Here is a 70,231-nt window from a genome sequence, read left to right as displayed (position 1 = left end):
GGCCACTTTGGTGACTAACAAATAATTTCGTAAGACGAATTACAAATTAAATGAATGACGTTTATAATAGTAATGATCAGTCACAGATATTCAAATTACTTTAACTAATTCCAACTAAAAGAATCGCCCAGATTGCATCATAATTTCCATACCCAAATATGCAATTCGGCAAAAATTGTAATAAAACTAAGATTACAATTTCTTAATCCCAACATGCATAATCGATATGTGCAAATAATATAATATCGATACATGCAAATAAAATATAATCATGTCTGCCTCAAAACAGTAGACATTGAACCCTTGTTAACCACCGATTCTGTTAAAGTTCATAATTGTAAATGGAAAATCATGAGAGCTCTCAACCAAGCTTTGATGCCACATGTTAATCATAAATCAATTCAGCCATGATCATCAAACTTCATGATTTTCACATTATAAATAAAATGCGGAAATACATTAAACAACCAAGTGTACCTTGGTCCATGACAACGAACGCTATGAGATCCCAATCAGATTCTGTCGGTGGCGGAGGAAATAGGTGTTCTCTCTCTTGCCTCTATTTGCAAATAATAACCCTAATCGTGTTTTTCCAACTCTCAAGTGCATATTAGATGGGTATGTGCAATATATATAAGTGAGGCAGAGAGATGACCTATTTCCATTTAAAGCCCATAATCAATTATCACCCATCATCGTAATTTGGTAGCAAACATTTCTCATAATTTGACCAATATGATTATTTACAAATAATAATATTCGTTAAACCCTACATATCATATGGACAGTGTGTCACGCCCCAATCCCGACATACGTCCAGAATTGACACGTGACGTCACCAAAAAATCCGTATCTATCATATCCCACCTCTGGGATATGGGCAAGCACAACTCAAAAATCGAATCGCATAGTTATTTTTCGTATGTTTTATGGCTGCATCTAACCTCCCCGTTAGACTGCCTACGTACCCTAAACAGGGATCAAGCCATTCGTAGTTCGTCAAGCACAATAATTGACATATAACACAGTCCGATTAAGTCGAAAGGTATAACATTTCTCAATCAATCAATAAAACTTGACAAGCATGAAAATACTAGACTCAGGGTTACATAACAAACCCATCTGAAAAACATGATTTCCCCTCCAACTATATATAAATCATTATGTTGCAACATGATACCGCAATTCACAACATATATTACTTCAAAGAACCAACGAAGCACAATACCATTCTTTAGCCACATTTATCAACAAGTCTAATCATAACAATAACCATGATATCCAACATAACAATCCCACATGACGATTAACCTTTCCACTTCATCCATCACGTAATTCATCACGTTTTCCACATAAAATCACATTTCATAGTGTGTAACATAGTTAAGAATTAACAAAGTACACATGATTCTCTAGAAATATTAATCAACTAAAATACTCATGATAACCACACTTATATCCAACGTCATTCCATAATCACATCAATCAATAATGTCAACCATCACATCATCAATAACACATACAACAAGTCGAAACGCAAGGCTAGAGCAACACAATTCAGTTGAAGACTACATCTTTGGAAAAAGGGGATTTTGGACCACCCAATGGACCAAGGCTCCAAAGGGGATTCCGGACCATCACTTAACGGAATCCAAACAGAACTCAGTTCCAAACCACCCAACCGAATTGAACGGAAGTCCAAGGAGCATAACAACGGCTCGAAGGAACAAGACATGATTCAAGTTACCCAATTCACGAAACTCAACGAAAAAAAGCAATATTGAGCAAAATCCACATCACAATGGGTCATCAGTCATTTACTAGACCTCCCATCTCCCAAGCAATTCAATATGCGTTTCAATCACATGTCACAACCATTTCCAATACACAAGTCAAATCACATTTCACTTCATCATACTAATCACTATACTTCCAACATTATATCTCAATACATAGCTTGCAACATATCAAGGAATCACGAAGTACAATAATAATATTTAATTACGTTAATCAATCAGTGAGATAACATATCATTTCACGAATTTAATTAAAGAACTCTACATAATTCCCAATTTGGGTTAAGAATAATAACATGGTAATTCTAATTTATTTTCACAATATCTATTGTGGGTAATTCCCATCTACTCGAATTTAGGATTCTAAGATCACCTTACGGAATGAACAAGAGCAAGGACTCCGGACCACTCAACGGAATCTAACAACATTGGGTTCCAGACCACTCAACGGAACCAAAATATCAAGCGGTTTCTCATAATCTACCCAGACCTGTCATATGTAAAGTCAATGCCAATATTATGGAATTGGTGCACTGGCAAATCAGGCACCCAGACAAGCTGAGAGGCTCGGGTGAGGGACAATAAAATAAGCATGTGATACAATAATAAAACTAGCCATCAATCATAATTTATAAACCTTGAATATAAATCTTTCATAAGAAATCAATACCCAACTTTTGAAAACTCCAAGAGAGTCACCCAGACATCCAAAAGTTCATTTCAAACAACCATAACATCTCACACCCATATTCATATACACACAATGAAAGTAGAATTAGGGCGACACTGTTCATCCAAAGCCTACACCTTTGCAACCATCTTAAACTAAACTCAATAAACTAATGTGGATACAATCCCGGACTATCACGCAACGGGATCGCGGAGTAAGAAGGATTCCGGACCATCACTCAATAGAACCCAAACCAAGATACGATTCCTGACCATCACTCAACGGAATCGCGGAGTGGAGTAGGAAGGATTCCGGACCATCACTCAACGGAATCCAAACCAGGATACGATTCCGGACCATCACTCAACGGAATCGCGGAGTACATTGCATAACCATCAATCAATGAAACAACACATGAATCAAGTTGCTCAAGTTATAAAGGCTCAACGAAACAAGAAATGAAATAATGAAACGAGCATTGACACATGTTTCAAAGCAACAAACCCATGACACTGGGTTAACGGTCCACCACTAGCCCTCACCTTCATCAAATCAAGCCAATCAAACAAAACAAACCATATTTCCAATATGTACGTCAAATCCCACTTCATATAACAATATCATTGGCTAAATATGAAAATTAACAATTTATAGGAAAAATGATTATAAAACCATTTCATATTCACATATATTAAAGTCACTCACCTTTCATCATAACATACCATCTATGTAAATCAAACACCTTTCGAATATGCACGTCAATTCACATACCACGATCATCATCAGTACACAAGCCAAATCATGTTTGATAAACATAGGTCTATGGCTAAATTTACATGGTATCTAGAGCTCAACAAGGGAAACACTTTTCACAACTAGGCCGACGATAAATTCTAACCGGAAACCATCCAATTTCACCGGAGAAAACCGGATTTCTAGGGTTCTAAAACACCTAACTCTAAAATGAATACGAAAGCACAAACTAAGCATACCCACTTGAAGGTTATGAAGAGTAGATGAAGTTTCATACCTCACTCGAAGGAAATCGTTTCCGGAATCACCGGAAAAATGATAAAACCGCCGGAAAAGTCGTGGACTTTGCGACCTCGAACTGCAAAGATGGAAAAGAAATGGGAAAATCTAACATCACAGAGATTAGGGCTCGTCAAGAGCTTTCCATGGACACCAAGATCATCCAAAACGGAGCTCGGATGAAAAAGATAGAAGCGGGTCAAGTTTGGTGGGTTTATGGGTCAATTTCTCCCTAAAACGGGTTAGGCAGCTCTCCCCCTTTCATTTTCTGAAAACCTCTCCTTTTCTGGAGGTTTCCCTCCCATTTATAACATTTTGATAATATTACCAAAATGTCATCAACTTTAAACGACTCTAACTTCTCCATTCGGACTCAGAAATAAGATCTATTTATGCCTACGCGCTCATGGAATCGAACTCTACCTAACCAATTCAAGAGTTGACCGAAAAGGTCGAGAAAATTGGAAATGACTAAAGTAACCATCACTTTGTTTTTCTCAAATTTGGAGAAATAAAGAACTAGTTCCAATCAAATCTTCGAAATACGTCAAGAATAAAATAAAATAATAATTTTAGGGACGGGATATCACACAGTGTCATGTGGACAACTTTAGAATATTAAAATATTCTTACAATCCACGTGTAGGGGGCCACATGTGCTCACGTGTCACTCACTTGTTGTCCATGTGATAGGCCACACTTGCTGTTCTTAATTTTTAATTTTTCACTCTGAGTGAAAGAACCAGATTTTATTTTAACCCCTCCCATCTTCCCCAACCCCAACCAACCGAAATTATAGAAATAAATTATTTTCGTACTGACCTAGAAGATTTGGGATGGAGGGCTTTGTATCAATAAATAATTTTTTTTTCTTAATAATTGTCAAGACTCAAAACTTCAATCCTATTGCCCTTGTTCAAAGACAATAATCTTATTATTGGAAAGTACATATAAAGCATTTCAGGCCACTTTATATCTGCAACGGTGATCCAAGAATAAATTAATAGCCTTCCAATATTTACCAATTAACAAACCCAAGTTTACGAGGGATAATGATATCGTATTTCATTAAAAGTTAGTTAATAGCCTTCCAATATTTACATAATTAATTAGAATTTTAAAAGTCAATTCTACTCTCCCAGGATATGTTATCCCATTATGTATTGCTCAATATAGTAGTTATCGTATTACATTAAAAACATGGATATTTGAGAAATAAACCATTTGCTCTTTTAATAAATAAGATATTTAGACAAACAAAATTAACAACATTACTACCACACTCTCTAAAGGCGAATTTGAGAGATATTAGGCTCGATTTTCGTCAAAGACGAATTTGAGCCATACTATTACTAGCCTATTTTGAGGCTTAGGCTATTAGTTCACTCTCCAATCCCCTTAGTGTAGACAATATCGTTTGTTCAAAAAAATACATCTAGGCTCAACTATTGCAAATATATGTGGTCAGTTTGTGTGCCTAATTAATAGCATTAGTGTTCTCGTTTTAGTAAGTAAATAATTCTATAGAGTGCTAGCAATCTTCTCTTTAGCCTTCTTGTTTGGGAAGGAACTTCTATCTCCTCCTCATGTTGTGTCATTTCTCGTACACTCCAAACAATACTTATTAGAGAAATTTTAAAAACTAACCCCTTTGGAGCCATCTATATTGACATTTTTATCCTACCATTTTCAGTTTCTTAATTAAAAATCTGGCCAAATCTAGTGTGCACAAAGACAAGATGCCCTTAGATTGAAAAATGGTTCCCAATCAAAGTCTTCCCACTTCCAGCAAACTGTAACCTTGCACTACCCATTCGAATGCACAAAATCACTAGCCACGACACTTTTTTATTCAACGTGCATTTCAGTTCTATTACTCCACGTGTGGAATGAAGAATTAGATTCCCACTCTTTCCCTTCTTTTTCTTTTGGTAATAATGATGAGTTGGTGTCATGAAAAATGGAGTCACATCAAAGCTTTCATCGTCGCTAAGGGGTTAGGTTTATGTCTTGTGAGGGGATTCTATCTCTAGGATCTCCACAATATGAATCCAGATATAATCCTATCTTTGGATGGGTGTCACTTATAGTAGAGTTTGGATACTTTAAGAAAGGAAAAAGAGAGAAAAGACTTTTCAGCTGGTACATATCTTTGTATGAGAATCCTCTCCGGATCTTCTTTGTGTGGATTCTCTCCATATCCTCTTTGTGAAAATCCTAGGAATCCTCACATCATGTTGGTTTATCCTATATTGTGTGGTTAGTTTTCTTCAGGTACTGTTTGTGTTTAATTTTAAATAAAAATATTTAAAATGATTTATAACCACACGATATATAATAAAAAAACACCATTTAAGAATTTCCGGAATCCTCATAAAAAGGATCCAGAGAAGATCCTTATTCCATATCTTTAATCATGTTGAGTAAACTACACTTTCACACCTCATATATGGGTTGATTTTTCAAAATAGATCAAGAAATTTCAATTCTCACATACACCACGTTGAGATATTGAAATTATATTAATTTATGTTGGTCAAATAAATTGTATGATAATTTATTAAATTTGAGCATTTTGAAAGGAGATGTCTATTCTAAGGAGAATGTTATGTAATAAATTTTGAAAGTAGATATAAGTTTTAATTGATTTGTCAATTCTACATGATTTAACATAAAGATTGTGTGCTGTCAATTTTGACATATAAAAAAAATAATCTCTTTTATTTTTTAAAAAGTTTTGTTGTTGAGTCCTAGTAATAGACCTAACATTTTACACCCAATCCGAGCCACCCGTTTAAATTAGTATTTGGATGGGTGCTTAATAGGTCGGGTTGTTAACGGGTGAACCCGTTAATTATCCGTTAAATAACGGGTTAATGTAGGTCAACCTGCAAGACCTGTTAGCACCCGATAGCACCCGTTAAGTGTAAAAAAAAAAAAAAGGCTTAAAAACTTTGAGTTTTAACGATAAAGAAAAAATAAAGGGTAAAGTGAATAGTACCAGGATTGACTTTTTAGTGTAAAAATATGATTTTTCGTTAAAATAAATAATACCAAAAGCTTTTCGTTAAAATTCTCTAAAAAAACCTGGCCGACTCGCACTTGCAGCTCCGCGCTCTGGTTCGCCCCCTTCTTCTGGCGCCTTCTCGCTCTCTACTCTTTTGATGAAAGCCGCCTAATCTTCTGAAGTCCTCAAGCAATTTAACACTAAAAGCAATAATCTCCAACCACTTCAAAACAAAACATATGAGAACCTAAAGGGAAAATTCATACAGCAGACAGCTTGGTGACGAAATGAAGAAAACCCAATTGCCAGAAACTAGTGCTGGATAGCATGAAAATAATAGAAATATGGGCGTTGGGTTTGAAATTTTTCTGACCAGGTCGCCATAACTACTGCTGGATAGATGAATGAAGTTAATGATGCCGATGATGATCATTATACACCCCATTTTTTTCTTATGCTTTTTTTAAGGAGTTTTAACGAAAATGTCACAGTACTATTCATTTTAACGAAAAACCATATTTTTACACTAAAAAGTCAATCATGGTACTATTCATTTTACCCTTTATTTTGTCATTATCATTAAAATTCAAAGTTTTCAAAATTTTTTTATTAGTTTTCCTTTTTTTTTTTTTTAAATTTGATATATATATATTAAATTTAAAAATAAAAAAATAAAAAAATAAAAAAATAAAAATAAAAAAGCAAAAGAAAATGAACAGTATTGGGAGTGTTTAGTTCTTGATCTAAATTCCTCGCATTCTGTTGAAATTGGTTCAAGATCTGGAATCAATGATCAACATCCACATTATGTGATTTAAAAATTTGATCTCTTTAGCATTATCTATTAATAAATGGTCGAGATTTAGTCTTAAAGCTAATTAATTATTACTAAATATTTAATTTACTTTTATCCCAAAAACTGTTATTATATATATACATAATAAGAATTAAATGAACCTTAACTAATTTAAAGGTGTGAGTTTAAGTTTTATCGATAGAAGTCACTTGGTACCACGATTTAGTGATATTCCTCTTCACTTACGGTAAGTGAGAGGTTTTAGGTTTGATTCTCGCTAAATGTGAATTTGAATCACATTATTACTGTTCCATTGTGAGGCTTAATCCACTCCTCCACTCCCTTAATGTAGGTAATACCGTTTGTTCAAAAATAAAAAATAAAAATTTATCAATAGAAAAACTCTCCATCCTTGTTTCCCTCCAATTTCCTCAGTTCACCATTGCAGTTCTTAATTTTTAATTTTTCACACTGAGTGAAAGAACCAGATTTTATTTTAACCCCTCCCATCTTCCCCAACCCCAACCAACGGAAATTATAGAAATAAATTATTTTCTTACTGACCTAGAAGATTTGGGATGGAGGGCTTTGTATCAATAAATAATTTTTTTCTTAATAAATTGTCAACACTCAAAACTTCAATCCTATTTCCCTTGTTCAAAGACAATAATCTTATTACTGGAAAATACAATTAAAGCATTTCAGGCCACTTTATATATGCAACGGCGGTCCGAGAATAAATTAATAGCTTTCCAATATCTACCAATTAACAAACCCAAGTTTACGAGGGATAATGATATCTTTAGGAATTTAAAAGTAAGGGAGGAGAGTTTTTCTGGGGTTTTCTTCCTTCTGGTGGCTTGTGGAAGATGAAGTCAGAAGAGTTTCAAAAAAGGAAAGAGAAATTATGTATTATATATTTTTTTTTTGAAAGTTAAAGTTAGTTCTACCCTGCCACGTAGTACTACTGTCTAATGTTATTCATCTCTACCTATAAGTGAGAGATCTTTGGTTCGATTTTTGACAAAAACGAAGTTGAACTATAGTATTATGGCAAGCTCATTGTAAGGCCTAACCCATTAATTCTCTCACCCCTTAGTGTGAATACTATCGTCCGTTAAAAAAAAAAAAAAAAAAGGTTAGTTATGCTCTAATGGTATATACCTAATTAATTAGAATTTTAAAAGTTAGTTCTGCTCTCTAAGGATATGTAATCTCATTATGTATTCCTTAATATAGTAGTTATCGTATTTCATTAAAAACATGGATATTTGAGAAATAAACCATTTGCTCTTTTAATAATTAAGATATTTAGAAAAACAAAATTAACAACATTACAACCACACTCTCTAAAGGCGAATTTGAGAGGTATTAGGTTCCATTTTCATCAAAGACAAATTTGAACCATAATTACTAGCCTATTTTGAGGCTTAGGCTCTTAGTTCACTCCTCAATCCCCTTAATATAGACAATATCGTTTGTTCAAAAAAATACATCTAAGCTCAACTATTGCAAATATATGTGGTCAGTTTGTGTGCCTAATTAATAGCATTAGTGTTCTCATTTTAGTAAGTAAATAATTCTATAGAGTGCTAGCAATCTTCTCTTTAGCCTTCTTGTTTGGGAAGGAACTTCTATCTCCTCCTCATGTTGTGTCATTTCTCGTACACTCCAAACAATACTTATTAGAGAAATTTTAAAAACTAACCCCTTTGGAGCCATCTATATTGACATTTTTATCCTACCATTTTCAGTTTCTTAATTAAAAATCTGGCCAAATCTAGTGTGCACAAAGACAAGATGCCCTTAGATTGAAAAAATCGTTCCCAATCAAAGTCTTCCCACTTCTAGCAAACTGTAACCTCGCACTACCCATTCGAATGCACAAGATCACTAGCCACGACACTTTTTTATTCAACGTGCATTTTAGTTCTATTACTTCACGTGTGGAATGAAGAATTAGATTCCCACTCTTTCCCTTCTTTTTCTTTTGGTAATAATGATGAGTTGCTGTCATGGAAAATGGAGTCACATCAAAGCTTTCATCGTCGCTAAGGGGTTAGGTTTATGTCTTGTGAGGCGATTCTATCCCTAGGATCTCCACAATTTGAATCCAGATAGAATCCTATCTTTGGATGGGTGTCACTTGCAGTAGAGTTTGTTCATCAGATATCGTGCAATCAGTTTTTGTTAAGTAATATTTGTGTTTAATTTTAAATTAAAATATTTAAATGATTTCTGACTGCACAATGTACGATAAACGAACACGATTTACGAATTCCCGATATTTTCAGAAAAAAAAGATCCAATGAGGTCGAATTCTAACTTTTCTAGTCCATTCCATGCATACGTGTACCGCCACTTCTTGCTAATGAGGTCCCAACTGGATAAAAAAAATCAAAAAATGAAAAAGTATCATATCCTACACTATCTTGAACTGTGTTTCTCCACTTTTCAATTTAATTTTTTTTTTTTTAAATATCTGTCTTTACTTAATTCCATTCCTTGATATATTTCCCAAAACCAATCCACCAAAGTTTTACGTTATATACATGCTTGAGAAATTATTTACTTCTAAAAAAATATATAATATTGCAAACGTATTCATATTTAATTATTATTGTTACAAAAGTATATTTAGTTTTTTGTATAAATAATTAAATATGTATTATCCCAACAGTATTCATATTTCATTATTATTGTTACAAAAGTATATTTTGCTTTGGACTTTTAAGTGGTCTTCACTTTTTTAAAGCCTGCACGTGTTTATCAAATTTTAGTAAATAAATGCTTATTAATTATTCTCACGTCTTATATTTTGCTTTGGACTTCTAAGTGGTCTTCACTTTTTTAAAGCCTGCACGTGTTTATCAAATTTTAGTAAATAAATGCTTATCAATTATTCTCACGTTTAGACGTGGTACGTAGCCCTCTATATAAACCCCATGCAATATGCAGGGAAGAACCAACCTAGCTATCTCGATCACCAAAACCCCTCCAGTTAACTATGGCAATGCATGAGTTAGGCTCTTTGCTCTTGTGTGTCTTGCTACTCAATGGCTTCGCATTGACAAACACCAAAGCTGCTAAGCCAGATAAACCCATTGTCTGTAACTCACTTGACAGGACCAAGTTTGATGCTCTAAAACCAGGGTTTGTCTTTGGTGGATCTACAGCAGCTTACCAGGCCAGTCCCTGCTAGGGCTTAGCTATTTAATTACCCTTTAATTAATTTGAGTTTCATATAATCACATAGGTCTAATTTGATTTCAATGTTAGAAAAACTACAGCATATATATGCACATGCACATTTCGGTTTGATTCCAAGCATGAATATTGACATCTTCAGTTTGAATGTGCATATGCATATTTCAGGTAGAAGGTGCATGGAACGTAGATGGTAGAGGACCAAGCATATGGGACACCTTCACCCACGACCATCCAGGTTATAGTCTTCTACATATTATCATCAAATACCCTTGGGCATGTAGTATATGTCTCTATATTTTTCGATACATATGGACTATACATGCACTACATGGACATATATAATAGTTCTCATTCTATGATTCCTACCATCTTTATTCTCTAATTAATAAAAACTTCTATGGTTAATGACAGAAAAAATCGATGATCGCAGCAATGGAGATGTAGCCATTGATCAATACCACCTCTATAAGGTTGTCAATCAAGGAATAATATTATTCTCCAAACCCTAAATTTCCACTATGAAGTTGAAGAGCACATTGAACATGTGAGCCTTAATTAATTTTTAGCTTCTTTCTTATAATTATGTATGCCTTTCTTGTCATTACAGAAAGATGTAGCAATTATGAAGGATATGAAGTTGGATGCTTATAGGTTCTCTATCTCATGGTCCAGATTGTTACCAAGTAATGTTGACATCCGCGTCCATATACTTGATTTGGGACCAATTACTTCATCGATTAACCTGTTTTACTTAATTCGATTTCGATATATAGATAGGTATTAACTCACTTGATTATTTTGTTCTAATTATTAGATGGCACGCTAAGTGGGGGTGTCAACAGGAAAGGAATTGAATACTACGACAATCTCATCAATGAACTCCTTCGCAATGGTGATAAAGCTACCTAATCTCATATATCATCCATCCCATCTAATCTCATATATCATCCCATCCATTAATATATAATTAGAGTTTAATAACGTGCACTCATAAAACAATATTGAATCAAACTATTTTTTTTTTTTCTCGTTCCGGTAATGTTATAAATAGGTATACAGCCATTTGTGACAATCTTTCACTGGGATGTTCCCCAAGCGTTAGAAGATGCATATGGTGGTTTCTTAAGCCCTCGTATTGTGTAAGTAAACAAATTTTATCTTAAGTGCAATATTGATCATTTGCTTAATTAAATAAAACGTACCACACCTAACAAATTTTTTTTTGAAATTTGGACACACAGCGATGACTTTAAAGACTACGCAGAACTTTGTTTTTCACATTTTGGTGATCGGGTGAAGCATTGGATCACGTTGAATGAGCCATATACCTTTAGTAACCATGGATATACAATCGGGATCTACGCACCGGGTCGATGCTCTGCTTGGCAAGACCCAACCTGCCTTGGTGGAGATTCGGCTACTGAACCCTATTTGGTAACACATTATCAACTCCTTGCTCATGCAGCTGTTGTAAAAGTGTACAAAGATAAATTTCAGGTATAATGAATTAACTAGTTAGTTCCCTTTTTTTTTTGGTCTGAAATCTTTATGAGTCACTAATATTAGGTTCCACCACAAGAGGAAACCTTTTGTATAGTGAGGTAAACAGTTTGGAGTTTGTATGGCACTACATCAAATCATTTTCTGAATTTTCTTTATAGGCATATCAAAATGGGGTGATAGGAATAACACTACTGTCACATTGGTTTGAGCCTGCTTCAGATGCAAAGGAAGATATAGATGCTGCAAATCGAGCTATGGATTTTATGTTTGGATGGCAAGTGTATTATTAATCTATAAATCAAGTGGGTTATATTTGTTTTTTTATGACTTATAAAGTTGATTATTGGAATTTTCACATCTTTGTAGGTTTATGGATCCAATTACAAGAGGTGACTACCCGTACACCATGCAATACCTTGTTAGAGAACGATTGCCAAAATTCACGAAAGAAGAATCCAAGATGTTAACTGGGTCTTTTGATTTTGTTGGATTGAACTATTATACTGCTCTATATGCAACTGATGTACCTAAGAATTATTCTAAACCTGCAAGTTACTTATACGATCCACATGTTATTACAATGAGTGAGTACAAATGAAAACCTTTTATCGACTAATTATTTAATATCTTGGAATTATTACATTCTAATATTGATCGCATTCATTTATGTTATGGCAGCTGAACGTGATGGCATTCCTATTGGTCCTCAGGTACACATCAAATTTCAGGTTAAGTTATTTGTATTTGGAGGATTAATTTTATAAAATTCCTAACCATCTCAAATATCTTCAAATGGTATTACAGGCTGCTTCGGACTGGTTATATGTTTATCCAAAAGGAATTCACGATTTTGTACTCTACACGAAGAATAAGTATGGTGATCCAATCATTTACATTACTGAGAATGGTAATTGACGCTTTTAAGCCTCACTTAATTTCACTTTTTAATTTTTGACATATATATGTATATATTGATGCAAAATACAGATGAGTAATTCCAAATCTAAATTTAAAACCAACTACATCTCTCTTTTTGAGAGAAAGTACTAAATACATAGGTAATGAATTATATTGCAGGCGTTGATGAGTTCAATGATTCCACCTTATCACTAGAGGAAGCCCTCCATGATCCCAATAGGACTGACTACTACAATCGCCACCTCTGTTACCTTCAAGCAGCAATCAAGTAAGTGCTTGTTGAAATACTATTTAGGACTATATTGCATTTTATAGTGATATCAAGTCATAATTTATTTATTTTGTGGTGCAGGAAGGGTAGTAATGTGAAAGGATACTTTGCATGGGCAATTTTAGACAACTTTCAATGGAGTGAAGGTTACACAGTTCGATTTGGTATTAACTATGTGGATTTTGACGAACTCCAAAGGCACCCAAAACTTTCGACCTATTGGTTCAAAAATTTCCTCAATAAGCGCAAAGGAAGTTCAAATATTTTGGCCAATAATGTTGGAGACACTGATTTTCTCTATCAAGTGTAACTTCAAATGATGAATGTTGTGGGGCTTGTTTTTAGTTTTTTCAACTTCACTCCTTCTAATTTGGAATAAGTTGCAACAACTTGTTATGAGTTTGTTGTATATGTTATTAGTGTGTGTCTCTCTATATTTGTACTGCCAATATGGCTAGTGCCTCTTCCGCAGTTGAATTACATATGAATGTAATATACTATTTATGAAAATAAATGTTTTTGAATGTTGAGTATTCAATTAAACTGTACACTTACCCTCAGTAGACTTTGACCAAAAAGTTGCCATAGATAATCAATGGCCTTAGGCCACATTATACTAGCTAGTGATTCCTTAACCAAAATATGCTAAGGGTTCATTTGCAATTGTTTAAAATGGTTGAAAGCGTTTCTAGTGTAAATGTTTTTGGAATCAATCTTTAGTAAAAATGCAAGTGAGTCATCGAAAAACACTTGAAGTGTGGGGGACCATAATTTTATGAAACCATGACACATGGCACCTGGGTAGCAAAAATGATCAAAATGCTCGTAGCCCATGAAGCATAGTCCTACATTCTTAGTCCGACATACTAGGCTTAAGCGCACTGAAGATATTACTTGCCAACCAAGTTTGAAAACCCTAATTCAAGTCAAATTAGGATATATTGGGAAATAGGCAACGTAATCTTAGGATGATTGAATATCTTATCGTAGATTTCCTCATAGATAGTCTCCCAATTTAATTAGGATTACTTTCCCTACAAGAACTCTCAAGACATCTAAAAATACTTTAACCAATGACAACTAAAGATAATGCTCTGCCACATGCATATTCTGTCATATTCACCGTGGTGTACACGTAGACACGTCCATGGAGAACTTATCTCCTTAATGCCCCACCATAGCCTATTCGCCAAGAATGGTTCACGATATAACATAGATCACACCATTCTTTCTTGGATGATTTTTAACAAAAAATCGACTTTGCATACGAATTTGGACAGAAGTCTAGTTGGACACGAAAGCTAAGACACTGAAAATTATAATGTCAAACTGTCATAATTTTCTACACGATCAATCCTTCCAATTTTTCAAATAAAAACAGGCAAAACTGCATTTTTGTCAGAACTGCACATCTAGGGACAAGCGAAAATTTCAAAGGCTTCTTAGTGACATGCCATATACACTTGGAAAGATATGATGCAGAGCTTCAATATTCTTATTTTTCCAATTTTTCATAAAACAGAACAATCCCAAAACTGGCATGCTAAGCAGCTGGGCGGCAAGCCAACCCAAGCAACACATTGGAACAGCACTGCCAACTTGACATATTAAATTGTACCTTCTCGAAGCAAACTAAGTTTCTTTTTATACATCGTCGTTAATATGTGGATGTTAACATTCTGTAGAATTTTGCAGAACTCAATTTCAAGCTATGTGGGAAATGTTATTGCCGTTTTACCATTCATATCCTCTGCAAAATTCCTCAAGTTCTTCCCCGAACTAATATTAAACGACGCATAACGCGCCGCAACAACTTATGAGTTCATGATACACAATCATGATCAAGTTAATGATTAACCTAAGGGTTCCAACCAATTCAAGTCCGCTTTGACAAGCTAAAAGCAAAGTCACTCGCAAATTCACACATGTCCTCCTCCACTACTAACTTGTAATGGAAAAAGACATGGGGGCATACTATATCGAGTAAGAAGAAAAAAATTCATGAACCCAAACGAATCCTACACCACATGGCCATTATGGATCTGGATTTCTACACATGAAGAAGTTTGAATTGCATATTCCTCCAGCTTACTCTAAAACTATCTAGAGTAAGGTAGACTGAAATAAGTGCGCCTCCGCAAGAAATGAAATACGATGGTACATATGATCCTTGGTGCTTACATAATTTTTACTTTGTGGGTTTTCAATTGCGAAGCTTGTATTCGCCTATAAGAAGTTTGATTAAATGCCTAACTGAAATCACATTTGAATGGTGATTCAACTCATTGCCTCTATTGCTTCACTTCTTATTTTTTGAAATTTTTGTACTTGGTTTTCTATGTGGTTTTGGTTCTCATGTTTAAGTTGATTTCTTTGTTCGTAGTTGCAACATTTTCTTGGGGTTACATCTCAATCAGAGATTCAGAACTCATTCCTTCAAGGAAGCAATCAACTTTCAGATTGAGAGTTTTTTGTTATCGAATATCATTAGACTTCACGAGTATGATTCTATACTTGTTTGGATTTTGTCAAAACCACATCGCAAAGAGCATGAACACCATTTCATCTCTCTATCTTGCTCTTCAATTGCTTTAAATTTTGAACTTCATTTGAACTATTGTTAGGATATCTTTTGGAGGGGATTATACAAAGAAAATCCAACTCATGCATTGGGTTCTCATGCCCTTTGATTTTCCAGTCATTGTAATTAAAGATTAACGATTAGAACAGCTGGAGTATCCTAGAACTTTTGTTGGATCTATTTTTGGTGCATGTTCAAAATGCAGTTTCGACGTCATGACTAAAGTGTTGCTTCACACGAAAATATCCGTTGTTCCTATTTCATTCCAAAGTTGGATGGCAGTTTATGAGATGTATCGATCTACTTTACCTGAATGAATAATGTTAGGTTAATGTTAAAAAATTTATCCAAATGAATTTGGCTTAGGATTATCTATTTTACCAGTAAAAAGTGGAATATTTTGTTTCAAATTAAGTGGATGTTTGTTGCTTACTTGCTAACTATACGTATGGGTGGGTATGCTACGGTTTGACCTAATTCACTCAAAAATCATAAAGTCAACTGAAGTCCCTTTAGAAACCAAACAAATTCATATCCAATGTAGTCGTTTCTGTTTGGACTTTGCTAGTTGATATTTTTGGGCTTTAAAATCATAAGCCTATATCCTTCAAACACCAGCAACAAACTACAGAACTAATAATGTAAGAACAACCCAAGTTCGTATTAGCATGCTCTGCTAGGTCACGATCAAATATAATGAGAAAACTTACCTGGTGCAGCCATGGTGGTTGTTAATTGAACACAAGAGCTCTGAAGAAGACATGGTTAGTTGCACAAGGAATCCTTTTACTCACTCAAGACCTTTATATCCTTATGGTGATAGAACCCTATGTCGAAGAATGTCTTCTTGGTGAGCAGGGAACTCCTACATGTATAGAAACAACGGCTGCCAACTCCCATCTATCGTGGGTGAGTTGGTTATTGTCCCGTTGTATCAAGTTCAGTGGAAAAAGGGTTAGTAGAAGGCAGTTGCATCCCAAACATTTCGAATGGGTTTCCTGAATTATAGGACGTTAGTTTTCCCCGTATCAAACCCTTATTGAAGTTGTATTATCCACATGTAATTCCACCTTTATCACAAGTAGTTAAGTCCACATAGGATTCTTACATTCTCCCACATGGACGCCAACTAGTTATGGTTTTGAAATTTCATGTACTACATAACTTCATTCCTTAGTGATCACTTGAGTTCTACGCAACTAGCATCTTATACACATTGACCAGTAATCATTTGGAGTTCGAATCTCAGGAAATAATGCACACAATAATGTTGCATTCACCCTGAAACCACAATCCACAAATTCATACCTTATAATGCTAATGATGACATACATTTATACACATTCTAAACACGGTTCTTGATGCATACCCCATTTCGTTCCCATTTGTCTAGTTTACCTTTATTGATTGAAAGTGGTTTGCCATCTTCAATCACTGGATTCCTTTTCCTTTTTCCTACATAATAAAACTCAATAAAATGTTCCTTGAAACAAAGATCATACATTTTATTGCAAGTCATAAATTAAAACCTCATACATTCAACAATGACAAACTCAAAGCAAGTAAACTGAGCAAAAGTAAAACACATATCAAGTTGTTACTCCCACACTTCAACGGAACCCAAGTTGTCATGCACTCCAGAACCACAAGTATTTAAACCCAAACTGTATGATGCTTCCTTATACCATAAATGGATTTATCGTGCCTTTATTTAATCATACAAAACCCAGGTTTCTTCATGTATCGTCTTTGGACAGACACTTCGAACAACAGATTTCAATCTGCTGTCAATCATCTTTATGAACCAAAGATATAATAATGATGAAGTATCGCAACATTATCAAGCACTGAAATTGATTAATGCGTACAATACATTCATTGCATTTAGTTGACAAAATAAGAAACATGATTCAACAAGAGCAACAAGAACACAAATACTTATGCATGTCAGAATGTCGATCTCACTCCCACATTTCCACTATTTGATATGTAACCTTATTGTATAACAACCATGTAAAGGATTAAGAAAACAACCAAGATTTCAAGCCTTTGGACAAGAAAACGGTCAACTTAATTTTCTTAAAAATGTTATATCCTGAAAACATCTCAAACCATTCATACATTCCTCTCTTTGGAAAAGAATATTGACATGTTATGAGTTTTAAAACCATAATTTACATAATCTAGTACCTAAAATCTTTTACACAAGTATGCACTATAAAATCTTGCTAAGAAGTTCTCGTGAAGAAGTAAATGTTTGTGCAGAAAATATTATCATAAAAGACTTTATTGTTATAATTGCAACCATCCGAAGAAGTCAAGAAACATTAGGTAAAGAAGTCATCCATGACAAAATGATTATTTAGTCAAAACCACTTAAGCAATCTTTAACTCAAAATTACCTCAAAACTCAAGCGGCCGTAAAAACAAGTGCATATGGTCATGCATGTTTATGTCACACTTTTGAGCAAGAGACATAAACTGCCTTAACTCTTTAATGTACAGCCATCACACAATAGATTAAGATAGAATAACGCTTTAATAACCTAATGCACAAAACTTTTTAAACAATATGATTAGAATAACCAAGAACAACTCCCATTAAGTTTTCTAGACTTTATACACTTATTGTCAATAAATTAATGAGTGTGAAGCCCAATTTTCTTTCACTAATTCTCCCACTTGGGCAAGCAATCATTGATTATTTACTTTCATCACTAGTATTCATAGTTATAGGATCAACCTGTGTGAAAACAAATCCAATAAAGCAATGCGAATTGCTGGAAAACACTCTGGAGCACTTGCATAGACAGTTCATTCCAAAACAAAAAATATTAGACAAAATTTCAGATTTGAATGCAGACCAACTGAAGTCAAATGTATATTTATAGATTTATCACTATGACTCATGAAATGTTTCCTGCCCGCACTCCTTTTACACTATATCACTGTTAAGGAAGTCTAGAATTGGTAAATTACTATCAAACAAACCAAATGAAACGACTTTCGCAGAGCAAGGAAACAATGACTTTTTCTGGGAACTTGGTTTATATTCAACAGTTATATAATAACATATCATATCTTTCACATAAGCAAAATGGATACGTATAATTATTATCATGTATATTTACACACATGCATACATAAATGTATATAACACTTGCATGATTTTAGTACGTGACCCATGAAATCCCAAACAACATCAGCTAAAGCTAATAAAAAAAGCCACATCCAAAGAATCAGATAAAGGCATCACGTACTTCATGAATGGTTTCGGCACAAGCATGCAGTATCACCTTTTCCACCATCCTATATGTTGGCAAACATAGAACAGCACCCAGACCAAAATTTCCATAAAATCTCACTTTGGTGAAGATTTAATAAACATTTGTCCAATGGTTAAATAACATGATTATTTGTTCCAGATGTTGCAACCTTAGTTGTTTTCCGTTGGGATCATTCTTGTACAAGACTTACAAAGAAAAGCATTATGTGAAAAATTATAATTGCAAACAATTATAATCACAACCAAGAAGAGTATTAGCCAGAAAACCATTGAAGTCGTGTACATTAGTCCACCAATTCGGAATATCAGAGGCAACCCAGTAATATTCTAGACCAATATCCTCACCATGGTCTCCATCCGCACGACACCACATTTCACGGAGAGAGTCATAGACAGACTCAAACAGGGCAGTTGAATCCAAACTAGGACTAAAAGGAGCTTAAGTCCCACTATTCAAAAGTGAGTTGTAACATTGCAGCAATAACAAACGTGGCTATAAAGTGATTAAAACTTCTAACAATTTATACATCCCCTTCTTTGGAAAGGAATGTGAACATTTCATGAGTTTTAAACCACATAGACTTTACTGCAGTCGACCAATATTCACATCATTTTGCAACCATATTCAAGTTCAACATAAATCCCAATCTCCACTCCCCTTTGCTTTAACATACATACACAACATCAAGTTCAAACTGTGTGCAAAGAGTGCAACATCAAACAACACAGATTTATGTTACACCTATGGGCAAGAAACACAAACCGTCAAATATGCATTATGCAAATACTGAAACAAATTTAAAGCTCTGTTTCCAAGCTCCCACTTATTAGAGTGCTCCACCATTGTCAAGCTTTTATTTAGCTGCAATGGAATGCTTATAATACCAAGCTGATTCGGTCTGAATCTTTCATCAATCCACTATATTTCAATATACTGCATACATATATTTGTACATACACACAATAACTGAAATAAAACCTGAACCATTAACATGGTAAAATTCACCAGCACATAAGTCCATGCTTTATTTAAAGCATAAGGCAAAATAAAATGAAAGAACAACCTTTACTTTCATACAGCAGCTGAGTCAAATGATTCAACCACACCCATGTTTGCAGCGTGATTATTGAATATCCCTACTGCCAAACTCGTCAACCAAGCTCATCAACTTTTGGCTTCATCAAAACAGAGTTCATGGAAGCAGCCCACGGGTACAAGGCAGCTGGTGCAGTTCAAGACAACAACGCCCTTCAACCAATGGCCTGTGTTCAATTAACCACTGTGCAACACAAATGTCCTAGAAAAATAGAGAACTCACAAACATTAATTGAAGAATTATAATGCCGAGGATCAAAATATAATCAACGACAATAATAATTAAAAGAATCGAATTTGTTTAACATTCCATTAGATACAATGACCAAATTCACAAATCAAACCACTCAAAATATTCCCTCCTAAGCTTAATGATAAATGGACTCCAAAATCCAAAGTGATCAGATCAACTTTGGAGCTTTTATCGAAGGCAGTTAAAGCCTGCTGATTTCTCTCAATAATGATCCTAATCAATGTTATACTTTATATGTGTTCTCCTAGTAAAGACCATAATCAAAATCTCTCAAACAAACATTGATATAAGATCACCCTCCCTGAAGGAACCCTCCAGTTCAAAATTTCATGAAGATTCAAAGACAATGATTCCATATTAATGTTACCGGGACAGTACTTCAACTCAAAAAAACCTGAAATTGACTTTCGACTCGAAAAAGGTTTATCAAGTATGAGAACCACAACTCTAAGATCGGAATAAAAACAACACTTGCCACCATAAACCAAAAAAACATCATAAACCCTCAAAAGGGTTTATCGAAAAGAATGGAGCAAATAGCATACATGTAGGTATGTTCTCAGCCATTCATTACATATATTAGTAGTGATAAATCTCAAGGTCGAGGATATGTTTGATATGACGGTATGTTATTCGAAGAAGAGTTCTATTTGGAGAAAATTGATGTCCTATTACAAGTTTATGCATATTGGTTGCAACATAAATATCAAATAGATATCAAGAAACTGATTTCAATCAAATACCGAATTTCAATCAGATACCAATCATCGTTTGTGAAACTGAAGCAACCATGACTACCAATTCATGAATGACAAAAGCACAATGCTTATAGTGGTCTAATCTTCAAACCATATATTCCCTTTCCTGCAGTGAATAAAACTTTGGTAGCAGCATATGGCATTAGAACAATTAATCATACTATAGAAAAACTGTAGCAATCATCATACGAATTTCATACGTGCAAAAGCATTGGGATTTCTTATTAATTCGTCGGACCTAGGGCTTACTAACATGGCTCTAATACCAAATGTAAGAACAACCCAAGTTCGTATTAGCATGCTCTGCTAGGTCATGATCAAATATAATGAGAAAACTTACATGGTGCAGCCATGGTGGTTGTTAATCATACACAAAAGCTCTGAAGAAAACATGGTTAGTTGCATAAGGAATCCTTCTACTCACTTAAGACCTTTATATCCTTATGGTGATAGAACCCTATGTCGAAGAATGTCTTCTTGGTGAGCAGGGAACTCCTACATGTACAGAAACAATGGCTACCAACTCCCATCTATCGTGGGTGAGTTGGTTATTGTCCCGTTGTATCAAGTTCAGTGGAAAAAGGGTTAGTGGAAGGGCAATTGCATCCCAAACATTTCGAATGTGTTTCCTGAATTATAGGACATTAGTTTTCCACGTATCAAACTCTTATTGAAGTTGTATTATCCACATGTAATTCCACCTTTATCACAAGTAGTTAAATCCACATAGGATTCTTACAAATAAGCCTACAGAGTTCTCGGAAATAAAAAAATAAGCATTTTCAACTGAAAAAATAAAGTTTTACAATTTTGGTTGCAAGTGTTAGAACTATTTAATATTTTTGTATTAAAATTTTGTTTTGTTAAAAATGGCTTTCACAGTTAGTGTGTTGAGCTTGTTGTCCACGTGATAGGCCACACGTGCAGGGGCGTGTTGAGAGTTGAAATGTGAAGAAGAGTTATCCCACATCGGTGAAGGACAAAATTTGTTATGTGTTTATACATGGTCTTGGGCAACTCAACTCCCCATATTGCCAATTGATTTTATGGTAGAACCTCAATTTTCTTCAGTTTGACACCTATATTGAAGAAATTCAACAAGGTTCACGACTCCGCCAAACACCACGACGACAAACAAAGTTATTGTTGACAGAGACGAGGCCACTTCTCGACTTTGATTCATGAAATCCAAGGATAAAATTGTTTTCTAGGTTCTGATTCTTCCGCAGCAGTCAGATGTGAGGTGGGTTTTTATTAAGTTAAATGAAGTATTTCATACTAGGATTCGGGACGAAGACGAAACGTTGTTCAAGTGCATGGGAGTTTTAAGAAGCCTTTCATGCTCATTGATGGGAAGTATGCTGGTAATTTGGAATTGCATCATATAGAAGCTTGTATGGATAACAACAGAAAGAATGAAAGAAAGTTCACCCTCTCAAGATTTGAGTTAACAGGTATGTATAGGGATGGGCAACGGTTATGGCGGACGGGTAATCGCGGTTATTTATCCATAACCATTTATTCATATATCCGAATAACCGTTTACATGTTGGGTAATTGTCTAAACGGTTATATCCATACCCATAACCGTTTATAAACGGTTAACCATACTCATAACCGCATACCCATTTAACTATAACCGTTTAGTACCCGTTTACCCATTTATCTTTTTTCAACCCGTTTATCCTTTCTTTTACCATTTACTTTTTTTTCATCCGTCTACATGTTTTTTTAACAACTTGAAAATTAAAAAAGAAAAATTTGTCATAATTTTCTTTTTCTGACAATTAAACACAGTTATAGGTATATTCATCATATATTTCCACATTTTAATTTTTTAAGTCCCTATACCACTAACAATTAAAATAATAGTTTGCTAACGATATTTTTAACGGTTATCAATGAAGGTAATATAAAATTTGCTAAGTATTCTAGGGTTACCAAAATTGTTAAAAGACAATATTCTTGGGTTATTTAACTTAGAATGTAAAGTACTAACATAATATGTATAATGGACCATGAAATTTGAAGTGGTTAAGGAAAACTATGTTATATTAGCTACAGAAACCATGCACTATAGTCAATCGCATTGATCTAAGTTTTGTCTGACAGGGAACATGGTTTGTGTTAATTTTACATATATAAAATGAACGGGTAAACGGTTACCCATTTATAACTGCGGTTAATATCCATAACCACCCATTTAAATTTCCCGGGTTATAACCGTTTATTTATCTAAACGGTTACCCATAATCATAACTGTGAAATTTAAATGGGCAAGTAACCGCGGTAACCCATAACCGATGGGTATTTGCCCATCCCTAGGTATGTATCCACACTGTCCAACAAGAAAGTTCACCCTCTCTAGGTGGTAGTTTAATTGGGTGGTTAGTAACCAAAGTTTGTGTTAGAAAAGCTATTTTTGGCCAAAGTGATTGCGTTGACAACTTAGTTCTTGAACGCGACAATTAGTTGCATGACAAGTTCATATGAAAGAGTGACAAGGAAAGACTTATATGGCATAAATATTTTGAGGTAGAAGCAGATTCTTTGAGCAACAATTAAACCAGAAGTTGCAAATTAAGGTGAAGGTGACAATTTCAGGATGCGGGTCTCTCTCAACTCCTTTAACGATCTGAGATGGTTTGGTATTCCTAAATTGCATACAAATGGAAATAGCAATCATTCATACCAAGTTAAATTAACATGCAACCAAAATAAAATAAGTAACAAACTCAAAAGAAAAAAAAATAAGTTACAAACATAATATGTTCGAACTAACAATACAATTTTTTGATTTCGTGTTGAAGAAATAGACACATTTGTGAGAGGTTCGTACCTGCAAATGTGGCGATAAAGGGCTATGGTTACTACCTTAGACCACACCAATTATATTGCTACTAGTAGTTAGCAACAATTCAAATGTATAATAATACATATATAAATATATAAATATATAAATATATAATAATATATATTATTTATTTTCGGTTCGGTATGTGATTACCGAAAGATTAAGTAGACAATACCGAATCCCGTACCAAAATTTCGGGATCGGTTCGGTATTTCATCCCAAAAACTTTGGGAATTTTGGTTTAAGACTTTTTTGGTTTGTAATCGGGATTTTTGGGAATTTTTTTCAGCCCTAAGCACAACTAGTGTGGTGGCGGCAACAATTCTCCAAATCTAGGGTTTTTTGTTGCTAGGGTTGCTGTTTTGGGGCCTATCTTTTAATTCCTTTGTTGTAACTATGCTTGTAGGACTGGCTTTTGAGCTTTCTATATCTTGTACTAGCTTTTATAATTAATGAAAGTTATTTAGGGTTGGTTTAAGAAGTGCCTTTAAGAATTAAAAAAAGATTTTGAATTTCAAAACCATTTAAACTGTTCTGTGCAAGAAACACAGAGAATACTTTTAGTGATTTTTCAAGATTAACTTATATTTTTAATAAAAATTGGTTCTATAAATATTTTCTCTAAATTTATTTTCGATCATTTAAAAACACTTCTCAAATAAGCTATTAGTTTGACAAAAAAAAAAAGAAAAAAAAGAAAAAAGAAATAGATCAACTAGTGGAGGTTGATTTTCTTTCCTTTCTTCCCATGTTGTTTGTCAAAAATATGCTCATTGTTTGTTTTATTCCAACTCATTAGAATTAGTAAACAATAACAATGGAAATACATTTCATTTTTAATTTGATTTCATGTGGTTAGTAAACAACTTAATGTGAATGAGTTATTCCCCTACTTATTCTAAATTATATGTTTCTTGTTTTTCCATTACGAATAAGTAACGAGCCCTTAAATATAGAGACTAAAGTTGCAAATCAACTTGAAATATCTCGTGCTTGTATTGGTTTTGGATTGTCGAAACTCAGCTCATGACTTAAACAAGTCTAATTTTTTTCCAAAGATTTACATTTAATTTTTCTCAAGTTCAAGTTCAACTCATATGGCTGAAGTATTATATTTACATTAAGTTTGATGTCTAACAAGTGATTGGCTTATTATGTGACCAAGTTAATTGCTTCTCAAATATCTTCATTCTCATTAAAGCATAATATCTATAAAAAAAAGGGTTATTATACAAAATAGTCTCTAAGATTTGCATGATCAATAGAAATGGTCTCTGAGATTTGCATGATTAATAGAAATGGTCTTTGAGATTCAAAATCAATAGAAATGGTCCATGAGATTGTCCATCATCCATGATTTTGGTCATTCCGTTAAAAACTCTTTGGACAATTTTCAAAACTTCGTAACTCAATTAATTCTTAACCAAATTCGACCCATAATATATCAAAATGAAGATAAGAAAGTGTAGAAAAAGATTATACCTATTTGGAAGCCCAATGATTTCTGGAGATGACCAGAAAATAGCCTGAAAAGTGACTGGTCTGCAGGAAAACTAGAAAACTCGCCGGAAACTGGGTAAATTTTAAACGTTCATAACTTCTTCAATACTCAACCAAATCGAGTGATTCAAAAACAAAAATCTTACTTCTCGATGAGAAGAAGAGAATGGTATCTTTCTTTACTGCTAAATCACCGTGGTTTGACCGGAAAACTGCTCGAAAGTGGCCAACTCGAAAATGGTTAGCCACTTTCAAGCCGTTGTTCGACCAAACCACGGCGTGTTAGCCTTCAAAAAAGGAACCATTCTCTTTGTCTTGTCAACACGTATTATTTTCGTTCTTTAATCACTCGATTTGGTTGAGTTTTGAAGAAGTTATGAACGTTTAAAGTTTACCCAGTTTCCGGCGAGTTTTCCAATTTTCCCGCGGACTAGTCACCTTTCAGGCTATTTTCCAGCCATCTGCAGCAACCATTGGGCTTCCAAATAGGTATAATCTTATTCTACATTTTCCTGTCTTTATTTTGATATATTATGGGTCGAATTTGATTAAGAAACGATTGAGTTACAAAGTTTTGAAAATTGCCTAAAATCGTTTTTAATGGAAGTACCAAAAGCACGGATGGTGGACAATCTTAAAGACCATTTTTATTGATTTTCAATTTCAGAAACTATTTCTATTGATCATGCAAATCTCATAGACCATTCCATTTTGTATAATAACCCTTAAAAAAAAAAAAAAAAAAAACTTTGAAGAACGAAAGTCCTTTGCTTAGGTGATGGAGCATACAGGTACAGCGGAGCGAATAAACGACATATCTCAACCGTCTATCAAGCAGAAAGAATCGGCGGTGCAGTAACGCGCCAACTCAGCGATCCATCCTAGTCGCTTCAATCGTCCGCACTGATAGCAACCGTCGATCCCCAAACTTTTCCAAAACCAATCGTACGGCCAGAAAGCTCACCCACCTCAGGATCCGCGTGAAACCCCCACTAACCAATAACAACAGCCGACACCCCTCTATATAAACGAACCCATTCCTCCTCTTTAATTTGCACACGAAAGAATCTGCATTTCTACCCGTTTTAATCGAATCGCATCCCTTCGCTTTCGAAAACCCCCAAATTCGCAAACCCTAATTTTCTCTTACCACTTCAATGGCGCCCAAAGCTGAGAAGAAGCCCGCCGAGAAGAAGCCAGCAGAGGAGAAGAAGTCGGCTGTCGCTGAGAAAGCCCCCGCCGAGAAGAAGCCCAAGGCCGGGAAGAAGCTCCCGAAGGAGGCTGGAGCCGCCGCCGGCGACAAGAAGAAGAAGAGATCGAAGAAGAGCGTGGAGACCTACAAGATCTACATCTTCAAGGTTCTAAAGCAGGTCCACCCTGACATCGGAATCTCTAGCAAGGCCATGGGAATCATGAACAGCTTTATCAACGACATCTTCGAGAAGCTCGCCCAGGAGTCGTCCAGGCTCGCCAGGTACAACAAGAAGCCCACCATCACTTCTCGGGAGATCCAGACTGCTGTGAGATTGGTGCTTCCCGGTGAGCTCGCTAAGCATGCGGTGTCTGAGGGGACTAAGGCGGTGACCAAGTTTACCAGCTCTTGAAGTGTGGTGGGTTCTGGGTCTTTTAGGGTTTGGAAGATTGGATCTTTATGTGTTTAGTGTTAGGGTTTCGAATTAGTAGATATGTAATTTCGTTATCTTTCTTTTGAATGAAATACTATGGCTTATATGATCTGAAATCTGTACTGGTACGGATTGATGAACTTGGATTCTGTAATCTCTCGAATTGGAAATCAAAACCCTGTTTCTGTACTTGTCCTGTTTCAAATTTTCAAATCATGAATGGGGTAAGATGGATTTTTGCATATTCTGGAGTTTACAGTTTCATTTGATTTTGTGAGAACCCATTTAACCTGGAAGGTGTTTGATAAAATGTCCCATTGAAATGAAATCGGTTTGGGGTGGTTTGTTTTTGCCGTAATGGTGTTTGAAACGGAGGGATTTGGTTTTGGTGAAATCTTTCTGTCTCTAATCCGTTTCAATCTGTTTTGCCTACGGAAAGGGGTGAAAATTCAGAAAATCGGTAGAATATGAAAGGAAAGTTAGGATTTTAGTTGCTATTCAATGGCGCCATCAATTAGCTTGGGCGGGCAACGTTTTGATTTGGGATTTAACTTTGTATTTTCATTTGGCGCCATCAGTCTGTTTACGGGGAGTTAAAATTTAAGTTGGCGCCATGAAATGTCACCCTCGTTTATCCAACCTTTCTAAAAAACGTCTCCCTAAATGCCCACCTTCCATCTATTTTCACTGCCGATGCAGTCTGACTGCCTCGCGGAGTCGTCATCTTTTGAGGCTTCCTTCATCTCTTATTGCTGCAAAATGTTCGATCTTTGATTGCTAAACCGTGGAGCAAGAGGGAAAAGGCCAATGATGAACATTGGAACGAAGGCTTGAGCCACTTTTTCCCCGTTTGAATTGGGAGATTCATAACAGCTTTTACGAAAACCGTCATGATGTTGCTCTTTCTAGCTTAAATGAGTGCTTAAGACATACTGTAGTCTCCTTGATAATGGTTGTGTTCTTGGCATCTACACTTCGATTCGATCGGTTGGCTCAAACCCAGTTTCAGTTTCGCTGGTTCCAGAAATTTTGCAAGACCTGTACTCAGAAGCAATGATTTGAAATAAGCCACTTGTAAACCTCAACCCTGCCACCAATATGTCATTGGATTTCTCCTTAGGCATGATTCGACCATTGCAGTCGCGTTCATGAGTATTTGAGCCATTGGAATTTCGGCTAAATCTAACCCTTTTAGAGATTCAAGCTTCCTTATCTTTATAAAGTAGAGCCTTTTTAGGCTTACAATGAACTCAGGGATATAAACCAAGTTTATACAGTCTAAGAATCAATTCTTCCAAATTGGGGAGCAGCTAGAAGATACCAATTTCAGTAAGGCTGTGAGAATGACTTAGATCAAGTGTCTTCAATGCGGGAAGGCACGGAAAAACAAAACGGAAGAGAGAAAGAAGGCGAGGAGTTAATTTGGATATTCATGGTAAAACACCCTGAAGCAGTAATACATCTTTCTTGCCTTGAAGACCTGCCTCAAGTTTTATTTCTGGGTAAAGACTCGTCGTAAGATACTGTGATTCATTTCAAGATACACCAAGCACTCGAAGGGAAAATCACAGGGTATATATTTTGAAGGAAATTCAAGCCAACACAGCAATCTTAACCTTTTGGAAGTTCTTTATACCTTCCTTTGAGTCGTACATGGCTAAGCTGGAGTAGTTTCGGGTTGTACATCCTTGCAAAAGCATTAGTTTCCAGGGCTGCATCATTTGGATCAGTCAAGGAAAGACCTTCAATTGTTTCGGAACCCTAGTAAAAACAACAAAACAAGGCAACAAGAACGCGTAAGTAGCATTAGGGAACTGAACCTCATTGCTCTCCTTGATGCTGGCCTATAGGACAGGATGCAGGTTCTTGGCATCAACCGGAAATCTAGCCAAATGTTAAAAAACGTCACATAAAACTCATGCACAAGCCGGATGCCCATCTCCTTTACGTGTTTTTTTAAGGCTTAATTACTTCTTCACTTCTTAACCAAGTCTCACTTAACCTTTTGAAACTCAAATTTTGGCACTGAACTCCCTAAAACTCAACTCGTGTATCACTTTACTATATATGTTGTCAAAATATGTTTGATAAATGCGTCAAATTGTTTACATGGTACAAATACATAGAGTAAACTCTAAGTGAACAAATTAAGTAAATAGCTGGTTTACCAGAACCCTACTCCCGCGTGCACTTCCCCCACCAATTCCATTGCACAACTCAAACATTCTCGCCTCAACAATAATAATAACATGTATGCGATAGTCAATCTGATCTCCATTTTGAAAGATCAGTACATAGAACTTTTACAATAGAAAAGTGTTTGATACATTGTGTTTGGATACAAGGTGAAGCACATGTTTTAATTTTCTAGCACTAAACTTGCTTGTTGAAGACTATCCACCATTTCGTTTTCAACTTTCAGTTTTTCGTTTTTTTTTTTTAAATGAAAACTCATCTGGTAACTACTTTTAACTTTCAATAAATAATAATAATAAATAAAAACCAAAATGTAAATGCTACTTTCTTGAGTTTTTTAATTTTGACTTTTAACTTTTATCGTTTCGAAAACTAAAAGTTGAATGTAGTTACCATGGGTCTTTGGACCCATGGATCCAAACCATATTACTAGGCCTGACGTAAAATCATTCACTTCATACTTTTGATTTTCAAACCGATTTGAGTTGGACCCAACTTATGTAAAAACGAGTCCAAAACCAAGTTCATATTTCTTATGCATGGGTAACCCGGCTTGGACCATTTAAGGATTGTCTTAGCGCTTGCCATTTTATTAATAGTCCATAATGAAGCCCATGATCTATAATATCATATCTATGTAACCCCAGAAAATGTAAAACGACGATTATTGTTATTGACCTTGTTAGACGTAATTCTTTCTTAACGGAAAACCATAGAGATTGTTTTATGTTGTTGTTAAGCTATACGACATATGATTGGAAACGTATCCATTCTACCCCCTAGAAATTGGACTGTATCAAACGGATCCAACGAGCCAGTTCCACTAATAAAAATACATAAACTCAGATCGGCTCAAAATCATTAAAAAAAACGCATATAAAAGGAGCCATAGGATCGTGTACTTGGTCGCTCATCTTCTTCTTGCTTATGCACATGCTAGATGCTTGTCTCCTCTACGGATATTACCTCTTCATATGAGCACTTCTACCCTTAAAAAATTCCTTGGCCAATAGGTAATATAATCCCCCAATTGAAAAATAATTGTCCAAGTGCTTCTCTATCCCTAAACTGAATAACCCAAACAATTCGTATTAAAATATTAGTATTTTTTTAAGGCAAAGGGTCATACACTCTTTGGAGAGAGAGGATCCTCGTCAGATCCTCCAATCACATCCGTTCATCGTACATCATGCGGCCAGTTTTTGTCAGGTACTGTTTATATTCAATTTTAAATTAAAAAAATTTATATTGATTTCTGACCGCACGATATATGATGAATATATATGATTGGAGGATCCCCAAAATCCTCACAAAGAGGATTCCTAGGATCCTCCTGGCTCTTTGGAACCCACTGGCGGTTCTTCATTTTCAAATTTATGTTTTTTTTTTGTTCTTTGTTTTTTGTTGAGTACATCGATATTTTTACATTAGGGGAATAGAGAGTTCGGCAAAGCCACACAATGGGCAATCTAATTTGGTATCGAATTCACTATCCACGAGATTCGAACCTAAGACCTCTCACTTCTAAACAAAAAGAAATATCACAAGACCGTAGTACTAAGTGATTTCAAATTTACGTTAAATGTAGAAAATAATACCAAACAAAAGTAACGGGAGATTATGAACCTTGCGTTATTACAATTCACATATTTTTATGCTCCTAATAGGAAAATTAAACTCACAAAAAGCAAAAACCAGGATATTTGGCCAATCTTAGGGCCAATTTGGTATTGCTGTAATTTTTCTACAAAATTATTGCTGCTATGTTGTGAGAAAAAATAGTTATAAAATAAAGTTAATGAATGTTTGTTAAACCTTTTTTCTTTTTCTTTTTAAAAATGTTTTTAATAGAAAACAATATCTAAGCATTTGGTAATGTTTTATATGAAACTTTTGTGAATATGTTAAATGACTAAAATTGATATGATATTGAATGTCATATAATAGTTGCCAAAAAGAATAATGCAATGGCAAAGATTGTAATTTTGTAAAATATACAGGGATATACTTGTCATTTGAAAACTTCATTAAATGGGTACTGTTCACTATGCATTGAAAAAAAAAACTTTTTTGGAGAAACATAGTAGACCTTACTTTTGCTTTTCTATGATTTTCTTCTGTCAAAACGTTTTTAAAGAAAATATTTTTTTTAAACCAAACCTTAATAAAAATGCAAATTAATCATAAAAAACACTTGAAATGCTTATTCATTTTGGAATCAAAAAATATTTTTTTTCTAAAAATACTTCCCAAACGGGCCCATACTTTACAATTCTCATACTTGTGCTTTTACTTAATTCAAAGAGTTGTTATTTGCACATTAATTAATACAGCTCTCTGTGTACAAAATAAACAATAAGATACGTAAAAATGTTTTAAAGTGTTAATAATAGTTTCTAATATTGTTGAAACTAGAAGAGAATCTAGATTCATGGCTTCAAGCGCTAAAAGTGGAAACCGAGGAAGAAATATTGCTTTTTTGGTTTTTTAACGAAAAGTCTGTGATATTGTTTATTTTAACGAAAAATTATATTTTTAGACTAAAAAGTCAAATCTGATACTATTCATTTTACCATTTATTTTTCGTTAAAACTTAAAGTTTTCAAGTTTTTTTTATTAGTTTTTTTTTATTTTTTATTTTTGAAAGAAGGGGGTAGGGAAAATTTTCAAAAGCACCCGGCTTGGCTAACTTTTTGCTTGATTAAGACAATTCTTGACTTATTTGCTTGATTAAGACAATTGATGAGACATGAGCGGTGGCTGGTTCGTCTCAAAATAAAATAATGTTTCAAAAGCACCCAGCGGTGGCTGGTTCGTCTCAAAATAAAACAATGTTTCAAAAGCACCCGGCCAGACTATTCTTAACTTATTCGCTTGATTAAGACAGTTGAACTAATAATAATGTTATGTAGATCAGTTTTTAGATCAAATTTACAAATTTTGTGATGCGTCGTTTATAGATAATAAATATGTTAATCAATACTTAATTATTAATCAAATCATCAACAACCACGTCATATAATTTACAAAATTTTGTTTAAATAGATGTTATTGCTAGCATTACCGTTGAACTAATTACATGAATGACTAAAACAAAGAGGTCTAAACTCTAAAGTGGGAGACATTTTTTCATACAACCAAGTTTTAATTTTGTTAGTGTTATTGTCTAATAAACGTTTGTCATGTGTGATAGGGATTTTACCACCTGCAAAAGTAAGGATAAAAACACTTAAAATACTTGCAAGAATACAAGGTTGTTATAGTATAGCAGCTCAAGCAAGGTCGTTCTCCATAGGGATTGAATGAATAATTTATGTTAAAACCAAATCCTAATTAATTATTTGAAAACAAAGTTTGGAAGAGGTTGATTTTATGATCTAAAATATTAAAAACGAATTTAATTAAAAACAATTAAAAAAATTGGAAAAGTAAAGAAAACAAAAGAAAATAGTTTTGAAAATAAATTTGAGCACTAGGGTTCCGTCATCACCTTAACAATTCTACTTAGTTATTTCAATTACTTATGAATTACACATGCATATTTTGAAGGTTATGTTTTCCTAAAGTATGCCCTACTTGGAACATCCAACATAGAATGTATATCTAACATGCAACCCGTTCGCTGCGTCCAGATCGAATGTGAATATGCAAGACTCATTAAGTTTTATGAAAACCTTTTGAAAAACCATACAACCCTTATGACGTGTTGTCCATCCTAAGAAGTTACACATATTAACCACAAGAAGCCAGCCCTAATTTCAGGGACAACCCTCCAGGAAATTGCATCAAATTACTTTTCTAAATATCCTAATGATGACCAATCATCAAGACAAATAGATAGTTTAAAGCACATTGATTAATAATTCAAAATTTGCATGCATAATATCATAAGCAAATTGAAAAGAAACTACATATTCTTGCTAAGGCTTGTAGCCTCGTCCTAGCAACGAAACTAGTTACTAACAACCGTAAAACAAAATAGCTTTTTAGCCAAAATAGTTCCTGAGATTTCAAATCAATAGAAGTGGTCCCTGAGATTGCCCACCATCCATCATTTTGGTCATTCCATTAAAAACTCCGTTAAGTGTCCCAGAACTCTTAGCCGGAAGTTTGGGCAATTTTCAAAACTTCGTAACTCAATCGTTTCTTAACTAAATTCGACACATAATACATCAAAATGAAGATAGGAAAGTGTAGAATAAGATAATACCTATTTGGAAGCCCAATGGTTTCCGGAAATGGTTGGAAAATAGCCTCAAAGTTGACTGGTCCGAGGGAAAACTGGAAAACTCGCCGGAAATTGGGCAAACTTTAAACGTTCATAACTTCTTCAATACTCAACGTAATCAAGTGATTCAAAAATGAAAATCATACTTCTCAATGAGACGAAGAGAACGATATCTTTTTTAGCAGCTAAATATCCTTGGTTGGACCGGAAAACGGCTCGAAAATGGCCATCTTGGTCTCGAGTTAGCCACTTTGGAACCATTGTCCAGCCAAACCATGGCGAGTTAGCCGCTGGAAAAGGAACCATTCTCTTGGTATCATCAAAGTATGATTTTTTTTTTTTGAATCACTTAATTTCTTTGAGTATTGAAGAAGTTATGAACGTTTAAAGTTTGCCCAATTTCCGGCTAGTTTTCTATTTTTCCCTCGTACCAGTCAACTTTGAGGCTATTTTCTGACCATCTCTGGTAACCATTGGACTTCCAAATAGGTATAATCTTATTCAACACTGTTATATCTTCATTTTGATATATTATGAATCGAATTTGGTTAAGAAATGATTGAGTTACGAAATTTTAAAAATTGTCCAAACTTCCGGCCAAGAGCTCCAAGACACTTAACGGAGTTTTTAACGAAATGACCAAAATGATGGATGGTGGACAATCTCAGGGACCAAGGTGAGGAGTTATAAAAATCTCAGGGATCATTTTAGCTAAAAAGCCAAACAAAATATTATCAAGAACATATATAGAAAACACCTTGAAAATAAACTTTTGTCAAGGCTCTCTAAAGCCAAAGTATTGCGTTCTCCGCCCTTGTCTTAACCTAATGGTTAAAAAGCCTTATTTATACCACTATAAAATAAAATCCTACCTTGGAAAGGTTTTAGAAGAAAACTAGGAAACATAATTAAATGATAAAACAGAAAATAAAAGGTTTCCTATTTGAACTAGAATTTGGAGTTCTCAAAAAATCACACTTTTGATTGACCAAATCAACTCCGATTTGGTCCCAAAAGGTCTTTTTATAAAGCTGAAGACGTTCCCTATAAATTCTCAAAACGAATTTTTCTCAAAATACCCAATCTTGACCTCCAAAATATCCAAAAATGTCAATCTGGAAAAGTTGTGCACTGGGCGTTAATTTCATCGTCACGGTTAAACGACTTGGTAGAAAAATTTGGAATTTTGACACAATCATCTTGAAAGGCACATGAACATTCTCCAATTAGATTCACTCCAAAATTCATCCGTTTGATCACTTTTTGCTTCAGAGGATGTCGAATGTTCTACATTAAAAATATAATACAAAGTATCAAAATTCTATCAAAACAACCAATACATTATAAGTAAGATTAGGGTAAAATATATGATATAATATGGACTCATCAATGTGTTTAAAAAAATATATAATATTTCTAATAACCAATCACCACATCGTAAAATGGTGACTAGAGAAAATACATCCTAAATAAACTACATCTTAAGATTTTTTTTTCTTTCAAATGTGACTGTCTTATTGTCGCTTAGTATTATAAATTAAATGTGTGTTATTATAAATGAATATATTGAATCAACATGGACCAACAAGTAATATGCTTGATTTTAAGAACAAGTAAAGTTAAAATGTGACATATAATAAAGGAGAAATTAGAATTCCCTGCATTTTTCCATACCTTTTAGATCAAACATTGGTTCTTTTTTAAACTTAGATTAAGAGACTTTGACCAATTGCCACATCAACATTTCTCTATTTTAAAATTACCTATAATTAGTTTAAAGGCAGCATCACTTCACTTTGTAACTAATTGCCTACAATCTAGGAAATTAATTTCCCAGTCCTTTAAACTCCTACGTTTTAATGAATCTTTCTATAAAAAAAAATAATAATTAAAGTAATTTAAACTCCTATGTCTTTAATGATTCTTTTTGTAAAAAAATAATTAATTAAAGTAATTCCTCATTATTAGTAAAAAAAAAGGTAATGAAAAAGAACGTACCAAAAATTCAAATGTACCACAATTAAATATACAAAAAATTCAAATGCGCCAAGAAACTAAATGACCAAAAATTCAAATATACCAAGAAACCAAATGTACTAGAAATTCAGATACATCATAAACCAAATGTATTCATCTTATTATAAGTAACCAAATATACCGATATAATCAAACATACCGTTATAACCAAACGTACCTAACAACGAGTTTATTTTACATTCTATTTAATTTACTAACATAAATATTTCAATAAAAAAAACATGAATAGACTTCTAAGAAAATAAAATTAAATGATATTAAGCACCAAAATTATTAGAAAAATGTTTAATCAAATTTTCAAAAGTAACAGTCTAATAGATGTTTAATTTATGAAGTCTAAAAAGAAAGCATCTATATATCAAAATTTCCCTATAATAAATTAATAGCTGTCAACAATACAACAAAACAAAACATAAAAATACCATAAATTGTATAAATACTCCATATCGAAGAGACCAAAGCGTGCTGCGTCTTTGAGTGAAATATTCTGACAAATGGAGTCTTTTTTGGTGGTGTCTCTGAAACCTTCACGTTCTCTCTCTAGCACCCTCTTCGCAGCCTCTTCTTATCACCCAATTTCCACTCCCACCACCACTGCCACCAGCAATCCAAACCCTTACCGCTATCCCAACGCAAGACGGTGGGGCTCATTCAGTCAAAGGCACTGTCGTCGGGATACTGTCAGTCACTTTGACTTCGATCGCAGACTCAGATCGCAGATCTGGAGCTCGTCTTCACCATCTACTGTCCCAAAGAAGGGTGGAAATCAAACCAGCGGCGATGAAAATAACAAGGCTGAGGGTTCTTGGATCGACTTGTACCTGCCAATTCAAGCTCAGCCTTATGCTAAGCTCGCTCGCCTCGACAAGCCGATCGGCACCTGGCTATTTGCTTGGCCTTCTTTGTGGTAAGTGAAAGGAATGAAGAAGAAAGTTTGAGTACTAACTGTTAAATAATTAGGATTTTTTAATCCATAACGGTACGTGAGAATGACATAATTCATCAATTTGATCTTTGAAATTTAAAATGAAGTGGGCATGAGATTGTGCATTATTGGTCATTTTAGTTATTTGTGAGAAATCTCTGTTAAATTGAGAGTATTTTTGTTAAATCAACCCCTTCCCCTTTGAACTGGCGGTTTCTTTAATTTAGTGGAGATTTTTCATAACATGATCAAAATGATTATATATGAAGAATCTCACCGAGTATTTTTATCAATTTTAAATCACAAAAATCAAAATGAAGAGCAAGATCTGGCTAAAAAGCATTGTTTTAGGTGCATGTCCAATCCTAGATGCAAATGAGGTCGTAAACCCACTTTTACATCTTGGTTGGCGGGAATCTCCTTCGGTCTTGCGGATGTATGAGCTACAAAATTTGCAACTCACCGGAAAAAGGCATGTAAAGGCAGGGCCGGCCTTGCGAATAGCCGGAGTAGGTGCCAGTCTAGGGCGCTCACTTTAGAAGGACTCAAAATTTTAGACGGAGTTAGGCAGATCTAGACGAGGATGAAAGGGAGTTATGCGAGCTTATATGTAAACGTCGGAATCTGGAAATTTTTGTTGTAGGATCGGCCTCACGCGAGGAAGAAGACAACTCTATTCCTAACATTATTTTAATTGCACGATTTTACTTAAGAGGATCCCATTATCTTTTTTTTTATAGTTGCATGTTTTCTTTATTTTAAATAGTCCCCACCATTGAGTTATGCGGGCTTATATATAAACGTCGGAATCTGGAAATTTTTGTTGTAGGATCGGCCTCACGCGAGGAAGAAGACAACTCTATTCTTAACATTATTTTAATTGCACGATTTTACTTAAGAGGATCCCATTATCTTTTTTTTTTATAGTTGCATGTTTTCTTTATTTTAAATAGTCCCCACCATTTTATTTTTACTTTTTTTCTTCTCTCTTGAATATAACATTTATGTTTATTTTTATAAGGTTTTATTGCCCTATTTTAAGATCACAACATTATTATGTACGCTAAAACTCACCTTTTTGAAAAATGATATTATTTAATGTTCAAATTAATTAGTTTATGTAATATATAATAAATTATTTAAATCTATCTTATCCGTCTAAACGTGTATACGAAAATTATTATCATCTTCAGTATTTTCTCTAGTTGTAAGATGTTATCTCTGTAATTCAACTATTCATTCATTTATTGAATATAATAAGTAACATTGTAATAATAGAAAAATGATTGGAATTTGGCGTACTGGGTATGGACTTTTTTTTCGGTTTGAATTAGTTGAAAAATTAGATTATATAAACCTAATAAGTGCATTTGTATTTAAAAACGCGAGACGAATAATATTTGAAAAATATTTGTATATATATATTTTAATATTAATTTTTAAATATATTTAATGTACAAATAGACTTTTTATATATTTAGTAAATTTTTTTTACACATATCAATGTACAAAGGTCGGAATTTGCGCCAGTCTTGGAGAGAGGTTCACGTGGAAGTGGAAAGAAAAGGAAGTAAACGCGCTCCCACGCGCAAATATACCCAATACTCGCCACGCATTTGGAAGGTCATGATTCAAGCAAAGTTTAATCAAATGGTTGTAAATAATCCAAAAAATACCATTTAATCGCCCAAAAAAAAAGAAAAAACCATTTGAAAAAAAGGTCCCCTTATACAGGCATAACGTTTGTTCATCCAGACACCAGTTTTCTTTTCTTTCAATTCTCACACAAAACACTTCCTCATCCAATTTTTTTATTTTTATTTTATTTTTTTATAGTTTTACTTTAAACTTCTTCTGATGAAACCAACGTCCAAATGAGATGAAATCGATGCTGTCCAAATTTTGAAATTTTTTGATTGAATTGTGCGAAAAAAATAGTTACGTTAATTTTTTTTTTTAAGAGTTAACAAAAAAATAAATTACACAAAAACGAATAAATTAAAATTTTGATCTCCTCATTTACATTTATGCATTGGAGCAAAACTAAAATTTACATCTCCATAGATGTATATGAAAGTATAAAAGTGGCTTTCCAATTTCCACCTACATATGCATCTCCAAGATTGAAGATGCTCTAACGTTTGCTAGAAAAAGATTTACATATATGGCAAGGGTATTTTGGTGTCAAGTATCAATGATATAATGTATAAATCTTTTTGATGTCGTGTTACATATCACTTGTACGAGTTGTTACAGTAACGTTATATTCATATCGTATAAGTTGCACTCTAAACGCTAACAACGTCGACGTAATTAATTTATTTATTTTAACTGGAAGTTAATTATGCTTATGGTGGGTCCATGCAGGTCAACAGCACTGGCAGCAAGTCCAGGACAGCTTCCTGATATTATGATGTTGATACTATTTGGATTTGGAGCTCTGTTTACTAGGGGCGCCGCGTGCACCATAAACGATCTCCTTGACCGGGATATTGATGCCAAGGTAAACTAAGTCCATTATATATGGTCATTTTGTATACGAAACTGATTTATATACACTTTTTTTTTGTGTTCACTTTTATTTATTTATGAAATTTTCTTTCTGCATATTGGTTAGATACTGAATTTAGTCCTTCGGCTGCATTTCACAACATATTTATTACGGTGAACTGATGTCACCTTGTTTTTAATTTTTAATTACTGTCACCTGATATTATTAATCTACTCATATTATGACACGTAATTTAAAAATTATTATGAGGTGGAGCGTACAAAGGAAAGATGAAGAAATTTATTCTTTGATAGATAATTACTTAGTTCTCTGACTAAAAAAAAAAAAAAAAAAATTATTACTTAGTTCATATGACAAAAGTTCTGCAATTAATTGATCAGGTGGAACGTACAAAGTCGCGGCCTCTTGCAAGTGGTGTTTTGACACCTTTTCAGGGGATTTCATTTCTTGGATTTCAATTGCTCTTGGTTCTAGGAACTCTCCTTCCATTGAACAATTATAGGTAATTAGCATTCTTACGAAGATTTATTTAGAATGATTCTAAAGAGATCATTTACTTGATTTATATTTTATAAACTCATATGATATAGTAGTTGATAATTGATTTCTTCTTTAAATCATAAAAGAAATAATTCAACCATCACCCGCTGCGTCACGTGATTTACAAAATATGGTCAATTACATCCCGAATCCGATGAAATATGATGAATTGAAACGGTATTGGTAAATATGTAATTATCTTAAATATATTAACTATTCCTAGCATTTTTAGTTAATCTGATTAATTATTATGTAAATGTTATTATAATCTGCTATGTATATGAAGCTAGCTTGTGTAACTCATTAATTGGAATTAACAGCTGCGTTTTGGGGGTATCATCTTGGTTCCTAATTTTCACGTATCCTCTCATGAAGAGATTGACAGACTGGGTACGTAATTACAATCTCATGACCGCATTTAATGACTTATTACGTCATTATAATGTATAATGTGGTATTCTACATCACATAATAATGCATATTTGGCGCAGCCTCAAGCCTATCTAGGTTTGATGATAAATTGGGGGGCCTTGATAGGATGGGCAGCAGTAAAAGGAAGCATTGATCCAACTGTCGTGCTCCCATTGTACTTTTCTGCAGTATGCTGGACACTTGTCTATGATACCATATATGCACATCAGGTAATCGTTGTGAGGATCTGGATGATTAATTAATCGTGTTCGTTCATTATATATCGTGCGGTTAGAAATTATTTTAAAATTTTAATTTAAAACTGAATATAAATAGTACTTAACGAAAACTAACCATACGATATACGATAAACAGACACGATTGATTAATCTCCGGATTCCCATAAAGAGAATCCGGAGAAGATCCTTATCCGTAAAACGAGGAGTAATGCTATGCACACCAAATTTTTTTTTACCAAGTTTTATTCACCTATAAAATGTCTTAGTTTTTGTAAGTTATGTTGGAAAAGGAGATTGATCCTTACTAATTTTCAACAAAATCTATAACATGCGTACAGTCTACAAACACATAATTTAGTCATAAATAAATTTGGCGAAAAAATAGAGTAATATTATTGAAAACAAACACGTTGCTTTTTCCCTGTCAGAAGTTGTATTTTCGAAGATTTGAGTGTGATCAAATTATGGAATAATTAAGTAGAATATGAGATAAGTTTTTCAATGTGCAATCCAACAAAATTAAGATGTTTTCTGACCGTGCTTGCTTGCAGGACAAGGAAGATGATTTGAAAGTAGGTGTTAAGTCTACGGCATTGAAATTTGGCGACTCAACCCAAAAATGGATTACTGGGTTTGGAATCGTGTGCTTGAGCTGTCTTGCCCTCAGTGGATACAATGCTGGAATAGGTTATTGTCTTTTTTTTCCCCTCTTTATTATAATTTCCTATATTTTTCATAATTTTTCTCTTTTATCACATCTTCACACCCAAATCTTGCAACTATATATGGAGCAGGGTGGCCGTACTATGCATTTTTGGGGGTTGCATTTGGACAATTAGCTTGGCAAATATCAACCGTTAATCTTTCATGCCCAGCTGATTGCAATAGAAAGTACGCGTTATCATGCAAAAAACACTATTTAGGGCTCGTTTGATAACCAATTGGTATCAAATGGGCTCTTAGGTTTCCAAGTATTTATTAGTTTTGTTTTGCTTCGAGCAAGATCAGCTTATTGACTTGGCCTTTTCTCTTTTTGTGCTGGTTCCAGATTTGTGTCGAACAAGTGGTTTGGCGCTATTATGTTCATCGCAATCCTATTTGGACGACTTTCATCATAAGGAGGTATAAGGTTTATTAATTTTTAGCATATATTAAGGTTGGTTATGTCTTCCATTAATTCTAATTTGGAGCTTTTTTACAGATACAGTTCATCATTCTCTCTTGCACTGTTCTCGTATATTTGCAAGAAGGTTGCAAGGTCACCTAAATACAGCACTCAAATGCGGGCAAGGATCAATTTTTATGCTGTAATATTTATCGTTTTACTTCAAAAGTGGACCATTTTCATGGGGCTGTATGGGACTAAATTTAGTAATTTTCAGTTCAATTGGGAAGTCTAACAGCAGGTGTGATGAAATTGTTCCAGATTTGTGTCAAACAAGTGTTTTCGGTGCTATTATTTTCAGTGGAATCATATTTCAGAATATATATATATATATATATATGTATATATAGTTACTTGGAAAACAAAGGTAAAACTACGTATGATAGACGTTCCTCTGATCCTTGCAAAGCAGATAGCTTTTGCTGGCTTGGGGTTGCCCCTTTTATTTGCAAGTTGCAACCTTGAGGCAAACTCGTATATATTATTTTGGTTATTTCTCCAATTCACAATTACGAAATGTCCCTCAACAAATCAAATTCCTCAGAATGCATAAGCGTAATTGCTCGCCTTGAAAATGGTCCGTGGGGAGATAAAGTATGTTCTTGGCATCACCTTGTATTCCGCAAAACTTTCAAAAATGACAGATGGAAAAGAAGGATGATACGTGGTCTCGTTCTGGGCGTTTGTCATCTTCTTTTCTTGCTTGTGCACAAGCTGGATACCGCACTTCGTGACTCCAAAGAAATATCTCATCTATATGAAGTACCGTCACTCGTTTTCGGCGCTTGTCATCTCCCCTTTTAACTCGTGCACAAGTTGGATAACGCACTTCGTGCTCCAAAGAATATCTCATGTATATGAAGTACTGTCACTTCCTCTCCACCTTTCAGTTGATTCCCCATGTTCCAGCCTTTAGTACTCATGATTCTTAAGCTGAAATTGGCTCAAGTTCATCTGAGATTGGTTCGAGTTCACATAGTTTTGAGACAGAATCAACTACCCCTAGCTCAACACCTGCGAAGATGAAGGATCTTAGTAAGATATATGCAAGGTGTAACATGTGCATAATTGAGCCAAAAAACTATGAAGAAGCTGCAAAGGACAAAGCTTAGTAAAAGGCCATAGAAGCTGAAATGGAGATGATTGAGAAGAATGAAATATTAGAGCTAATTAATAGACTATTAAGAAAAGCCAGTGATTGGTGTCAAATGGGTCTATAAGACCAAACTGAATTTAGATGGCTCAATACAAAAACACAAGGCAAGGCTTGTGGTCAAGGGCTATGTACAAAAGCTTGAGATAGATTTTAACGAGACATATGCTCGTGTGGCCAAATTAGATACCATCAGGACTCTCATTGCTTTAGCAGTACAAAAGGGTTGGAAATTGTTCCAACCAAATGTCAAATATGTATTTCTTAATGGTGTACTAAAGGAGGAGGTATATGTGGATCAACCAGATAGTTTTGTGGTTAAAATGCTGAAGACAAAGTGTACAAATTGAAGAAAGCCTTGTATGGTATAAAACAGGTACCAAGGGCCTGGTATGAAGAAATCAACTCATATCTCATTGATTGTGGATACACCAGAAGTTCAAGTGAGGCAACATTATCCATCAAGACCAAGGGGAATTCTGGAATTTTAGAGCCTGTTTGGTATCCTATTTGAAATTTTTTATTATTTCTCAAAAACATTTCTTGAAAACAATTTCTTTAAGACTCAAGAACTTGATTGGTTTGCGATTTAAAATTTTTAAATCTTACGACTTAAATTAGACAAAGAGATCTAAAAATGGGGGGTTGTAGGAGAGGGAGAAAGAGGAGAGAGGAGGAAGAAAGTAAGAGATGATTGAAGGAAAGAGAAAGAAGAGAGAGGATCGGACGAGATAAAGAGAAAAAGGAGTGGGAGAAAGAACCGAGAGAATGAAGAGAGCAAATTGGAGGAGAGACGAAAAATGTAAAAAAAAAAAAAAAGAGGAGAGAAAAAGAAGAAGAGACAGAGAGAGAGAGAGACAGAGAGAGATTTGGAGTGAGAGGGGAGGAAGGAGAGCAAAGAAAGGAGTGAGTTTAAGTTTAAAAACTCTAAAAACTCAATTTTTATGTTTATAGAAAATAGACTATATTTTGGAGTTAATCTTGAGTTCAGTTTATTAAAATAGTCATACCAAACAAGTTTTTAAGGCCTAAAACTTCAAAATTATTTTTGAGTTTAAAAAGTTGGATTCAATTAAATTACCAAACAGGCCCTTAGTTGTCTCAATTAATGTTGATGACAGTGTGTGTACTGGAAGTAGTGAAGAGTTGCTTGCTGAATTCAAGTCAGAGATGATGACATGGTATAAAATGACTGACTTGGGGCTCTTGTATCATTTCCTTGTCATGGGTATGATACATAGCATATTTACCTATCAAAAGAAATATGCATTGACTTTGCTGAATAAATTTGGATACAAGAACAAGCAAGTTAGCACCCCTCTGGTTACAAGTGAGAAATTGTGCAAGAATGATAACAGTGATCCTGCAGAGGAAAATGTGTATAGACAGAATGTTGGGAGTCTGCTATATTTAGCAGCTACAACGCCAGACATCATGTTTGCAGCTAGCTTACTAGCTAGATTTACGGATTGTCCTAGTAAGAAGTATGTTAGAGTAGCAGTGACTATGGAAGATTTGAGTATCAAAAGGGTAAAGAAGCTTTGTTGATAAGTTACTATGTGATTGGAGTGGCAGTAAAGATGACATGAAAAACAACTATGAATATGGATTTTTCGTTGGAAGCAGAAGTTCTCTAGGGCCTCAGTCAAGTAACATTGTATTTGACTTTCAACTGCAGAAGCTGAGTATGTTAATGCAGCCGAAGCAACAAGTCAAGACATTTGATTGAGATTTGTGCTTGAGGATTTCAAGGAGCTACATGTAACTCCACTTATGGTTGATAATACCTCAGCCATTGCTATGACAAAGAATCATGTTTTCACCAGAAAATTAAGAACATCAATATGAGATAGCATTTCATCTGAGAAGCCTTGCAAGAATGTGTTATCAATTTGAAGTATTGCAGATTAGAAGAACCCCTTATGTAGTATATTCGCGGCTCCTATGAGCGCTTTCCCTGTAAAACAGGTTGCAGACATATTCACTAAGGCATTGTCAGGATGGATTCAACTATGATTCAACTACTTGAGAGTATTGCTTGGAATAAAAGCAGTCAACAATTTAAAGGGAGTGTTGAAGTGTAAATTATTTTACTGGTTCATTTGATTTAAGTTGCAATGGTTTCTTTAGTCAATTGGACAAGTGTAAGGTTTAGATTCAAATTCATTTTTGTATAACTCATATGGCTTAGACTTAGCCAAGTATCATGTCCTCATAGATGACCTACTATTTATGAAATAGATTGGATCTAAAGCCAATGATGTAAGAAAATGTTTTGTTGTGTAAGCTCTGCTATGATTTCAGCCGCAATCTTCCTTTCACAGAAATATACAAGTTTTCTCCTTCATTCCTTTTTGTTCTTCATCAACTTTATTTCCAAAACCAGAAATTAACAAAAAAATAATATCAAACATCAAATTGCAACAGACATGATATTCTTAAGCCATTGGAATATAAGGAGTCAACAGAAAGGTGGAGAAGGAGTGACAATACTTCATATACATGAGATATTTCTTTGGAGTAACGAAGTGCTGTATCCAGCATGTGCACGAGCAAGAAGAGATGGTGACAAGTGGCCAGAACGAGACCACACGAATCATCCTTCTTTTCCATCTGTCATTTTTGAACGTTTTGCAGAATACAAGGCGATCTCACCATGGACCATTTTCAAGGACAGCAATTACGCGTATGCATTCTGAGGGATTTGGATTTGTTGAGGACATTTTGTATTTATTAATTGGAGAAATATCAACAATAATATAGACGAGTTTGCATCAAGTTTGCAACTTGCAAGTAACTGTATGTATATTCTGAAACTGGATTCCACTGAAAATAATAGCACCAAAACACTTGTTTGACATAAATATGGAACAACATCATATTTGCTGTTTGACTTCAAATTGAAATGAATATTACAACATTTAGTCCCCAAAAGCCCAAGACAATGGTCTATTTTTGAAATACAACAGTAAATATTACAACATTTGATCCTTGCACTCATTTGAGTGCTGCATTTAGATGACCTTGCAACCTCCATGCCAATACACGAGTTCTGCAGCAGTGCAAGAGAAAGATGAACTGTATCTGTCAAAAAAGCTCCAAATTAGAATTAATGGAAGACATAACCAACCTTACTATATGCTCAACATTTATAGGCTTTGAGAGTGAATCACCACCATTCATTTTTTTGGTGAAGTGAGTGGAGGTTGTAGGTGAAGTAAGTGGAGGTTGTAGGTGAAGTAAGTGGATGTTGTAGGTGAAGTGTGTGAGGTTGGTGAAGTAAATGGATGTTGTAGGTGAAGTAAGTGTGTGAGGTTGGTGAAGTAAATAGATGTTGTAGATGAAGTAAGTGGATGTTGTAGGTGAAGTGAGTGGAGGTTGTAGGTGAAGTAAGTGGATGTTGTCACGCCTCAATCCCGACATACGTCCAGAATTGACACGTGACGTCACCAAAAATCCGTATCTACCATATCTCACCTCCGAGATATGGGCAAGCACAACACAATAATCGAATTACATAGTTATTTTCGTATGCTTTATGACTGCATCTAACCTCCCCGTTAGACTGCCTACGTACCCTAAACAGGGATCAAGCCATTCGTAGTTCGTCATGCACAATAATTGACATATAACACACTCCAATTAAGTCGAAAGGTATAACGTTTCTCAATCAATCAATAGAACTCGACAAGCATGAAATTACTTGACTCAGGGTTACATAACAACCCATATGAAAATCATGATTTCCCCCTCCAACAATATATAGGCAATTATGTCACAACATGATACCGCAATTCACAACATATATCATTTTCAAGAACCAACGATGTACAATACCATTCTCTAGCCACATTTATCAACGAGTCTAGTCGTAACCATAACCATGGTATCCAACATATCAATCCCACATGATGATTTACTTTTTCCACTTCAACCATCACATAATTCATCACGTTTTCCACATACAATCGCATTTCATAGTGTGTAACATAGTTAAGAATTAACAAAGCACACATTAATCTCTAGAAGTATTAATCAACTAAAATACTCATGATGACCCCACTCATATGCAGCGTCATTCCATAATCACCTCAATCAATAATGTCAACCATCACATCATCAATAACACATACAACAAGTCGAAACGCAAGGCTAGAGCAACACAATTCAGTTGAAGACTACATCTTTGGAAAAGGGGATTTTGGACCACCCAACGGACCAAGGCTCCAAAGGGGATTCCGGACCATCACTCAACGGAATCCAAACAGAACTCAGTTCCAATCCACCCAACCGAATTGAACGGAAGTCCAAGAAACATAACAACGGCTCGAAGGAACAAGACATGATTCAAGTTACCCAATTCACGAAACTCAACGAACGAAGCAATATTGAGCAAAATCCACATCACAATGGGTCATCGGTCATTTACTAGAACTCACATCTCCCAAGCAATTCAATATGCGTTTCAATCACATGTCACAGCCAATTCCAATACACAACTCAAATCACATTTCACTTCATCATACTAATCACTATACTTCCAACATTATATTTCAATACATAGCTTGTAACATGTCAAGGAATCACGAAGTACAATATTAACATTTAATTTCGTTAAGCAATCAGTGAGATAACATATCATTTCACGAATTTAATTAAAGAACTCTACATAATTCCCAATTTGGGTTTAAGAATAATAACATGGTAATTCTAATTTATTTTCACAATATCTATTGTGGGTAATTCCCATCTACTCGAATTTAGGATTCTAAATCACCTTACGGAATGAACTAGAGCAAGGATTCCGGACCACTCAACGGAATCCAACAACATTGGGTTCCAGACCACTTAACGGAACCAAAATATCAAGCGGTTTCCCATAATCTACTCATACCTGTCATATGTAAAGTCAATGCCAACATTATGGAATTGGTGCACTGGCAACTCAGGCACTCAGATAAGCTGAGAGGCTCGGGTGAGGGACAATAAAATAAGCATGTGATACAATAATAAAACCAGCCGTCAATCATAATTTAAAAACCTTGAATATAAATATTTCTTAAGAAATCAATACCAAACTTTTGAAAACACCGAGGGAGTCACCCAAACATCCAAAAGTTCAATCCAAACAACCATAGCATCTCACATCCATATTCACATACACACAATGAAAGTAGAAGTAGGGCGACATAGTTCATCCAAAGCCTACACCTTTGCAACCATCTCAAACTAAACTCAATGAACTAAGGTGGATACAATCCCAGACCATCGCTCAACGGGATCACAGAGTAAGAGGGATTCCGGACCATCACTCAACGGAACCCAAACCAAGATACGATTCCTGACCATCACTCAACAGAATCGCAGAGTGGAGTAGGAAGGATTCCGGACCATCACTCAACGGAATCGCGGAGTACATTGCATAACCACCAATCGATGAAACAACACATGAATCAAGTTACTCAAGTTATAAAGGCTCAACGAAACAAGAAATGAAATAATGAAACGAGCATTGACACGTTTCAAAGCAACAAACCCGATGACAATGGGTTAACGGTCCACCACTAGCCCTCACCTCATCAAATCAAGCCATTCATACAAAACAAACCATGTTTCCAATATGCACGTCAAATCCCACTTCATATAACTATATCATTGGCTAAATATGAAAATTAACAATTTATAGGAAAAATGATTATAAAGCCATTTCATATTCACACATATTAAAGTCACTCACATTTCATCATAACATACCATTTATGTAATTCAAACACCTTTCGAATATGCACGTCAATTCACCTACCACGATCATCATCAGTACACAAGCCAAATCATGTTTGATAAACATAGGTCTATGGCTAAATATATATAAATATATATAAATATATAATCACATTTCAATAGAATGACATTATAAGATCAAGTTAAATTCACAGATGGTACCAATATAAGAAATCAAGGTAATAACCATATCACACATGTTCAAGTCACTCTCTAACCAATGTAGGCCCACTAGACTTCACTTAAGTCTCCCATGGTACTAATTTTATTATTTAGAACATTCCGAGACATGTTGACCAAAAATCAACTCTCGGTCAACGATGGGGTCCACAACAATCCGCAAATCCGATTTATGATCCATAACTTTCCAAAGTCCACATTATGCTTCGAGGATAACATACTAAAATTTCATTATGATCCAATGGTCGAATTGTCGTCAATCACACAAACAAGTGGTGATCCAAATTGATCACCACACCCAACAATTGAATCTTTGGCAACCAAGCTAGACATAGGTTCACATGATCACTAGAAGGTATTTAAAACCTAGACAACACTCGTGAACGATCCCACGCACCTCCACACGCGGTGGAAGTCAAGGTGGAGGGTTTACAAACCCCGAATTTCAACATTAACTAGAGGAGCTCAAATTTACGTGGTAGCTAGAGCTCAACAAGGGAAACACTTTTCACAACTAGGCCGACGATAATTTCTAACCGAAAACCGTCCAATTTTACCGGAGAAAACCGGATTTCTAGGTGTTCTAAACACCCAACTCTAAAACGAATACGAAAGCACGAACTAAGCATACCTACTCGAAGATTATGAAGAGTAGATGAAGTTTCATACCTCACTCGAAGGAAATCATTGCCGGAATCGTCGGAAAAATGATAAAACCGCCGGAAAAGTCGTGGACTTTGCGAAATCGAGCTGCAAAGATGGAAAGGAAATGGGGAAATCTAAAATCACAAAAATGTAGGGCTCGCCAAGAGCTTTCCATGGACACCAAGATCATCCAAAACGGAGCTCGGATGAAAAAGATACAAGTGGGTCAAGTTTGGTGGGTTTATGAGTCAATTTCTCCCTAAAAACGGGTTAGGCAGCTCATTTCCCCCATTTTTCCGAAAAACTCTCCCCCCTTTTTTTCTGGAGGTTTCCCTCCCCTTTAATTTATAGCAATTTGGTAATATTACCAAAATGCCACCAACTTCAAACGACTCTAACTTCTCCGTTCGGACTCGGAAATAAGATCTGTTTACGCCTACGCGCTCATGGAATCGAACTCTACCTAACCAATTCAAGAGTTGACCGAAAAGGTCAAGAAAATTAGAAATGACTAAAGTAACCCTCACTTCGTTTTTCTCAAATTTGGAGAAATAAAGAACTAGTTCCAATCAAATCTTCGAAATACGTCAAGAATAAAATAAAATAATAATTTTAGGGACGGGATATCACAGATGTTGTAGGTGAAGTAAGTGTGTGAGGTTGGTGAAGTAAATAGATGTTGTAGGTGAAGTAAGTGTGTGAGGTTGGTGAAGTAAATAAATGTTGTAATTTTAATACATTGATTAACATTTATTTTACTGAAATTTCGATGTCTACAGTTGGTTCTTTTTTAAACTTAGATTAAGAGACTTTGACCAATTACCACATCAACATTTCTTTATTTTAAAATTACCTATAATTAGTTTAAAGGCAACATCACTTCACTTTGTAACTAATTGCCTACAATCTAGGAAATTAATTTCCCAGTCCTTTAAACTCCTACGTTTTAATGAATCTTTCTATTAAAAAAAAATAATTAAAGTAATTTAAGCTCCTATGTCTTTAATGATTCTTTTTGTAAAAAAATAATTAATTAAAGTAATTCCTCATTATTAGTAAAAAAAAGTAATGAAAAAAAACGTACCAAAAATTCATATGTACCATAATTAAATATACCAAAAATTCAAATGCACCAAGAAACTAAATGACCAAAAATTCAAATATACCAAGAAACCAAATGTACTGGAAATTCAGATATATCATAAACCAAATGTATTCATCTTATAAGTAACCAAATATACCGATATAATCAAACATACCGTTATAACCAAACGTACCTAACGAGTTTATTTTACATTCTATTTAATTTACTAACATAAATATTTCAATAAAAAAACATGAATAGACTTCTAAGAAAATAAAATGAAATGATATTAAGCACCAAAATTATTAGAAAAATGTTTAATCAAATTTTCAAAAGTAACAGTCTAATAGATGTTTAATTTATTACGTTTAAAATCAAAGCGTCTATATATCAAAATTCCCCTATAATAAATTAATAGCTGTCAACAATACAACAAAACAAAACATAAAAATACCATAAATTGTATAAATACTCCATATCGAAGAGACCGAAGTGTGCTGCATCTTTGAGTGAAATATTCTGACAAATGGAGTCTTTTTTGGTGGTGTCTCTGAAACCTTCACGTTCTCTCTCTAGCACCCTCTTCGCAGCCTCTTCTTATCACCCAATTTCCACTCCCACCACCACTGCCACCAGCAATCCAAACCCTTACCGCTATCCCAACGCAAGACGGTGGGGCTCATTCAGTCAAAGGCACTGTCCTCGGGATACTTTCAGTCACTTTGACTTCGATCTCAGACTCAGATCGCAGATCTGGAGCTCGTCTTCACCATCTACTGTCCCAAAGAAGGGTGGAAATCAAACCAGCGGCGAGGAAAATAACAAGGCTGAGGGTTCTTGGATCGACTTGTACCTGCCAATTCAAGCTCAGCCTTATGCTAAGCTCGCTCGCCTCGACAAGCCGATCGGCACCTGGCTGTTTGCTTGGCCTTCTTTGTGGTAAGTGAAAGGAATGTAGAAGAAAGTTTGAGTACTTACTGTTAAATAATTAGGATTTTTTAATCCATAACGGTACATGAGAATGACATAATTCATCAATTTGATCTTTGAGATTTAAAATGAAATGGTCATGAGATTATACACTATTGGTCATTTTAGTTATTCTGTGAGAAATTTCTGTTAAATTCAGAGTATTTTTGTGAAATCAACCCCTCCTCCTTTGAACATGCTGTTTCTTTAATCTAGTGGAAATTTTTCATACAATGATCAAAATGATTAAGGATGAAGAATCTCACAGAGTATTTTTATCAATTTTAAATCATAAGAACCAAAATGAAAAGTGAGATCTGGCTAAAAAGCATTGTTTTAGGTGCATGTCCAATCCTAGATGCAAATGAGGTCGTAAACCCACTTTTACATCTTGGTTGGCGGGAATATCCTCCGGTTTTGCGGATGTACGAGTAATATTTAAGTAATATTTGTATATATATATTTTTTAAATATTAATTTTTAAATATATTTAATGTAGAAATAAACTTTTTATATATTTAGTAAATTTTTTTTTACGCATTTCAATGTACAAAGGTCGGAATTTGCGCCAGTCTTGGAGAGAGGTTCACGTGGAAGTGGAAAGGAAAGGAAGTAAACGCGCTCCCACGCGCAAATATACCCAATACTCGCCACGCATTTGGAAGGTCATGATTCAAGCAAAGTTTAATCAAATGGTTGTAAATAATCCAAAAAATACCATTTAATCGCCCAAAAAAAAAAAGAAAAATGAAAAAACCATTTGAAAAAAGGTCCCCTTATACAGGCATAACGTTTGTTCATCCAGCCACCAGTTTTCTTTTCTTTCAATTCTCACACAAAACACTTCCTCATCCAATTTTTTTATTTTTATTTTATTTTTTTATAGTTTTACTTTAACCTTCTTCTGATGAAACTAGCGTCCGAATGAGATGAAATCGATGCTGTCCAAATTTTGAAATTTTTTGATTGAATTGTGCGAAAAAAATAGTTACGTTAATTTTTTTTTAAGAGTTAACAAAAAAATAAATTACACAAAAACGAATAAATTAAATTTTTGATCTCCTCATTTACATTTATGCATTGGAGCAAAACTAAAATTTACATCTCCATAGATGTATATGAAAGTATAAAAGTGGCTTTTCAATTTCCACCTACATATGCATCTCCAAGATTGAAGATGCTCTAACGTTTGCTAGAAAAAAGATTTACATATATGGCAAGGGTATTTTGGTGTCAAGTATCACTGATATAATGTATAAATCTTTTTGATGTCGTGTTACATATCACTTGTATGAGTTGTTACAGTGACGTTATATTCATATCGTATAAGTTGCACTCTAAACGCTGGCAACGTCGACGTAATTAATTTATTTGTTTTAACTGGAAGTTAATTATGCTTTTGGTGGGTGCATGCAGGTCAACAGCACTGGCAGCAAGTCCAGGACAGCTTCCTGATATTATGATGTTGATACTATTTGGATTTGGAGCTCTGTTTACTAGCGGCGCCGCATGCACCATAAACGATCTCCTTGACCGGGATATTGATGCCAAGGTAAACTAAGTCCATTATATATGGTCATTTTGTATACGAAACTGATTTATATACACTTTTTTTTTTCTGGTCACTTTTATTTATTTATGAAATTTTCTTTCTGCATATTGGTTAGATACTGAATTTAGTCCTTCGGCTGCATTTCACAACATATTTATTACGGTGAACTGATGTCATCTTGTTTTTAATTATTAATTACTGTCACCTGATATTATTAATCTACTCATATTATGACACGTAATTTAAAAATTATTATGAGGTGGAGCGTACAAAGGAAAGATGAAGAAATTTATTCTTTGATAGATAATTACTTAGTTCTCTGACTAAAAAAAAAAAAAAATATTACTTAGTTCATATGACAAAAGTTCTGCAATTAATTGATCAGGTGGAACGTACAAAGTCGCGGCCTCTTGCAAGTGGTGTTTTGACACCTTTTCAGGGGATTTCATTTCTTGGATTTCAATTGCTCTTGGTTCTAGGAACTCTCCTTCCATTGAACAATTATAGGTAATTAGCTTTCTTACTAAGATTTATTTAGAATGATTCTAGAGAGATCATTTACTTGATTTATATTTTATAAACCCATATGATATGGTAGTTGATAATTGATTTCTTTTTTAAATCATAAAAGAAATAATTCTACCATCACCCGTTGCATCACGTGATTTACAAAATATTGTCAATCACATCTCGAATCCGATGAAATATGATGAATTGAAACGGTATTGGTAAATATGTAATTATCTTAAATATATTAACTATTCCTAGCATTTTTAGTTAATCTGATTAATTATTATGCAAATATTATTATAATCTGCTATGTATATGAAGCTAGCTTGTGTAACTCATTAATTGGAATTAACAGCTGCGTTTTGGGGGTTTCATCTTGGTTCCTAATTTTCACCTATCCTCTCATGAAGAGATTGACAGACTGGGTACGTAACTACAATCTCATGACTGCATTTAATGACTTATTACGTCATTATAATGTATAATGTGGTATTCTACATCACATAATAATGCATATTTGGCGCAGCCTCAAGCCTATCTAGGTTTGATGATAAATTGGGGGGCCTTGATTGGATGGGCAGCAGTAAAAGGAAGCATTGATCCAACTGTCGTGCTCCCATTGTACTTTTCTGCAGTATGCTGGACACTTGTCTATGATACCATATATGCACATCAGGTAATCGTTGTGAGGATCTGGAGGATCAATTAATTATGTTCGTTCATTATATATCGTGCGGTTAGAAATTATTTTAAAATTGAATATAAATATTACTTAACGAAAACTGACCATACGATATACGATAAATAGACACGATTGATTAATCTCCGGATTCCCACAAAGAGAATCCGGAGAGAATCCTTATCCGTAAAACAAGGAGTAATGCTATGCACACCAAATTTTTTTTTACCAAGTTTTATTCACCTATAAAATGTCTTAGTTTTTGTAAGTTATGTTGGAAAAGGAGATTAATCGTTACTAATTTTCAACAAAATCTATAACATGCGTACAGTCTACAAACACATAATTTAGTCATAAATAAATTTGGCGAAAAAATAGTTTAATATTATTGAAAACAAACACGTTGCTTTTTCCCTGTCAGAAGTTGTATTTTCGAAGATTTGAGTGTGATCAAATTATGGAATAATTAAGTAGAATATGAGATAAGTTTTTCAATGTGCAATCCAACAAAATTAAGATGTTTTCTGACCGTGCTTGCTTGCAGGACAAGGAAGATGATTTGAAAGTAGGTGTTAAGTCTACGGCATTGAAATTTGGCGACTCAACCCAAAAATGGATTACTGGGTTTGGAATCGTGTGCTTGAGCTGTCTTGCCCTCAGTGGATACAATGCTGGAATAGGTTATTGTCTTTTTTTTTCCCCTCTTTATTATAATTTCCTATATTTTTCATAATTTTTCTCTTTTACCACATCTTCACACCCAAATCTTGCAACTATATATGGAGCAGGGTGGCCGTACTATGCATTTTTGGGGGTTGCATTTGGACAATTAGCTTGGCAAATATCAACCGTTGATCTTTCATGCCCAGCTGATTGCAATAGAAAGTACGCATTGTCATGCAAAAAACACTATTTAGGGCTCGTTTGATAACCAATTGGTATCAAATGGGCTCTTAGGTTTCCAAGTATTTATTAGTTTTGTTTTGCTTCGAGCAAGATCAGCTTATTGACTTAGCCTTTTCTCTTTTTGTGCTGGTTCCAGATTTGTGTCGAACAAGTGGTTTGGCGCTATTATGTTCATCGCAATCCTATTTGGACGACTTTCATCATAAGGAGGTATAAGGTTTATTAATTTTTAGCATATATTAAGGTTGGTTATGTCTTCCATTAATTCTAATTTGGAGCTTTTTTACAGATACAGTTCATCATTCTCTCTTGCACTGTTCTCGTATATTGGCAAGAAGGTTGCAAGGTCACCTAAATACAGCACTCAAATGTGGGCAAGGATCAATGTTTATGCTGTAATATTTATCGTTTTACTTCAAAAGTGGACCATTTTCATGGGGCTTTATGGGACTAAATGTTGTAATTTTCAGTTCAATTGGGAAGTCTAACAGCAGGTGTGCTGAAATTGTTCCAGATTTGTGTCAAACAAGTGTTTTCGGTGCTATTATTTTCAGTGGAATCATATTTCAGAATATATATGTGCTATTATTTTCAGTGGAATCATATTTCAGAATATATATATATATATATATATAGTTACTTGGAAAACAAAGGTAAAACTACGTATGATAGACGTTCCTCTGATCCTTGCAAAGCAGATAACTTTTGCTGGCTTGGGGTTGCCCTTTTTATTTGCAAGTTGCAACCTTGAGGCAAACTCGTATATATTATTTTGGTTATTTCTCCAATTCACAATTACGAAATGTCCCTCAACAAATCAAATTCCTCAGAATGCATAAGCGTAATTGCTCGCCTTGAAAATGGTCCGTGGGGAGATAAAGTATGTTCTTGGCATCACCTTGTATTCCGCAAAACTTTCAAAAATGACAGATGGAAAAGAAGGATGATACGTGGTCTCGTTCTGGGCGTTTGTCATCTTCTCTTCTTGCTTGTGTACAAGCTGGATACCGCACTTCGTGACTCCAAAGAAATATCTCATCTATATGAAGTACTGTCACTCGTTTTGGGCGCTTGTCATCTCCTCTTTTAACTCGTGCACAAGTTGGATACCGCACTTCGTGCTCCAAAGAATATCTCATGTATATGAAGTACTGTCACTTCCTCTCCACCTTTCAGTTGATTCCCCATGTTCCAGCCTTTAGTACTCATGATTCTTAAGCTGAAATTGGCTCAAGTTCATCTGAGATTGGTTCAAGTTCACATAGTTTTGAGACAGAATCAACTACCCCTAGCTCAACACCTGTGAAGATGAAGGATCTTAGTAAGATATATGCAAGGTGTAACATGTGCATAATTGAGCCAAAAAACTATGAAGAAGCTGCAAAGGACAAGGCTTAGTAAAAGGCCATAGAAGCTGAAATGGAGATGATTGAGAAGAATGAAATATTAGAGCTAATTAATAGACTAGTAAGAAAAGCCAGTAATTGGTGTCAAATGGGTCTATAAGACCAAACTGAATTTAGATGGCTCAATACCAAAACACAAGGCAAGGATTGTGGTCAAGGGCTATGTACAAAAGCTTGAGATAGATTTTAACGAGACATATGCTTGTGTGGCTAGATTAGATACCATCAGGACCCTCATAATGGTGTACTAAAGGAGGAGGTATATATGGATCAACCAGATAGTTTTGTGGTTAAAATGCTGAAGACAAAGTGTACAAATTGAAGAAAGCCTTGTATGGTATAAAATAGGTACCAAGGGCCTGGTATGAAGAAATCGACTCATATCTCATTGATTGTGGATACACCAGAAGTTCAAGTGAGGCAACATTATCCATCAAGACCAAGGGGAATTCTGGAATTTTAGAGCCTGTTTGGTATCCTATTTGAAATTTTTTATTATTTCTCAAAAACATTTGTTGAAAACAATTTCTTTAAGACTCAAAAACTTGATTGGTTTGCGATTTAAATTTTTTAAATCTTACGACTTAAATTAGACAAAGAGATCTAAAAATAGGGGGTCATAGGAGAGGGAGAAAGAGAGAGGAGGAAAGAAAGTAAGAGATGATTGAAGGAAAGAGAAAGAAGAGAAAGGATTGGATGAGATAGAGAGAAAGATGAGTGGGAGAAAGAACCGAGAGAATGAATAAAGCATATTGGAGGAGAGATGAAAAATGTAAAAAAAGAGAGGGGAGAGAGAGAGAGAGAGATTTGGAGTGAGAGAGGAGGAAGGAGAGAAAAGAAATGAGTGAGTTTAAGTTTAAAAACTCTAAAAACTCACTTTTTATGTTTTTAGAGAATAGACTATATTTTTTAGTTAGTCTTGAGTTCAGTTTTTGAAAATAGTCCTACCAAACAAGTTTTTAAGATCTAAAACTTGAAAACTGTTTTTGAGTTTAAAAAGTTAGATTCAAGTAAAGTATCAAATAGACCCTTAGTTGTCTCAATTAACGTTGATGACATTGTGTGTACTGGAAGTAGTGAAGAGGTGCTTGCTGAATTCAAGTCAGAGATGATGACATGGTATATTGGGGCTCTTTTATCATTTCCTTGGCATGGGTATGATACAGAGCATATTTACCTGTCAAAAGAAATATGCATTGACTTTGCATATTTACCTGTCAAGAGCATATTTACCTGCAAGCAAGTTAGCACACCTCTTGTTACAAGTGAGAAATTGTGCAAGAATGATAACAGTGATCCTGCAAAGGAAAATGTGTGTAGACAGAATGTTGGGAGTCTGCTAGATTTAGCAGCCACAACGCCAGACATCATGTTTGCAGCTAGCTTACTAGCTAGATTTACACATTGCATTAGTAAGAAGTATATTAGAGTAGCAGTGACTATGGAAGATTGAGTATCAAAAGGGTAAAGAAGCTTTGTTGATAAGTTACTATGTGATTGGAGTGGCAGTAAAGATGACATGAAAACACCTATGAATATGGATTTTTCGTTGGAAGCAGAATGTTCTCTAGGGCCTCAGTCAAGTAACATTGTATTTGACTTTCAACTGCAGAAGCTGAGTATGTTAATGCAGCCGAAGCAACAAGTCAAGACATTTGATTGAGATTTGTGCTTGAGGATTTCAAGGAGCTACATGTAACTCCACTTATGGTTGATAATACCTCAGCCATTGCTATGACAAAGAATCATGTTTTCACCAGAAAATTAAGAACATCAATATGAGATACCATTTCATCTGAGAAGCCTTGCAAGAATGTGTTATGAATTTGAAGTATTGCAGATTAGAAGAACCCCTTATGTAGTATATTCGCGGCTCCTATGAGCACTTTCCCTGTAAAACAGGTTGCAGACATATTCACTAAGGCATTGTCAGGATGGATTCAACTATGATTCAACTACTTGAGAGTATTGCTTGGAATAAAAGCAGTCAACAATTTAAAGGGAGTGTTGAAGTGTAAATTATTTTACTGGTTCATTTGATTTAAGTTGCAATGGTTTCTTTAGTCAATTGGACAAGTGTAAGGTTTAGATTCAAATTCATTTTTGTATAACTCATATGGCTTAGACTTAGCCAAGTATCATGTCCTCATAGATGACTTACTATTTATGGAATAGATTGGATCTAAAGCCATTGATGTAAGAAAATGTTTTGTTGTGTAAGCTCTGCTATGATTTCAGCCGCAATCTTCCTTTCACAGAAATATACAAGTTTTTTCCTTCATTCCTTTTTGTTCTTCATCAACTTTATTTCCAAAACCAGAAATTAACAAAAAAATAATATCAAACATCAAATTGCCACAGACATGATATTCTTAAGCCATTGGAATATAAGGATCAACAGAAAGGTGGAGAAGGAGTGACAATACTTCATATACATGAGATATTTCTTTGGTGTAACGAAGTGCTGTATCCAGCATGTGCATGAGCCATAAGAGATGGTGACAAGTGCCCAGAACGAGACCAACGAATCATCCTTCTTTTCCATCTGTCATTTTTGAACGTTTTGCAGAATACAAGGCGATCTCACCATGGACCATTTTCAAGGACAGCAATTACGCTTATGCATTCTGAGGGATTTGGATTTGTTGAGGATATTTTGTATTTCTTAATTGGAGAAATATCGACAATAATATAGACGAGTTTGCATCAAGGTTGCAACTTGCAAGTAACTGTATGTATATTCTGAAACTGGATTCCACTGAAAATAAAAGCACCAAAACACTTGTTTGACATAAATATGGAACAATTTCATCATATTTGCTGTTTGACTTCAAATTGAAATGAATATTACAACATTTAGTCCACAAAAGCCCCAAGAAAATGGTCTATTTTTGAAATACAACAGTAAATATTACAACGTTTGATCCTTGCACTCATTTGAGTGCTGCATTTAGATGACCTTGCAACCTCCATGCCAATACACGAGTTCTGCTGCAGTGCAAGAGAAAGATGAACTGTATCTGTCAAAAAAGCTCCAAATTAGAATTAATGGAAGACATAACCAACCTTACTATATGCTCAACATTAATAGACCTTATACCACCTTATGATGAAAGTCGTCCAAATAGGATTGCGATGAACAAAATAGCGCCAAACCACTTGTTCGACACAAATCTGGAACCAATACAAAAAGAGAAAATGCTAAGTCAATAAGCTTATCTTGTTCAAAGCAAAACAAAACTAATAAATACTTGTAAGCTTAAGAGCCCATTTGATAACTGTTTAAAAACAAAATTAAATACCAATTGGTTTTCAAATGAGCCCTAAATAGTGTTTTTTTTTCCATGACAACACGTACTTTCTACTGCAATCAGCTGGGGATGAAAGATCAACTGTTGATATTTGCCAAGCTAATTGTCCAAATGCAACCCCCAAAAATGTATAGTACGGCCACCCTGCTCCATATATAATTGAAAGATTTGAGTGTGAAGATGTGGTAAAAGAGAAAATTAATTATGAAAAAAAAGAAAAAAATTAAAATAAAGAGGGGAAAAAAGACAATAACCGATTTCAGCATTGTATCCACTGAGGGCAAGACTGCTCATGCACATAATTCCAAACCCAGTAATCCATTTTTTGGTTGAGCCGCCGAATTTCAATGCCGTAGACTTAACACCTACTTTCAGATCATCTTCCTTGTCCTGCAAGCAAGCTTGGTCAGAAAACGTCTTAATTTTGTTGGATTGCATCGAAAAAGTTATCTTATATTACTACTTAATTATTCCATAACTTGATCATACTCAAATCTTGGAAACTACAACTTTTGACAAGGAGCACAATAGCGACGTGTTTGTTTTCAATAATGTTCGAGACACCAAATTATTTTTTTGCCAAATTTATTCATGACTAAATTATATGTCATGTTAAAGTTTTACTTGTTGAAAATAAGTAAGGTCCAGTCTCCTGTCCCAACATATGACTTACAATATCTAAGGCATTTAATTGGTGAACAAAACTTGGTAAAAAAATAGTTTGGTGTGCATAGCATTACTCGTTGTTTTACCTGATGTGCATATATGGTATCATAGACCAGTGTCCAGCATACTCCAGAAAAGTACAATGGGAGCACTATAGCTGGATCAATGCTTCCTTTTACTGCTGCCCATCCTATTAAAGCCCCCCAATTTATCATCAAACCTAGATAGGCTTGAGGCTGCACTAAATATATACGCATTATGATGTGATATATAATACCATATTATACTTTTTAATGACGTAATTAGTCGTTAAATGTAGTCACGAAATTGTAATCAATTACCCAGTATGTCAATCTCTTCATGAGAGGATAGGTGAAAATTAGGAACCAGGATGAAACGCACAAAACGCAGCTGTAAATTCCAATTAATGAGTTACACAAACTAGTTTCATATTCATAGCGGATTATAATAATATTGGCATAATAATTAATCAGATTAACTAAAGGGAAAATACTAGGGAGATCGTTTTTAAACATATTTTATAAATCACATGATGCGACGGGTGATGACTAAGTTATTTCTTTAATGATTTAAAGAAGAAACCAATTATCAACTGTCATGTGATTTACAAAATATAATTCAAGCAAATAGTCTCTCTAGCATCATCCTAATGAATTTAAATAAGGATGCTAATTACCTATAATTATTCAATTGAAGGTAAATTCCAAGACCCAAAAGCAATTGAAATCCAAGAAAACAAATCCCCTGAAAAGGCGTCAAAACACCACTTGCAAGAGGCCGCGACTTTGTACGTTCCACCTGATCAATCAATTGCAGAACTTCTATCACATAAACAAAGTATTAATCATCAAAAAAGTAAATTTCTTCGTCTTTCCCCTGATCATTAGAGAAATTTACCGTGCTGCATTCAAACCAGATATAAGCGAAATCGTAAATGTCTAGTGAAACCAAAGGTTCCAAACCCCGGAGTCTCAACTTCAATTTTCAAAAAAGTCACCCAAGTGATTTAACAATAATTTCTTAGTGTTTGTCCCACCAGTACACCATTCTACTATACCATGTTGTGTACTAATAGGGATGATAATAATTTTTTAATTTAAGTTATATAATAGATCAAATAACATCAAGTGACAATAATTACTCCTAATGTGGCTTGGCCATAAATAATTAATAAAAACAAGATAAACTGATGACATCAGTTCGCTGTAATAAATATTTGTGAAGCGTAGCCAAAGGATTAAATTCATTGTCTAACCAATTTGCAAAAAGGAAATTGAGTACACCATTGTTTTCCTTAGAATTTCATACATCAATAAAAGTTTGCAGAAAAAAATGTGTACAGAAATCAATTTCGCATACAAAATGACCATAATGGACTTAATTTGTACCTTGATATCAATATCCCGGTCAACGAGATCGTTTATGGTGCATCCGGCGCCCCTAATAAACAGAGCTCCAAATCCAAGTAGTGTCAAAATCTTAATATCGGGAAGCTGCCCTGGATTTGCTGCCAATGCTGTTGACCTGCACGCATGCACCCACCAATAAGCATAGTTGACTTCCAGTTCTATCACATCTCGGTCCGGGACGGATCACTTATGAACCTGCTCCACCACCGTATTACGATATTGTCCGCTTTGGGCTTACCATTCCCTCACGGTTTTGTTTTTGGGAACTCACGAGCAACTTCCCAGTGGGTCACCCATCATGGGATTGCTCTAGCCCCCTTCTCGCTTAACTTCAGAGTTCCAATGGAACCCGAAGCCAGTGAGCTCCCAAAAGGTCTCGTGCTAGGTAGAGACGTGAATATACATTTAAGGATCACTCCCCTAGGAGATGTGGGATGTCACAATCCACCCCCCTTAAGGGCCCAACGTCCTCGTCGGCACATCACGACCAGGGTTAGGCTCTGATACCAATTGTCACATCCCGGCCCGGGGCGGATCACTTCCCGAGCCCGCTCCACCACCGTATCACGATATTGTCCGCTTTGGACTTACCATTCCCTCATGGTTTTGTTTTTGGGAACTCACGAGCAACTTCCCAGTGGGTCACCCATCATGGAATTGCTCTATTCCCCTTCTCGCTTAACTTCAGAGTTCCTATGGAACCCGAAGCCAGTGAGCTCCCAAAAGACCTTGTGCCAGGTAGAGACATGAATATACATTTAAGGATCACTCCCCTGGACGATGTGGGATGTCAAAAGTTCCACACCAATTAAAAAAAAAAACTTAAATAAATTAACTATTGTACGGCGAATTAATTAAACTTGGCTTGAATTTACAACCGTTTGATTACATATTTGTTTGTATGGCAGTCTATCTGAAATTTCGATTTTATTAGGATGTTTAAAATTATGTGAATTTTTTGTTTGAAAAATAAGAGTTGCAAGGGCTTAATTCTAAATAAACCTAATTATAACAGTTATTACATAACAGTTAATACTCAAACTTTCCTCTCATTCTTTTCACTTACCACCAAAAAGGCCACGCATACAACCAGGTGCCGATCGGTTTGTCGAGGCGAGCGAGCTTAGCATAAGGCTGAGCTCGCATTGGCAGGTACAAGTCGATCCAAGTACCCTCAACCTTGTCGTTATCATTGCTGATGGTTTGATTTGCACCTCTCTTTGCGGCAGTAGAAGGTGAAGACGAGCACGACATGTGCGATCCGAGTCTGTGATCAAAGCCAACGCGACTGCAAGTATCCCCACGGTGCCTTTGACAGAACGAGCCTAACCGTCTTGCGTTGGGATAGCGGTAAGGGTTTGGATTGCTGGTGGCAGTGATGGTGGCGGTGGAGGTTGGGTAATAAGAAGATGGTGCGAATAGGGTGTGAGAGAGAGGATATGAATGTTTCAGAAACCTACTTGAAGCGGAAGTGCGACACACCACCAAAAAGGACTCCATTTGTCAGAATATTTCATTCAATGATGCACCACCCGTTAGTCTTAGATATGGTGTAGTTGTACAATTCAGCAATTTTTATATTTTATTTAGAGTGGTGTTATTTACACACTCATTTTTACTTCACATGTGCTTCTTGTTAATTAAATATTTCCCATTTGATATTCTTCTATTCATTCGATTCACCGGCTGAAACTTGAGAATGGTGTGTGATAGGTAAAAATAGGTGTTTGGATGACACATCCTTGTTATGTTGTATTGTTACCGGTCTTTAAGTTTATTATATGTCACTTTTTAATGCTACTTGTTCTTGAAATCAGGCAGTTTACTTTTTGATCCATGTTGTTTCAATGTATACATTTATTATTTCGACAAAAAAATGTATAAATTTATAATAACACGTGTATTTATTTGATAATACTAAATAATTATGTGACAGTCACATTTTAAAATAAAATTTTAATATATAGTATTTTATGATGTATTTTTTAATGTCACTATTTTACTATGTGGCAATTATTTATGGTAAAGGTTGTGCATTTTTTAAACACATGACAAACGTTTCTTAGACAATAATAAAAACAAAATCAAAACTTAGTGGCATGTGAAAATATCTTCCACTTTAGACTATAGACCCCGTTGTTTTATTCATCCATGCATTCGAAGTCAATTGTCTTTGGTCTAGCACATAGGTTGAATTTTATGTCATTTCTGCATTTGGTTCAATTGTCTTCGTCAAAATAAGTTCAATTGTTTTAGTCATTCACGCGGTTGCAGATGGAAATGGCAACCATCCGTATGATTACATTGAACACTACTTCAAGCTTAATATAAGTCTTGATATTCTTGTCTTTTAGTACTGATATTCTTGTTCCTGACGTCCATCAACCACCACTTGAGATATATAGTAAAGGATTTTGTCATCAGGTCTCCGGCGATAAAAAGAAAACCCAAGAGTCAAGAGGATAAATCTAATGGAAGATTTCAAACAATGGAGTGCGGGTTTATGTGCTTACTATGGTTAAGTTTAGAATATTAAAATTATATTTTGATCACGCATTTTTGCTTTTGGTAATAACCAATTATGTTTTTATATCTTTTCTTTGGTCGGTTTCAAAATAGAAGAATAAGTCAAACCTTATTGGTTACGTTTTGAACCTTTGCATACATCCGCTTTATCTTTGGACTTGCGGTTATTTTTTTTCTTTCAACATATTAGCTAATCCAACTGTAGTTGAAAGTGCAACATGTTTGTACTTGGAGCGACGTGCATAATATGTACCAAATGATTTCTACTTTCTAAATTAACATAATAATAAAAGACCAACTGAATAAGATAGTTTCAATTCATATTATATAACAATAGCTTCTTGCTACACGCCTACGACGTGTGATAATTGACTTTTTTAATTGTTTTTGTGACAGCCCGTTCCGAAAATTTTAAAACGTACGCGTGAAAAGATGATTTTGCCCCTATTGTGATTTTTTTTCGTTGTGTGTATGTTTTTGGGTTTTTGTTGGCATGTTTTAGGCCACACACACACTAACCTACACCCCATACCCTTTCCCCTATCCCTGCACCCTATCCCGAGCTCCCTTTCCTTCCCATTTTCCATCCAAACGTACGGACACACACACAAACCCATGAAATCTTCACAGATCGAAGAAACAAAGTACATATCCATGCTCGTGAGGTCCATTGGAGTCTAACCATACCCATTTCAGGTAAGGATACCTTCGTTTTCACGTCGAACTCGGGATACTCGATTTTTGGTACTGTTCATGCACACGTAAATTCTTATGTTTTTGGGAATTTCAAGCTTGTAGGAAGCTTGGTGAGGTCCCTAGGAGGCTCGGGGTGGTTCGTTTGAAGGTTTTGGACGTCGGGATCACGAGTTTCGAGGTTGGCCGGAGTTGGGGGTATTTTCCCGGCTAGATTTCGTGGATTTTAGCACTTGAAAGTGGTATGATTTTGTTCCTCTCGTTGTAAGCTTCAATTTGGTACCAATTTTGTGAAATTTGGTTGAAAAACGAAGAAGATAGGACGATTTGAAATTTTCCCGATTTTCCGGCGCCGGAGCCTCGCCGGAGAAGACGACGGAATATTCCGTCAGTTTGGACGGAATATTCTTAACGCCATTGACGGAATCCGTTAAAGTTAACGGAATATTCCTGACGGCGTTAACTGACGCCGTCAGTGTGCCAGGCACGTGCTTGCGCGTGGTCGGCGCGTGTGGCCGTGCCTTGGCATGTGCGTGGGGGCGCGTGCGACGGTGAAAATTATTTTAAAAATATGGGGATGTTCCTGAGGTTGAGTAGATCACGTTGGTGTATTCATACACCCCATTTGAGCATTGTATGAGAAGTTATTTCTTAAGTTTGGTTATGTGCTTTAAAATTAACGTTTTTATAGTTGTTTCGCATATAGGTGAATCTTATCCCGAGAACGAGCGTGGTCACTCGAGGCAGGGGGGTTACGACCCTTCCACTTACCAGTGAGTGGGCTTTTGGTTTTCCGTATATACCTATATACTTACACTTTTCCCAGAAATTGATTTAGAACGTTTATTCGTTATATGCCATGCCTATAGTTTTGTCGTTGTTTATGCATTGTTAATTGTTTATATATATGCATGCTTGGTGCTGCGGACGTACAGGTAAGTGTCAGGTGAGTTGAGATTTATGTTTACTTTCAGTAGTGATTTGAGATGCCTAGATAGCTCATAACCTGCACCCCCGGTGTTAGTGCTCCCGCCCAGAGTTGGGCACAGTCCTTCACGTGATGTTCACCTCCCGCACCACACGCTCAGCTTGGATCCAAGTTAGGTGCACAGTCCTGTCGTACAGACCACTTTAGGTGGTTCCGACTCGTAGGTGACCCGCGATTATTCGCACAGCCTTCACGTGATCGTAGCACTTGAGCGTATATATATGTTACACCCAGGCCTGTCGTACAGACCACTTTAGGTGGTTCCGACTCGTGTGCAGGTCTAATTAGTGAGATTGAGATTTGAGCTCTAGATTCAGCCGTACAGGTCACGTTAGGTGACTCCGGTTGACAGATTATATGATTTTGATGTGTGATTACCTGAGCACTTGCATTTTACTTTGAGGTTTTGGCATAGCATATTCTCGAGCATGACTTATATATATATATATATATATATATATATATTTATATATACTCTATTTTCTGGGAAGTATACAGGTTTTACAGCGAGGGGTTAGAACTTATTTATTAAATGGTTTTTCGAAAAGTTTTGTTTTTGCCCACTCACGCTTTTGTTTTGCGCCCCTTCAGGTTTTAGTTGGCTAGCACGTTTGGTGGTTTCCCTGAGGATTTCCCCCGGCATATCTGACAGACGATCACCAGTGTAGGACCATCTTCGGGTGTACTTTTGTTGCGTCGTTTTCTCCTGGACTGCATTAGGCTTTTATACTCTGAACTTAGCGTCGCACTTACACTTGCACTTATTGTTATTACTTTATGTAAGACTAGTTTTTATTTATTCGTACTATTTACATTGTTATTCTATTAGCTTCCGCAATGTGCACATGGTTATGTCACTTCCACGTGACGGCCGGCATGCCCTGATCTCGATCGGGGTGTGTCAGTTTTACTTTATTTTTTTAATTTTAGATATTATTGTTTTTTATTAAAATATATTTTAAAAAATTATGAACGTAACTACTCACATTTTTTTTTTTTTGTGATTTTTTTTAAATCCTAAAGGGAGAAGGGTAATTTGGGTATTATGAAGGCTTCACCTCTTTTGCCTTCTCCCTTTATATATATAGATTTTATCAGTTAGGTACGTACCAATAATATAACCATTACATACCAAACATCTTGTACGTTATAAATTAATATTATTTCATGAACTATACGATCATTTGATGGTTTAATACCAAACGTTTCATCAGCTGTTTCTAAATTAACGTACCGGTTAGGGTCAGTTGGTAGTTTAATACCAAATACCATTACTCGAAATAACGTAAAAAGACATACCAAATAATTGGTACATTTCAAACGCACACTATAACATTTCATTAGTTAGGTACTTTTCAAAAATAAAAAATTCACGTACCAAAATTTTGGTACGTTTTAAATTAAGGCTTATTATATTAACACCCCACATATTATTGAATAAACCTCACATACTTAATACACCTCACATTTGTTTTTTTCAATTAAAAATTATCTTACTACACCCCCACATACTTTCCTAAAATACCCTCACATACTTATAATACTCATTTTTAATTTTTATAAATTAAATTGACTTTAGAGTATAAAACTCTAACATCCTGTGTGATTGATGTGGAGAAAAGAAAATAGCAACTTGAGAGGCGCCAATTGAACGAAATGAGTTATATTGTAGTAATTAACCATTGAATGGAATGAGGTATGTTGCAGCAATTTACCATTGAAAATAGTGAGAACTTCCTAAGAGAGAAGCCTTCAAATAATCGGGTTTTCTGGGAATTGTAAATAAATATTAAGCTTCAATCAATCAATAATAGGCTTGGGTAGTATAGTTTCCTGGGAAACCACTAGCAGATATGTGGGACTAATCTCCTTTGAAATCGAAATCAAAGAATAAAGTAACGCATATAGTTTGGTTAGGGTTTTGTTTAACAATGGAGAGTGAGAGGTTTTGATAGTTGAAGAAGATAAATACTAGGTTAAAAGTGATTTTGGGTGTGTTTAGAATTTTTTTTATTTTAAAAAAGCTAATAAGGTCGAAATTGTCATTGCATAATAGGGTACATAAGTCATTTAACATTAAATTTTAATGTGGGTTGCATTCAACATTTTGTGGAGTGTTAATAAAAAAAGCCTAAATTAATATTATTTCATGAACCAAACGATCATTATGTGTCAACATAATTAATGTACTAAATTCCTAGTACGTTCCAAATTTGCAGACCTCAAGTACTTATGTAACTTATCAACTCATTGTGCAATCACTTGCAAATACATAGTATTAGTCATCCACTTATCAAAACGTACCAATCAGAGCCAATGGACAAAAAATAAAAACCTTCGACTTCAAAAGATGATCAAAACAACACACCTAACCAAAATCTGTTTTGTTAAATGCTAGCAGGTCATGTTATGTAGGTACATTAAAATAGGTTAATTAAAATACACACGACACCAAATTTGTAAAAAAATATTTAATCAAATTATTAAAACAAATGTTTAGTCTAAAAAGATTAAAAAAGAGGGGCTATATTAAAAACCCAAAAGTTTACTCCATAATTGATTTCAGAACGGAAACGGGAGGAATTACAATCTTTGTATTTATTCTCCCAATTAATCATATATATACTTTCTATTTACATTAAAATAGGTTAATTAAAATACACACGACACCAAATTTGTAAAAAAATATTTAATCAAATTATTAAAACAAATGTTTAGTCTAAAAAGATTAAAAAAGAGGGGCTATATTAAAAACCCAAAAGTTTACTCCATAATTGATTTCAGAACGGAAACGGGAGGAATTACAATCTTTGTATTTATTCTCCCAATTAATCATATATATACTTTCTATTTATACAAAATGTAAATGCAAAACAAAGATTAAATAGGGAATTAAAATAAATTTTGGGTTCGATAACATTGGGTTGAACCTTTACCACAATGACAAAAATGAATTTTGCCTATGCACTTAATGCGGGTTCGATTCTCACCAATTCCCTTTTCCCTTAACATTTAACCATCTAACCCACTAACGCTATTGTTTGTCCAAAAAAAGAAAAAGAAAAAACAAGGGTACACCAAGATCATCTCAAAGGTAATTAAGGCTTCGAGATAGATAACTAAGGGATACCTCCAGGATAATCCTTTTGGCAAACCCAAGAACTTGTGACGAAAAGTTTATTGAATAACAATGTATTGTCAATGAGGGCACCCAACGCAAGATTGGAATAGTGAGAACCGTTGCCCCTCGTTGCAAGCGTCTGGGATCACCTTGTTGCAGCTCTTCTTTGAAATTAATAGTGCCATTAGATGAGAACTAAACTTTGGATACGAATGTTGTTTGATTTGAAGTGTTTCATATCGAAACCCAACATAAACACACGCACAAAGAGACGTACCTGTGTCTTGATCAGAGTCCTTAAATATGTCGTCCAACAAAATCGAATTCCTCCACTGCTGTGTTAGAGCAATATTAAAAAATATGAAAATATTTATGTCCATTGCTTATTATATGATATTATAATTTCTAATATTGAATGAAAAATTGTTATTGTTGTTAGATGTCAATTAGTGAAAACTATATATATTTGGTTGTTTTGAATAGGTGCCAGTTTTTGTCAAGTGGTGGCACTTTACACAGGTTGCAACTTATACGTAACCTTCATTGAAAACTTATACGTGCATATATTCGAAGGTATCATATGGTTAAAGCCAATAGACATATAAGTTCTCAAAAGGTGCATTGAGTTTTATATAAACTCAAGCACTCCAATCTTAGAAAGATAACTAAATAAAGAATTAATGAGTCAACTCTTATTCTTGAGAAGTAAAGTGGGGAAATCCTATTTTTCTCTTCGTTTGTCAAATTCCAAGTGATGGTTGGAAATTATGTATTATAATATGAATTTATTATATTTAATTTTTGTGTGAATGAAAAATAAGAGTTAGGTTGTAGTTGAATTCAAGTTTATGATTTGCATCTGTTCGTTGGAACTTTAGGCAACAATTACAATGTTTCAAAAAGGATGGCTTGAATTCTATATAACCTCAAGCATTCCACATGTCTAAAAATCAAGAGTATAGTTTTCTCCAATGTCTTTTATTCATTGTCAGTCAAATTCTGAGTTGTGTCCTGAGAGTACGGAATATATCAAGTTCGCTAGAGTGCGAAGATTGAAGTGCTTCGACTTCGGATTATAGATTTTTGAATCCTGGGAGACAGACGTCTATCGAACTACAAGCACAAGGGTAGGGGCAAAATTATGTCTTTAGGACATTATATTTATGCAAGCCTCAATCTCTAAGTTTGTTAGTATTTCTGACTTTCTTCATAGTTGTTTATA

The 70,231-nt window shown here is 34.8% G+C and overlaps 5 protein-coding genes across 7 annotated transcripts; 4 read left to right on the top strand and 1 right to left on the bottom strand.

Annotated features, from left to right (window-relative positions):
• Positions 1-10,265: 10,265 nt before the first annotated feature.
• LOC137743284 (beta-glucosidase 12) lies at positions 10,266-13,727 on the top strand. The gene is made up of 13 exons (XM_068483151.2): positions 10,266-10,488; positions 10,677-10,746; positions 10,923-10,981; positions 11,119-11,194; positions 11,326-11,403; positions 11,563-11,650; positions 11,753-12,008; positions 12,173-12,288; positions 12,381-12,598; positions 12,693-12,724; positions 12,819-12,921; positions 13,092-13,200; positions 13,285-13,727. The coding sequence occupies exons 1-13, from the start codon at positions 10,309-10,311 to the stop codon at positions 13,511-13,513; spliced, it is 1,614 nt and encodes a 537-aa protein (XP_068339252.1). The 5' UTR covers positions 10,266-10,308; the 3' UTR covers positions 13,514-13,727.
• Positions 13,728-26,570: 12,843 nt separating this feature from the next.
• LOC137741784 (putative histone H2B.1) lies at positions 26,571-27,345 on the top strand. Its single transcript, XM_068481501.2, has one exon. The coding sequence runs from the start codon at positions 26,689-26,691 to the stop codon at positions 27,133-27,135; it is 447 nt and encodes a 148-aa protein (XP_068337602.1). The 5' UTR covers positions 26,571-26,688; the 3' UTR covers positions 27,136-27,345.
• An 8,720-nt stretch (positions 27,346-36,065) lies between these two features.
• Positions 36,066-41,730, top strand: LOC137743518 (4-hydroxybenzoate geranyltransferase 2). 3 transcript variants are annotated; one of them, XM_068483425.2, is made up of 9 exons: positions 36,066-36,524; positions 38,910-39,045; positions 39,435-39,556; positions 39,915-39,984; positions 40,086-40,235; positions 40,796-40,931; positions 41,039-41,135; positions 41,293-41,366; positions 41,446-41,730. In XM_068483425.2, exons 1-8 carry the CDS (start codon positions 36,112-36,114, stop codon positions 41,360-41,362), a joined length of 1,194 nt encoding a protein of 397 aa, XP_068339526.1. In that variant the 5' UTR covers positions 36,066-36,111; the 3' UTR covers positions 41,363-41,366; positions 41,446-41,730. The 3 variants fall into 3 exon arrangements, with proteins under 3 accessions (XP_068339526.1, XP_088536206.1, XP_088536205.1); XM_088680079.1 differs by having other exon boundaries at positions 36,067-36,524; positions 41,452-41,730; XM_088680080.1 differs by lacking the exon at positions 40,086-40,235.
• A 9,014-nt stretch (positions 41,731-50,744) lies between these two features.
• On the top strand, positions 50,745-55,442 carry LOC137743578 (4-hydroxybenzoate geranyltransferase 2-like). The gene is made up of 9 exons (XM_068483499.2): positions 50,745-51,191; positions 52,638-52,773; positions 53,159-53,280; positions 53,639-53,708; positions 53,810-53,959; positions 54,507-54,642; positions 54,751-54,847; positions 55,005-55,078; positions 55,158-55,442. The coding sequence occupies exons 1-8, from the start codon at positions 50,779-50,781 to the stop codon at positions 55,072-55,074; spliced, it is 1,194 nt and encodes a 397-aa protein (XP_068339600.1). The 5' UTR covers positions 50,745-50,778; the 3' UTR covers positions 55,075-55,078; positions 55,158-55,442.
• Positions 55,443-59,066: 3,624 nt separating this feature from the next.
• LOC137743654 (4-hydroxybenzoate geranyltransferase 2) lies at positions 59,067-63,191 on the bottom strand. The gene is made up of 9 exons (XM_088679118.1): positions 62,748-63,191; positions 61,661-61,796; positions 60,949-61,070; positions 60,593-60,662; positions 60,338-60,487; positions 59,840-59,975; positions 59,633-59,729; positions 59,378-59,448; positions 59,067-59,294 (listed from the first exon to the last, which is right to left on the bottom strand). The coding sequence occupies exons 1-8, from the start codon at positions 63,179-63,181 to the stop codon at positions 59,379-59,381; spliced, it is 1,215 nt and encodes a 404-aa protein (XP_088535244.1). The 5' UTR covers positions 63,182-63,191; the 3' UTR covers positions 59,067-59,294; position 59,378.
• Between the last annotated feature and the right edge of the window lie 7,040 nt (positions 63,192-70,231).

The sequence above is a fragment of the Pyrus communis genome, chromosome 11 (genome assembly GCF_041283825.1).
Source record: "Pyrus communis isolate YQ-2024b chromosome 11, ASM4128382v1, whole genome shotgun sequence".
Taxonomy (NCBI): Eukaryota; Viridiplantae; Streptophyta; class Magnoliopsida; order Rosales; family Rosaceae; genus Pyrus; species Pyrus communis.
The sequence above is the reverse complement of the archived record's forward strand: the minus strand, read 5'-3'. Positions and strand labels throughout refer to the sequence as shown.

What these genes read in the sequence shown, in the direction of transcription:
- LOC137743284 (XM_068483151.2), top strand. Translation starts at nt 10,309, where the DNA reads ATGGCAATGCATGAGTTAGGCTCTTTGCTCTTGTGTGTCTTGCTACTC. An exon ending in ATCAATACCACCTCTATAAG is followed by an intron (nt 10,982 to 11,118) that starts GTTGTCAATCAA and finishes TTGTCATTACAG; the next exon opens with AAAGATGTAGCAATTATGAA. An exon ending in CAATGAACTCCTTCGCAATG is followed by an intron (nt 11,404 to 11,562) that starts GTGATAAAGCTA and finishes TGTTATAAATAG; the next exon opens with GTATACAGCCATTTGTGACA.
- LOC137741784 (XM_068481501.2), top strand. Translation starts at nt 26,689, where the DNA reads ATGGCGCCCAAAGCTGAGAAGAAGCCCGCCGAGAAGAAGCCAGCAGAG.
- LOC137743518 (XM_068483425.2), top strand. Translation starts at nt 36,112, where the DNA reads ATGGAGTCTTTTTTGGTGGTGTCTCTGAAACCTTCACGTTCTCTCTCT. An exon ending in TTTGCTTGGCCTTCTTTGTG is followed by an intron (nt 36,525 to 38,909) that starts GTAAGTGAAAGG and finishes GGGTCCATGCAG; the next exon opens with GTCAACAGCACTGGCAGCAA. An exon ending in TGGATACAATGCTGGAATAG is followed by an intron (nt 40,932 to 41,038) that starts GTTATTGTCTTT and finishes TATATGGAGCAG; the next exon opens with GGTGGCCGTACTATGCATTT.
- LOC137743578 (XM_068483499.2), top strand. Translation starts at nt 50,779, where the DNA reads ATGGAGTCTTTTTTGGTGGTGTCTCTGAAACCTTCACGTTCTCTCTCT. An exon ending in TGAAGAGATTGACAGACTGG is followed by an intron (nt 53,709 to 53,809) that starts GTACGTAACTAC and finishes TATTTGGCGCAG; the next exon opens with CCTCAAGCCTATCTAGGTTT. An exon ending in CCAGCTGATTGCAATAGAAA is followed by an intron (nt 54,848 to 55,004) that starts GTACGCATTGTC and finishes TGCTGGTTCCAG; the next exon opens with ATTTGTGTCGAACAAGTGGT.
- LOC137743654 (XM_088679118.1), bottom strand. Translation starts at nt 63,181, where the DNA reads ATGGAGTCCTTTTTGGTGGTGTGTCGCACTTCCGCTTCAAGTAGGTTT. An exon ending in ACCGGGATATTGATATCAAG is followed by an intron (nt 61,071 to 61,660) that starts GTACAAATTAAG and finishes TTGATTGATCAG; the next exon opens with GTGGAACGTACAAAGTCGCG. An exon ending in TGAAGAGATTGACATACTGG is followed by an intron (nt 60,488 to 60,592) that starts GTAATTGATTAC and finishes TATTTAGTGCAG; the next exon opens with CCTCAAGCCTATCTAGGTTT.